This window comes from Bidens hawaiensis, unplaced genomic scaffold (assembly GCF_021521415.1).
Source record: "Bidens hawaiensis isolate Kalapana, Puna unplaced genomic scaffold, B.hawaiensis_p1.1 tig00002423_1, whole genome shotgun sequence".
NCBI classification, from domain to species: Eukaryota; Viridiplantae; Streptophyta; class Magnoliopsida; order Asterales; family Asteraceae; genus Bidens; species Bidens hawaiensis.
Genome location: NW_027491133.1, coordinates 2723921 through 2796009, shown reverse-complemented (window position 1 = coordinate 2796009; position 72089 = coordinate 2723921). Strand labels below are relative to the sequence as shown.

At 34.2% G+C, this 72089-nt stretch overlaps 3 protein-coding genes, 1 long non-coding RNA gene and 1 pseudogene across 5 annotated transcripts; 3 read left to right on the top strand and 2 right to left on the bottom strand.

Annotated features, from left to right (window-relative positions):
- The first annotated feature begins 8169 nt into the window (after positions 1-8169).
- On the top strand, positions 8170-10746 carry LOC143619374 (uncharacterized). The gene is made up of 3 exons (XM_077091320.1): positions 8170-9161; positions 9965-10507; positions 10610-10746. The coding sequence occupies exons 1-3, from the start codon at positions 8295-8297 to the stop codon at positions 10709-10711; spliced, it is 1512 nt and encodes a 503-aa protein (XP_076947435.1). The 5' UTR covers positions 8170-8294; the 3' UTR covers positions 10712-10746.
- Positions 10747-15764: 5018 nt separating this feature from the next.
- On the bottom strand, positions 15765-22832 carry LOC143619373 (golgin candidate 6-like). Its single transcript, XM_077091319.1, has 18 exons — positions 22507-22832; positions 22366-22418; positions 22144-22271; positions 22022-22071; positions 20971-21114; positions 20801-20874; positions 20667-20736; positions 19959-20108; positions 19813-19863; positions 19639-19722; positions 19443-19556; positions 19289-19360; positions 19013-19198; positions 18766-18869; positions 17797-17845; positions 17603-17668; positions 16766-17524; positions 15765-16489 (listed from the first exon to the last, which is right to left on the bottom strand). Exons 1-18 carry the CDS (start codon positions 22537-22539, stop codon positions 15929-15931), a joined length of 2748 nt encoding a protein of 915 aa, XP_076947434.1. The 5' UTR covers positions 22540-22832; the 3' UTR covers positions 15765-15928.
- A 24385-nt stretch (positions 22833-47217) lies between these two features.
- Positions 47218-50249, top strand: LOC143619248 (caffeic acid 3-O-methyltransferase-like; annotated as a pseudogene). The gene is made up of 5 exons (XR_013151158.1): positions 47218-47380; positions 48547-48937; positions 49210-49520; positions 49608-49672; positions 49756-50249. The product of XR_013151158.1 is annotated as a caffeic acid 3-O-methyltransferase-like (transcript).
- Positions 50250-65882: 15633 nt separating this feature from the next.
- LOC143619321 (uncharacterized) lies at positions 65883-66836 on the bottom strand. Its single transcript, XR_013151169.1, has 3 exons — positions 66718-66836; positions 66010-66123; positions 65883-65917 (listed from the first exon to the last, which is right to left on the bottom strand). It is a non-coding gene; the product is annotated as an uncharacterized LOC143619321 (long non-coding RNA).
- Positions 66837-68283: 1447 nt separating this feature from the next.
- On the top strand, positions 68284-69913 carry LOC143619320 (caffeic acid 3-O-methyltransferase 1-like). The gene is made up of 4 exons (XM_077091271.1): positions 68284-68668; positions 68941-69251; positions 69339-69403; positions 69487-69913. The coding sequence occupies exons 1-4, from the start codon at positions 68286-68288 to the stop codon at positions 69781-69783; spliced, it is 1056 nt and encodes a 351-aa protein (XP_076947386.1). The 5' UTR covers positions 68284-68285; the 3' UTR covers positions 69784-69913.
- Positions 69914-72089: the final 2176 nt, after the last annotated feature.

The window sequence follows — 72089 nt, the reverse complement described above, 5'->3', positions numbered from 1 at the left end:
ACCACTTGACACAATTTCATCACAAGTGAACCTGAATTCATATTTTTAACATAGCTAAGGACTAAACGTTCACTAGTTTTTAAGTAAACGCGATCATCCCTTGAGTCTGTCATATGCAATTACCTTTTGTTCTTGAAAAGGGAAAAATATGAGATCTCATATTCTATATTCTTGAAAAATAAAATAAAATGTAAAAGTATGCATCTTCATATAAAATATTAAAATAATAAATTAACTGAGTAATAACTTTTTTTTCTTAAACCACAAATAAAAAACTGAAGGATTGTAAGGCTGAGGGGTGCGGAGCGCGAGAAAGGGCGCAAGAGGCGAGACGGTCGCGCCCCGGGGCGAGAGGACCACACCACCGAGGCGCGAGAGGGACGCGAAAGGGGCGCGAGCGCGGAAAAAGAGGCAGGCGCGGGTGGGGGTAGCGGCTGGGGGGAGCGTGAAAGAGGTCTGGGAATGCGTGAAAAGAGCCGTTGGGCTCGTTTTTTATTAAAAAAAAAAAATTTTTTTCACTCTATATAATACCATACATTGCAACCAATATCAAACCAAAATCAAACCCGATTTTTTCTCTCTATTCAACCTATATCAAACCCAAACCAACACCAATATCACATACCAATATCACATACCACACCCAAAACCCAAAATCACCCCATCTTCCAAACCTTTTTTTAAAAACATGGCTGGAAATTGGTACCCAAACCTAGATTCAGATTACAGTTACGAGGATTTATGGTCGGCACCGGACCAAGCGATGTTTTATTCGGGGTCGCAACAACCATCCGGCTTTCAACCATCCAACATACAACCGTCTCCTAACTTTGTAGTTCCGGAGACACAAGAACCAGAAGGTGAAGCTGCGGGACAAAGAAGACGCGTCCACCGGAAAAAACAAATTGCAACGGACGGGTCGGGTTCGGCTTCGACCGGAAGGAAGAAACGGAAAATCACTCCGTGGTCATCGGATGAGAAGGAAGCCCTGTGTCGGGCTTGGATAGTCACTTCTGAGGATCGGCGTTGCGGTAATTGTTTTAACGTTTTTAAAAATGATTTTTAATAAAAAAGTTAAATGACTTACAAATTTATTTATGCATTTTGCAGCGGACTACCAAAAGAGCAAGGTCTTTTGGACAAAGGTTAGGGAGACGTTCTATTCGCTCGTTGGGAGTACAGAGCGGAACGCCGATATGATTTCGGGTCGGTGGACCGAAATCAGAAAATTTGTCGGCTTGTTTACTAATCTGTTCAACAGGAACGCCGGTCGTATGAGACCAAGTGGCAGTGACGATTTGGCGGTTTATAATTTCACTGTCGAAGAGTGGAGGCAGGAGTGCCTGCGGAGGTATGGGACGGTGAAGACGTGGGACGATGTAAAGGTGTGGGAGAGGTTGAGAAGGTGTTCTAAGTGGGTTGAGCTGGTGGCGCCGGACGTTGATGCGGAAGTAGGGCCGAAACGGACTAAAACTAGTTCGTCTGGAGCGTACAGCACTTCCGCCGGGTCGGATTGCCGGGTTGGATTCGACCTAAACGTTGCGGGGGAGGAAACGTCTTCACCGCCGAGAAGGCGGCCATTGGGAAGGGACGCCAGGGGCAAAAAACCGGCTGAGGGGGAAGCCGTAAACATCAACGATCTTGTTGAATCCCTCAATAAATTCAACAAAACCATGGAGGTGGTCTCTAATGACAAAAAGGAAAAAAAAAGAATGAGAGATTTGGAATTCCTTACAAGAGACTTCAGTAACCTAAATCCGGTCGACCAAATGCTGATGGAAAAACAAAAGGAACGTATCCGAAAGAGGTTGATCGAAGAAGACCAAGCCGAAGAATAAGAATAATGTTTTTTTTAGTACTTTAATTTTTTTTAAGATATTAATGTGTTTTTTTAATTAATGTGTGTTTTTTTAAATAATTTATGAGTTTTTTTAATAATACGTTTTTTTAATACATTTATAAAAAAATAAAAAAAAAACCACTCGCGCCCCCTCTCGCGCCCCTCCACATCATGCCCCGGGGCGCGAGCACCACTACCAACACCCATCTTATCAAGTTTCTCTCTCTGCCACACGTCACAATATTATTGGCTGGCGCCCCCACTCGCGCCCCCTCTCGCGCCCCCCACACCCCTCAGCCTAATGAATGTCCCACGAAGATCATCTTAATTATGTAAGAATAGCTAAAAGTGAGGTTTAATGATTGATTAAAAATAAGGCGAAATTTATATCCCTAGGTTGGAATTTCTGTTGTTCTTTTGATTTATAATCTTGATGCCCCTTGTTTTCTAGCTTCTTGCTAGCTTGGACTTTTCTTATTATAATAATAAAATTCCTCTTTCAGAAATTTAAAAAGAAAATCAATTTTAATCTGCCAAAGTCAATATGTCATATTGAGAGTAAACACCACAAATAGAACTCAATATAACCATTTGAGCATTCAATAAAATTCAAAATTTCCATATATGATTATTTTTATTTTTATTTACTTCATCTCTACGTTAGATGTCTTTAAATAATTTATGCAATTCAAATAATTAGAAACGTTATTTGGATCGGATGCTTATTGGTAGTCTCCTATAACCTATTTTCGTCATTATTGCTATATGTCAAATGTCAAATTCATTAAATTTCTCATCAAATGAGTTTCAAATACCATTTTTCTCAATATAAACTAATATATTGTGATCAAAATGTATTTAACAAGATCTTGAACACCTTCAAAACTTATGGGTTCATGGTGAATGTGACAAACACAATCCGTTTAATACTTTGTGCCTGCCGTAGTTAAGATTTGCGATGCTACGTGGCTCACATCTTTGACACAAAAGTTATGGATCCTTAGGTTTAGTAGAACTTACAATTTGGTGTATTCAAGAATTATAAAATTAACAAAATGTTTAACTATTACCTTTTAAATTTTTATGCAAATTTAACATGACCATACTTTGTACAACTAAAGAATATCCCATACATAATTTATAGGATTTTAAACGTGGTCGTATATAATAAAACATCATAACAATTAACAAATGGCCACATAAAGTTAAGTAAGTAGGAGTTTATTAGAATAATGTAGGCTTTTTAGGTTTGAATTATTCTATTATTGATCATCATTAATACATCACTACAAAAGGTATATATATGAAAAAGAGTACATTCACAAAAATATTGGTTCTAAAAACAGAAAAACTATAAACTTAAAAACAGTAAAGTAATATATAGGGTTTGAGAAGTCGATGATACAAGTTTCAAGTTCAAATCTTGATAGGTATTAAGAACTCTATGCTACATGTTTTAAGTTCTAGTCGCACTAGCAAAAAGTATATCAATAATATGTCAAGTTTTCCGATGAATTTAATAGATAATAAAAATTAGATATGGATCATCAACAAAATTTAGCATTTAAGTAGTTTAACGAAATTGTTAAATAATGGGCGACTGTATAAGGGAAATTTGAACTTAGATAAAATGAGTTGTATACGGGTGATAAGTCTCTCGAAGTACCTCGACAAATGGTTGAACTTGACTATAAAAATTTTAGTGGCCGACTACTTTCTCAATATCCACAAATTATTTGAAAAAAAAAACATTAATTAATTTTGATTGGATAAAACATAGGGTGCAAATGATACAAGATCGGAGTGGGAGAAAAACTGAAAAAGTCACGGGATGGAAGAAAGGTGGGAGACAAAAGCCCGCGTGATTAACTAACCCCACCCCACCCCACCCCACCCCACCCCACCCATCATCTAAGTGCTTCTTTTTAACTCACGTGACTTATCACGTGTCATGCTTTTTTGTGCTAGGAGGTGAGTGAGTACAATAATAATAATTATTATTATTTATTAGGAGCAATTGGCCCCACCATGTAAGTTGTAACATTCCATTCATTTTACATATCCGTGACGACCATTATTATTAGTATTTTCCTACACCAATAATGTGCCTTGTTTCTTATTGCATTTGGGCATTAGATGAATTCATGGTGTTGATATGATGTAATCGAGGATAAAGTAAAAGTAGTTAACAAGTTACAAGGTTAATATCATAAGTAATATCAATACACGCACACATTTACACGGTTCTTGGAACTGTATAGTTAAAACTGGTTAATTATTAAACGCCCTTCTTATGGACACTAGCTTAGAATCTCATGTATTACACAGGTTACACGAGATTTAACTGACACTTGGTCTTTGGCAAAGTCATTAAAAGGTTCCAGATACGTAATCTTGATTTTATGTTCCACCAAATTTAAGCTACATTTTTCTTAACACTCTGATGATCAACATTCAATTCATGGGCATCAATGTTGCGTATTATAAAAGATTAAACACTAGGTTATATAGTTAAAATTTTCACTGAAATATCATGCATTGATGTATTAACAAGTAACAACACACAAGATCCATCAATAGAGGTGCATAAATCGGGTTTTTTCTAATATCCGGTTTCGGGTATGATTGGGTATTGGAAAATCAGGTATTGAGAGAAATCGGGTAGGGTATTGAGGAGAAAAATTCAACCCTATGTACCTGGGTAGGGTATGATTGGGTTCAGGTATTGAAACCGGGTATTAATACCCGGTTTTGAATTTGTAATTTTTTTATACATTTTTAATTTGTTAAAAATTTAAATTTGCTTTGTAATTTATAAAAATAATTAAACTATATTACAAAAACCATAAATCCACTTAATTACAAATTATTTACTTAGTAATATGCATTTTACAAAAACTTAAACATAAAATTTGTGAAGTAAACATAAAAATATACTATAAAAACTCATGTATTGTTTCTGGCATTAGAAAATTGGTATCGGGTATAACCGGGTACGGATATTTACGGATATAAATCGGGTACGGTTCCGGGTACGGGTATTGACCTCAAATGCATACCCTATCCATACCCTACGGGTAGGGTCGGTTCCGGTTTCAGGTATAGAATACCTGGGTATTAAAAAAACCCGTTCCGGGTATTTTTTTCGGGTCCGGTTCTGAGTACGGGTTTTTTGTGCACCTCTATCCATCAATATCAAACAATACCTTCAACTTCAGCCCACTTCGTCAAGCTTTAGCTCATCAGTTCTAAAGCCCAATCCTCAAACTTTTCATGATGTTCTAAAGCCCAATCCGCAATCTAAAGTCCAAACTCAGAACCGGCCCAACCCCATACAATTCATTGACAAAAAATAATAATAATAATAATAATACATTAACTAAATATAAACACATTAACATGTTTGAATATATAATTGATACCAAGGACATATTTTAACAGATTAGTCTAAGACTTATGCTATATGTGTGCTCCAAGAGCACTTGACCAATTTGATAAAATATGTATCCCTAGAATATCTTGACATGTTTGTTTGGTGAATGCTTGTGTGGTACCAACACCCCATTGCAAAAATAGTGCATGCTCTAAAACCCTATGTTTTATATAATTGCGTGAGCTTAATAAGAATTTTCTTATATTTCATTTGTTTAGTTCAACCATTACGTGATTCTTTTAATATATTTCACTCTTCTAATAGCTTTGTTGCTCATCTATATGTGACATCTCTGTTTGTATTCTTAAGCCATATATTTATTTTATAGCCACATTTTCATTCTGACAAGTCTTCACCAAATCTTTGGGATTAACGAATAGAGCTTAAAAATCCTAATTATGAAAGTAAGGTAAAGTGTTTGTGTTTCTTTTCCATAATTATGCCGGTTATCTAATGGACTATAATGTGTTCTTTTATTTAGTTTTTGTAAATCTTTGATTGGGATGATTATACCTTAGGAGCAGGACTTCTTTTATTTTGGATAAGTTCCAAGTGTTTTTCTAAATGATATTTGTAAGTCGATAACAACATGAGTAAGCAAGAGTTTTATTGTGTCTTGATCATCTTACGTTTGTATAGAAAGAGATGTACAACGGTATGTCAACAAAACATCTATTGGCGCTAGCCACTATGTACCAAGATAGATGTTATGTGTACGGTAAGTCATCATAACATATTATGAGAAGTTTAAACATATAAATGGTAAAAAGCTTCAAAGTACGAGTCAATACACCAATACTTTAGATCATGTGTAGTGGATGCTAACTTATTATCATGTCATCCAAAGTGGGTGCTTCACACAATTACAGAGAGGATGAATAGGTGCAATTGGGAGGGCGGACGATGGTTGTCTACCATCAGTTCAACCAATTAGATGCATGCTTTTGTTTTTTAGTTCTTTTTTTATTTTATTCATTTGTTAAATCATTACACACATTTGATGGTTTTGTTAGTGAACGTACCCTTGCTTACTTAACAATGATGTGACACTACTTTTTGTTAGGTAAAGTATGTTCACTACACGTGGTCTTATAAAGATAACACCTCATTTAAGATCAAAGATGAAGGCTAAATATTCTTTATATCAGTTGGTGAATATGAGTACGATGTGTCATGCGATAGATTTAAAAAAAGTACTTTGGGGATTAAAACCGCATATTATAATGAAATATTTTGGTGTTTAATTGTGTTCAAACTTGTCTCTTTATCTTCATAAAGACTTGTTTGATTACAAATTTACAATTATTTTATTGTTTTAAGTCATACATCCTCTTTAACAAACTGAGCTACAAGAAAATTAAATATATATTTTATTTTATTGTTTCAAGTTAGACGTCTTCTTAACCAACCTCACGGCAAAACCATACTTTACTTTTTACACTTTTTAATTAACACGTATATATAAGTCACCGCGTGATAATCTTCACGTGAGTTTGCAAAATAATGATGATGTGCTCATGTGCCATCTGATATGACAAACAATTAAATGGTTTGTAATTGTCTATGTACCTTTTAAATAATTTTAGTAAATTATTTTAAAATTTGGTTTATGATTATTATTGTAAGAACAAGCAATCCCCTACCCCTCTTACATACTCACCACCGACACTATTCATCCATCCACTGCCGACACCTTCTCCACCTCAACCTCAACCTCACTCCTCCAAAGATAACTTTACATTGACATAACATTACCCGATAACATCGCACACATGACATTTTTGGACACAAAAGTGAAAAAGTTTTCACCCAATGCAAGAACTAGCGGATGCCGGATAGAAACATAGCACGAGTGGCCACAATTTCTTTTTAAAAGCCGATTATATTAAAGAAAAATGAAAAATGGGAAACTCACAAGGAACAACAATCCCAACAATTACAAAGTAAAACAAAATAAATAATGGAAACTCGTAACGGGAAAAACAAAGATCTTATACAAAGTGAAATTAAGAAAGTTAAACTTGCATCACTTCTCTCACTCTAATGAAAACCACTTTCTCCTTTTTCTCACCTACAAAAATAAAGTAATTTTGATTTCAATTACCACGTTTGCCACCAAGAACTGAAAAGACTTTACAATTAAATATCTTTGATTTTAGTTTTGATTTCGATTTCATTCTTTGTTTTCCAAATCATCAAACACATAACCGTCGAAACACTAGCACCACATCACATTCCTCCGTATTAATTTTGTGCTTGCTTAACGGTTGATTCATAACTATCATAAAGGTAGGGATTATAGGTATGTTATATGTTGGTTTTGGGCTCAAAGCAAACGGAAACCAAAATCTTGTAAACAAAACATTATCGTTTCCTCAGTTTTATGAATGATTTTTCAGTCTATATACACGTATACACATAAAAAGCTTGAAACGCTTGGTTTAATAATGATTAGACTCTCATACCATATTTTACGATCAGGCATGTGGGTTTTTCTCAAAATTGTAGATAACTTGGAGGCGCTTAAAGGCTTTGTACGACTGGGTTAGGTCAACTGACGATGACTTTTTTCACTGAATCCCCCGTACGAAATACAAAACAGTTTAAATGTTAAAAAAATAGTTTTTAATATTTTATACAACCACATCATAAAAATCAGTCAAACAATCCCATTAAACAAACATTTAACATGTCCCTATAACTTATTCCCTAATAAAATTTATATTAATTAATAGTCTAAAATAGTTAAATGTTAACCCTTTTTTCTGTGTGTACTTCTACGGCGGCACATACAGTTTCATACCAACACACGTACACACATATATTATATATACAGATACAGATACAGATACAGATACAGATACAGATGATGATACTATGACAGTGATATATGTTATTCACCTTAATTCATGGGTGTCTGCAAGCTGGCACCATTGCATGCTTCTGCCCTAAAACAAATCCCCAATTCAATTTTCTTGATTTAGTCAGATCTCATACATCTGACCTCAATCCACACCCACAATGAAACTAATCCAACCCAATTCAGACAAACTCATATGGGATCAAATGAGACCCAACCCGCCACAACCCATTTTCTCAAACCGGGTCAAACCCGGCTACCGGAAACTTACTCTGTATCTCATCATCTTCGTTTCTGCAACCTACTTAATCTACACTCTCAAGCTTCTGAACACTTCAAATTCACCTTGTGAACAACACAATTTCGTAAACCCACTTCGTAATTCTATCCAAAACGTCTCAATTTTATCAAAAACCCTTTCGCCGGAGAAAACAGAGCTTAAACATATAATATTCGGAATTGCAGCATCCGCTAAGCTTTGGGATAAACGGAAGGAATACATTAAGTTATGGTGGAATAAGGGTTTAAAAATGAGGGGTATTGTGTGGTTGGATAATCCGGTGGGTAATTATTCCGGCGATGATTTACCGCCGGTGAAAATTTCCGGCGAGACTGAGCATTTTGCTTATAAGAACAAACAGGGGCACCGGTCCGCGATACGGATATCGCGGATAGCATCGGAGACGGTGAGACTCGGGATGGATAATGTGAGGTGGTTTGTGATGGGTGATGATGATACCGTGTTTGTTACGGATAATTTGATTAGGGTTTTGAATAAGTATGATCATAATCAGTTTTATTATATTGGGAGTTTGTCTGAGAGTCATTTGCAGAATATATTTTTTAGTTACGGTATGGCGTATGGTGGCGGTGGGTTTGCAATTAGTTATCCTTTGGCGGTGGCGCTGGAGAAGATGCAGGATAGGTGTATTCAGAGGTATCCGGGACTTTATGGGTCGGATGATCGGATGCAGGCGTGTATGGCGGAGATCGGTGTGCCGCTTACTAAAGAAGTTGGATTTCACCAGGTTAGTAAAAGTGCTGTTAAAACCCAAGTAAAAGTGTTATATGAATAGGTTGTACATTGTGCTAGTTCAGTTGCACACTTGTACTTGTGATCTAGAAACAGTATATCTTGAATGTTATTTACATGTTTAATTTTTGATTTATTTGTTAGATTGCAGCTTGTGAGTCAGTAAGTCATGCTTGTTTGCTTGTATTTAGTGATTAAGAACAGATTTTCTTGGTGGAACACATTTCTCTGGCTCGGTCGGTTTTGATGTGAATTCTAGTTTGGTTTAGGGTCTAGAGTTTAGGGTTTATAGTCAGACTAGCCAGTTTTGACGGTCTAAACATGTTTTTTGTCATAGCCATTAGTTTCTATTACAAATATTTAGAAAATGATAATGTTAGTAACTAATAAATGTAGTACATATACAAAACAACATGTAAAGAGGATTAGACGGCTGTTTCTAAGTTTTAAACTATTTGCTGCACTGTTAAATCGTCAAATAATCTAAATCGAAATGTTGATCGCTCAAACCGACATACTTCCTTTTCCGAGGGTTTAAAATGTTTTGTTGGACCCTAAGCTTAGCTAAGGTCCATGGTAGGTAGGGGTAGACAATATTATTATTTGTAGTTTTATACATCAACAATGTTTGACTAGTTCTCTCTGTTTAAAATGTTTTGTGGTGGGAAAAGCCTTGATTCTTTTTTCATTTATTTTTTAGAATTATACATGCTAATTACATTCTAATCAATAGTCGTTGCACATGGTAACACACATAATCCTAAAGTATTAACTTCTACTATTGTTGTTGGGTTTCAGTATGATGTGTACGGTAACTTATTCGGGCTACTTGCAGCACACCCCATAGCACCACTCATCTCATTGCACCACTTGGATGTGGTCGAGCCCATATTTCCAGACGTGACACGGGTCGAGGCCCTGCAAAGACTAATGATACCCATGAAACTTGACTCGGCCGGGCTCATACAGCAATCAATATGTTACGACTCCTCAAAGGGTTGGACCGTTTCGGTTTCATGGGGGTTTGCAATCCAAGTTTTTAGAGGAATATTATCACCCCGTGAAGTGGAAATGCCATCAAGAACTTTCTTGAATTGGTACCGTAGAGCGGATTACAAGGCGTATGCATTCAACACACGGCCTGTTGCCCGAAACCCGTGTCAGAAACCGTTTGTGTTTTACATGACCGGGGTAAGGTTAAACTCAACAACGGATGTGACGGTTAGCAAATACGAGCGTCATCGGGTGGACCATCCCACTTGCAAGTGGAATATGGTTGATCCTTCAAGTCTTGATAAAGTGTATGTGTATAAAAGACCGGATCCGCAATTATGGGATAGGGTAAGTCCATTGTTTTTATAATTATATGTTATTTGATTCACTAAAAAGTGTTTTATAGTCATAAATATTATTTAATGATCTTGATTTTTTATTTTTTTGCAGTCACCTAGGAGAAATTGTTGCAGGGTTTTGGAGTCAAAGAAGAAACATTTAGTTGTAGATGTTGGATTATGTGGTGAAGGTGAGATAAGTGAATTAGTATAATAGCAATATTCTTTTTGGCTTTTGGTTCTTTTCAAGTTTACTAACACAAGTAGACTATAGATTATGTTAATGTATAAACTATCGTGGCTTACATGTAATAAACATGATTATTGAATGCGTATTTAGTCTCGCTAACCTTGCCCTTGTCATCTTTATGTGTTCGTTAATACCATTTCTTAGTCACGTCAAATCGACTCACAGTTACATATTCGTGTCGTTTTCTCCACGGAATATAAGTGGAACCCATATCTTATAGCTTAAGTCTTGAATGCGTTCTTGAAGAGTTGAAGTTGTCACAATACATGTGTTTTTGGGAAGAATAATTGTGCCTGTAATGTTACTGGAGATCCTTTTTTCGCTTATGTGCTAGGCATCCATCATTAATGTCTTGCATTTACAAAAATATAGCATGTAAACTGAGTTGACCATATATTTGACATTTATTCACATATTTAGACACAATCAATTAATATTTTATAGCTATCGAACCTTGACAAGGTTTCGTTGAAACAACTCAATGTCTTGTGAAAGAGTGTCAATTGGCATTAAATTCCGGTCATTGTCAAGAGGAACTTTATCATGATATTATTGTTTAGCGGCTGATTGTTGCTGATCATCTGGTTGTTGACTTGCTGCTGGTACCATAGTTACCACTGATCATGCAGTTATTGCTGAACATTATGATGTTCTTAAAAACAGATCAATTTCAAATGATAAAAAAAACTGATGACCATTTTCAACTGATAGATGCAGCACCTTTCGAACCTTGAGGGTTCTTATACCACACTTGCATGTAAACAAAACTGTTGAAAGTTTATTATGAAACAAACGTCTTAAGATATTGAAATATTCTATATTTACAATTATATTTGTTAGAATTCTTGGTTATAAACGGTTATAAACCTTTTTTCCCCTCCCAACCATCCATATAACACTTCTTATACTTAAGATCTTGAGGCTTTAAAACATAACCAAACAATATATAGACACAAACATCACAAACTTTTTGCTGCAAATAACACCTTTATACATCAATTTCAATAGTGCACAATCTACTAATCTAAAACTACAAACATAACTGTAGTATTCAAACATATGTAAACACTCAAAATACATCATCATCATCTTCAGGTGCACCCATATCATCACCTATACCTTCATGCAATGTGTCCACATCTTCACCCAACTACACTTAACTTCTCAACTTCACTCTGTTCTTGACCGCAAACAATTAAGCAAATCACCGAGCTCGGATTTCCAGACAGTCTCATTTTTCCCATCTAATGAAATGCCAACTGCAGAGAGTAAGTGGGTGTTTCTTACAACATTCCACCATTTACAAGAACTTAGCTCATATATTCATTTTTATTAATGTTACCTCATCAACAAGATTCTTGTCACTTGTAGAAGTAGGTCTCGCAGAGCAGCCGAGAAGGATTTTAACATCAGCGTCACTTAAAACAATCTAAAAACCATCATACTTCATAAAGCACATGTATAGTAGTGGTTGTATCTTTTGATGTCAAATTCAAAGCTTTTAATAAATTAAATAATACCAAACAACATCAACACTAAAAGTAAATGACCAGGTAATTTCCCACGCCAACAGTTCTCAAACTTGTTCTTTCATATAAAAAAAAGAACAACTTTGAGATTGTCTGCGTGAGAAAAGTATCAGATCATATACTTCTAGTGTTGGATGATGTGGTATGATTCATATATTAAAAACTTCGGAAGAAATTGACATCAAAGAATACACTCACTACAACGCGCTTTATAAAGTATCATGTATTTAAATTAGATAGTTTGAGTAACAAAGATGCTAAGATCTTTCGTCATAGTATTCAAACCATCAAACTACTGAAACAAGCAGGTTATAATAACATTATATTTTGAGGATCATTGGCTAGCATTTTAACATCCACCGGCATCAGAAAAAACCACCACCTTACAAACACCACAATCAACTCCAATCATCATGAATAATGTAATTTTGACCAACATATACTATTTTTTAAACTAGGAAAACAACACGAACCTGTGGCTCTGGATGGTAGTTGTTGTAAATGGTTGGAAGTGAACCCTAAACCTAAACACACAGGAAATAAATAAGATGAGTTCAAAAAGTATTGGGCCTTATAATTCACGAGCCTCAGTGTGTAAGACAGACATGGCCCACATGCCCGAAATACATAGTGTAACTTAATATAACTAGGGATTTTCACGAAACGAGTCGAATCAAACGTAGATTTGCTTATACTTGGTTTGGTTTGAAAACGAGCTTAACTAAGCAAATTGAATTTAAATAAACAAGCGATACTTTTATGCTTGAATTTGGTTTGGTTTAAAACCGATCAGCTTGGTTTTGCTTGATTTTGTACAAATTTTTCAAGTTTAAAATTTCTAAAACTCTAAAATATTATTTATTCAAGAATCAAGATAACTCTAAAGGTCTAAACTTTCAACTCTAAAATGTCTAAACTTAAAGTTAACAAGAAAACATATATAAAACAAGCGACTATAGTTTGAATTTGAACTTTGAAGTTAACACATAAAATGAGAATTTTAAAAAACTTTAAAAAATAGGATATTTATACACACACATATCAATACATATAGATATATATAAAGTTAATAAATAAAACATAATTCGAGCAAAATGAATCAAACGGAACCAAGCGAGGCTTTGCTCTTGCTTGGCTTGCTTTCAAACTGAACTGAACCGAACATCTCATTTCCAAACCAAGCCAAAATCAAATAAGCATTTTTCAAACAATTTCCAAACGAGCGACGGAAAGTTTGAAGAACCCTAAATATAACTTCATGTATTATTTGGAAGCATTTATTTCTTTATTAGTTTTTTAAAAATTAATATAAAAAATTCATCCATTTTGTTTTAGTTTAATATATATTTTATTAGTTTTTTAATAAGCTTTTGGCTTCCTTTTTTCAAAAAACAAATTGAATAACACTTTTTTAATTGTATAAAGATATGTTTCTCTAAAATATTTAAAATAAAAGATTATATAAACATAATCAAATCATATATTACAACTATATTGAATATGATAAAAGATAGAATACAATAATTATTACACGACATTCAACTCCATTGATTTTAAAAGAACACAAAAACCCTAAATCAAACACTCCTCCATCAACATCGATCTCCTCCGTCAATCCATCTCCACCACTCGCCGGCATCAACACTCCCCCGTCACCATCACCGGCATCAACGACGAGTGTCTGGTAAGGAAAAACGCAGCTGTGCTACTCTTTGTTCATAGGTTTATTTTAAGTAATTGTTTTAGCAATTGATCAATTAAACTTCAAATTGACAAATTAATCATCAATTCATCCAAACAAACAAATGTTCAGTTGAATCAATTTTTGAAGTGAGCGTAACTTGTTTTCCTTTTTCCATGAGCGTATTAGGGCTTAGAATTCAATTGAGCGTATTTTTTTGTGTGTTTTTGGCTTTGAGCGTTTTGTTTTTGACCGAAGCGTGATTCACGTCGTATTTGTTCGATAAGGATTATTGTACGAATATCCAAACCCTGGTAAATATAAGTACAATAAATGTTACATATGATAAGGGGGCAAGGGAGATCAAGTTGGATAGGTTATGCGCTTACGCTAAAAGAGAGCAAATTTCTAGGATCCCGGAAAATCAATAAGGAGGCGTCACGTGTAGTCCAATAAATAACGAAAATCTGGACGCGAAGACAAAATCCTAATACACCATTATAAAAATTAAGACAGAATTACAGAAATTGTCCTTTATGTTTACACCAGATTTCAGTGTTGTCCTTTATCTTTAAAAGTAACATAAATTGTCCTTTACGTTTCCAAATGTTACATCGTTTGTCCTTTAGCCCTAACCCAGTTAGTTTTTAAAGTTAAGTCTGGTCATGTGCCTTGCACATGAGGTTAAATTGGTCATTTTACCCGCTTATTAAAAAAACATTTTAAAAAATAAAAGAATGCATCTCTCTCTCTCTTCCTTTCATACACCACCACCACCACCACCACCACAACCACCAACCAACCCATCGTTTTCTCTCTCTTTCTAAAAACATTAAACATGCCACTTTCTCTTTCTTTGAAACTCTCTCTCTTTCTCCCTCTTTATCCCTACCTGCAAATCATCAACCACCAACAAAACCGTGACTTCACAGCAAAAATCAAACGGAACCATCGATCTCTTTTAGTTTTCTTTATGGAAATCAGAAGTTGGAAGCTTTAGGTTGTTGAAATTGGGGTCGGGTAATCGAAGCTCTAATTGAATAGAAAACGAACTGTCTATTCAATAAGGTGTTGATGTTGTTGTGAAGGTTGTTCCCCTATGTGACCAGAGCCAACATATTAAGCGAATTAGAGACGGTATTTGGTACCACCTGCCATGCCATCTGCTTCCCTTATGTGACCAGATCCACCGCCAGATCTGCCGCCACAAACCCTAGAATTTGGGGATTTGTTTAGAGATTACTAATCCGAGTCTCCGAGCCCTAACGTGCCGGAGCTGTGGGCTTGCGACTAGCTGCAATGTGGCGCCCGAGGTTGGTGGTGGCAGAGGTGGTGTGAGGTGATAGGCGTGGTGATGGTGGTGTTTATATGCGGTTATGGAGGTTGCCGGAGGTCCGACTGTTATGGAGGTCAACTTGGGTTTGTGGTAGAAAGATAGAGAGGAAGAGAGAAAGAGAGAGAGAGAGAGAGAGAGAGAGAGAGATCTTTATATGATATATATTTATATATTATATTTTAGTTTATTTAATTTTGTTAAGTAAATAGGTTAATTGACAATTTTGCCCTCGTGTGTAAGACATGTGACCTGAATTAACGAGAAATACTAACTGTGTTAGGGCTAAAGGACAAACGATATAACATTTGGAAACATAAAGGACAAATTTATGTTACTTTTAAAGATAAAGGACAACCACTGATATTTGATGTAAACATAAAGGACAATTTCTGTAATTCTGTCTAAAAATTAATCCTTCTTATACTTGGGATTTTGAGGCTGTTTAACATAACCAACTACATAGAGACAAACATCACAATTTTTTACCACCAAATAACACCATTATACATCAATTTCAATAGTGCACAGTCTACTAATCTAAAACCACAAACATAACTGTAGAAATTCTAACAAATATTTTAGATTTCAACTTAAATATTCAAACATCTGTAAACACTCAAAATACATCATCTTCATTAATCATCATCTTCATCGTCATCGTCATCATCTTCGGCTGCACCCATATCATCACCAATACCTTCAAGCAATGCATCCACATCTTCACCTAACTCCATTAATCTAGCACTCAACTTCTCCACTTTACTCTGTTCTTGACCCAAACAAACAAGCAAATCACCGAGCTCGGCTTCACTCTCTTTCTGAGCTTCTTCCTTTGCTTCCGCTTTTATAGCCTCGATATCCAAACCCGATGTTGACCCACTACTTTTCAATGCTTTGACTTCGTTTTCTAAATGATAGTTTGCTTGTTCTAGGCTATTGTAAGCATCTGACAAGCTTTTTAGATCGTTTTCGATTTTGGCTGACAATGTTTTGTAAGAAGAAACCTCGTTTTCCAGCTTGGAATTCTCGTTTTTGAGATTATCGACACGTTGAGATGCTTCTAGAAGCTCTCGTTTTAGTTTTTCTATTTGGACCCGCTCCGAGCCACTACTGAGTCTAGGTTCGGTTTGAGATGAATCGCCTCCACTCGTTTTAGCTAGGTCCTCCGCTAATATTGTATTTCTGTTTAGGAGGTCCTGTTGAAACAGTGAAAAGGGTCAAATGTCAATACAGGTCAAATCAAAAACTTTGCTTTCTGTTCATCTCAAACGAGTCACATCAAAATATTAAGCGAAAAAGGAAACCGTTCAAATCTCAAACAGGTCAAATCAAATAAGCCAAATAACAAATTTTGCTTTGTGTTTTATCTCAAAGGCGTCAAATAAAAAAAATAAGCGAAAAGGGGAACATGTCAAAACGAGCCAAATCTCGAAACAGTTCATCAAGCGGGTCAAAAGTCAACAAAATTTTACCTGTATCTCGGAGCACTGTTTCTCCAAAAACAATTTGAGCCGCTTGATATAATCCACGTCAGCTTCATCTTTTCTCTGTTCCAGCTCAGCAGGAATGACAGACACATCACTCTTCGGATGACTGTAAATATTTACAACCCCGTCTCTAATACTAGATTCCAAATTCTTGATAAAGTTGACAAACTGAGAGTCAAACATTTCAGCAACCATAGGATGGTCCTCGTTTTTACGGTCACCTGCCACCTCATCCTCAATATCTTCAGCATCCGACATACTGTTATTGTTGGCTTTAGTCAACGGGTTGTGGGATTCAACAGTTTTTTCAGATGAAAACACAGAGCTATTCTGCATCTCATCTAGTCTTTGAAAGTAAGACGTGAGTCCAATTTTCTGACTTATCGAGTCAACTATGCTAAAAGCGTCTTTTCCCGACTCGATTGACTTGTTAAAAATAACGCATTCCCCTAAAAGAACAGCTGCTAATCCTCTTACACAAACGGTTGTATCACTGTTTGATATCAACTCGATTATATACGTTAGATGTGGGCGTGAAGATAGAAACGAATGCACTGCATTCGGGCAATTATAGAGCCACGTGACGAGAAGTTTTAATATTATCGGTTGAATGTATGAGTTTGTTGAATTTCCATCTTTACCCTTCTTGGAAAATGCAAGAGCCAGGTATTTTACCATACGGTGCAAAAGTGGTTCAGGGGCTCCCAATGAAGGTGTTGGTGACTCGATTTCAATTTGTAAAACCTGCATGAATTTGAACAGTGAAAAGGCTTATTTAGTGATTTGAATGTTTTAGTGTTTGGTATGCAAATATGCGATTACCTTTTCCTTGCACTGAATATTATCCTTTAATACATAAGAAAGAACACTAGCAGCTCTGCAAGTAGTCTGCATATTAAACATCATCAGATGAGGCTGTAATAAAATTTACTAGAATCAATTGAATGTCGTCAGAAACTTAAAATAAAGTAAATGTAAAAGCAGATTTATTTAGAATTTGTAGGTTTTTACAGCACCTCGAGGTCACCATCATGTTCACTCAAGGCAAGACCATGTAAAAGCATGCTGCAAAAAAGAGCGAGCAAAAGAGAATATTTAAATTTTTAATCCAATTTCTTATGTATGCAATTCTGGCGAGGGGTGTGCATGAAACCGAAATAACCGAACCGTAACCGAAATAACCAAACCAAACCCAAAAGTGATGCTTTGGTATTATACTTTTTTCAAAAACTGAATGTCTGGTTCGGTTTCAGTTTCGCATGTACCAAAAACGGAAAAAACCCTTTATAACCATACCTAAAAAAACAACTTTTGTTATTGAATTTAACGATTATAATTTTAACTTTTTAATGTTATGAAATTTATAAAGCATTGATAAATGATGTAGCTGGAAAATTTTAGACTCAAATGTATTCTAATCCATTAAACAATAACTAACAAAAGAATTTACGCACAAATTCATTATTTTGGGCTATCTTTTTTGACCCAAGGCCCAAATGGCAAAACCAAAAAGCCTAATCCAACCCATCGTGAAAATCGAAAACCGAAAAAAACAATCGAAAGACTTTCAAAAAACCAAAAACCGAATTTTCATTTTTTGTTCAGTTTTGAGACTAAAACCGCCACATGCACACCCTGATTCTGGCTCTGTCCTATCTCAAACGGGTCAAATGTCTTTTCAACACGTAAAACAGGTGAAAGTCGCAAATTCTTTCTTTAATGCATAGTTAAACACTTATACAACCTCCTAAATTATTTAATTCAAATTTTTAGATGACTGCAATAACATTGTTTCTTCAGTCATGATTATCAAATTAATCATTTACAACAATAAAATACAGGTATGTAAAAAGTGTTTGCGGCTCAGCAGTCACCCCAACCAGACCTTTAACTGTTTTGATCCTTTACCCAACATGCTTGACCCCCTCGTCTTGCCACTTATAAGCAAGAGGCTTGTATAAATCTAATAAAAAAACTAATAATACCTTCCAAATGACATATTCACATCCTCCTCAAATGGAGCATGAGTCAATGACAAGGGTTGAGGAATTAAAGTAGATGCTAACATTTTTTGACCATCTGCATTTCCCTGTTCAAGCAAATGTAGCAAATGAACTCATTTTAGCATCCTACAAAATCAATATATTTATAAAAAAATAAAAAATAAAAAAAATAAATATAAAAAAACAAAACAAAAAAAAACTATTGACAGATAATGTTTGAATTAAGAACCTCACAAAAGCTCTTAAAAACATAATCAGCTGCAATAAACTCTTGCATGCTAGAAGTCCGTAAGATAATTCTCAGAATCGAATTCAGAGCGGGCTCCAGTTGTAGCTCATCACCAAGAAATTTGCTTGCAAGTGTGTCAAGATTCTGACGATGCCCAAATATTAAATCACCAATGCATCTAAAAGCCTGAAAATATAATAGAAGTAATACACATCAATATTATTCATGTCTTCAACTAATATAAAACAAAACGATATTTTAAGTTCATTATCTTACTGCACAACGAACGGCAACCGATGCCCGTTGACTTTCAACTCCTAGCATTAGCAGATGATCCAAAAGATTTCTCTGCAATATTACAAACAAAATAAGAAAAATTATGAATATATATTTTATTTCATTAACTGGCCGTGTGATTTATGAAAAATACCTGAGCGAGAACTGTTTTGTTGGTCGATTTTTCAATTTGTTTTGCGGGATCAACTTCGGAGCTTCCATTTATCAGTAACCTGATTGTTTCTAAAACACACAGTAGATTTATTGTCTACTGAAACAACAATAAGCAGTCAAACAACCATCTATATAAAAGATTTGTTAAAATAATTATTAAATATTTGAAGACTAACTTTTTGTTGTGAAAAGCTGTATGTGCTTCTAAGTTTCAAAATAGATATTATTGAGTCAAACCCTATAGTCTCCCTCAGTAACACCTATAGCACGGTTAAACGCCAACATAATAGTATTAATATATACAAGGCCTCAACCCAATAAACCTTTTTCTAAGAAAAATAAAACAAAACCTGATTGGATGCGTTGCTGCGAATGAGATTGTTGAACAATTCAAGACAATCCTGTGAGGTGATGAACATATTAGTGGATCAGGATTTATAAAAAAAATTAGTACCAAATAAAGATATAGGTATAAAAAAAAAGTGAACATTATCACCTGCACAACAACGCCACCATCCGAACCTCCCTCTTCCTTAATAATACTGAAAATCTTCTCAAAAGCGCCTTCAAATACCAATATTTTTTGAATTTCCTCAGCTTCACGGGTCAAGTAAGTTAGAAGTAACAATGCCTCATTTCTTATGACCTACAAAGAAACCAGTGTTATTTTTAGAGATAATATCCCACAAATACTTTATGCCGTCTATAGTTTATGGTAGGGGCGTGCATGAAACCTAAATAACCGAACCCAACCCAAAACCGACTGATTAATTTTTATTTTTTTTTCGAAAACCGAATTTTTGGTTCAATTTCGGTCTTGTGTGTACAGAAAACTGGAAAAAAAATACCAAACTGTAAAATTTGAACCAGCTTTTATGACTGAACAAACCCAAAAAAACTTCTTTTGTTATTGAATTTATGGATTACAATTTTTTTTCCTTGTGAATGTTACTATAAAAAAATCAACAAATACTGTAGGCCAAAATATGAAACCAACAAACGATATAAGATCAAATTCTTTATTTTGGGTCATTCAGCCCACAAATTTCAAGCCCGGAAAGCAAAACTGAAAAAACCAAATCAAACGGAACCCATTCTGGAAACCCAAAACTGAAATGCTTTCAAAAACCCAAAAACCAAAATTTCAGATTTTGGTTCGGTATGGGCCCCCATGCACACACACCCCTTGTTAATAAGTTTATACCTCTCGATCCATAAGCATATCCACAAGCCGGGTTATACCATGAGGGATTGTAAGAATCGCTTCCTGTAACCTGAACAAAACCTCAGTACATATTTCTAACAAAATGAAAAAACATAAGTACAGTGAGAGAATACCTAACATGGGAGTTTGTTAATAGTGCAGTCAAAAGTTGAAGTGTATAATATCGTACATAGAAGTCATCTTCCGACTACATAAATTATAAGTTGCCAATTGTAGAAAATTAGCAAATGTATATATGTTTTTATTATGGTATAATTGGATCAAGATATAAAAGAAGCCTTACCAACAGGTTTAGAAGAAGAGAGATATTTTGTTCGTCTCTTGATAAAAGATCTGCATTCATCAAAGCAGGTTGTACCTCATTTTTGTATGACTTTGATTGTGTAGGTGTTAATGCACTCAAAAGAGTTTCAACAGCCCCACGCACCTTCAACAATCCATGAATATATAAAACATTATTAAATGTTATATATTAGATGTATAAAATGATAAAAAGAAAAAACAGTCACATATTTAAACTAATCTATTAAGGTTTGGGAGTGCTTAGACTGTGAATCCGATTGGCCGGCCTGTAAACCATTGGTGAACTATTCAGCAGGGAGTTCGTTTATTTAATAAACAAACGATCAAGATAAAAAAAAACTGTTCATTTAGTTAAAAAGAGTGATCATGAACAAAAACGTTTGTTCATCCAGTTAAACGAGCGAACATGAACAAATTCCCTATTCGTTCATTTACATTCGTGAATGTTCGTTTATGTTTGTTCGTTTACGTTTGTTTATGTTTGTTCATTTTGTTCGTTTGTTTAATGTTTACATATTTATTTAAACTTATATTTATTAGGAATTCTAATTGACCATCATGCATTAATCCGTCACCCAAATTAAATTCTAGAACCAAGCCTTGGGTAATCAACGAACGTATTGAAAGAACAAACACATTCATTTTCTTCGTTCTGTTATGTTTTTTATGTTTGTTAATCTTTCTTCACTTACATCCATTTATGTTTTTTTAGAATATAAACGAACAAACACGAACATGGTCATTTTCTAACGAACGAAAACGAACAGAAGAAATTTTTTGTTTAAAGTCCGTTTGTTCGATTAAAGTTAGACAAACGAACATGAACAACCCTTGTTCGTGTTCATACCTGTTGGGACTTGAATTTAGAAAGAGAGAAAAAAGTATAAAAATAATCTAGCCTTGAGAAAATATTGTATTGAGTGGGATTTTAGTGGGTTAGCCTTGAGAAAATAAGTGAAGCATGAAAACTATCACATAACCATATATCAATATAAAATGAAGAAAGATGCAGTTAAAAGAAGCCTTCAAACCATTTCAACATCCTCACGTTCCTGCAGAACTCCAAAAAGTACAGGAAATCCTGCAATAGAAGAAACCTATTACAATACACATAAAACATAAAATAAACACAATCTAACAGAGTTATACGCACCCGTTGTCCCAAAAGCAAGCTGTGCAGAGTGACTGTCTGCAATCACAGCCTGTAGTTCAGCCATAGCATTCCTTCTATCCTCCACCAGCTTACCATTCTTTATACAATCTAGCAACCGCTCAATGTAACTATCATCATGCATAAAATGAAGCACATCAGTCACAAAACAGAAGCAATAATAATAATAATAATAAAAACGGACCGACCGACCGACCGACCGACCTATCTTCATTGGAATTAGAATCTTCATTCCCAAACATAAGTCCAACAACTCCCTACACATTAACAATAATAAACTCAAATCAATAACATTAACCAAATAATTAATCATCCTTTACCACATTAAAACTCAATGATTATTACCTTATAACCAGACACTAGATCCATCTTCTTCATCTTAATTGGTAACACTTTACAGTCCGATCGAAAACTAGAAAAAAATTAATAATCCGCAAAATGGTCACGAACAGTCTGATCAAAACAAACTTAATCAGAACTAGAAATTGAATCAATATGTTAAATTAACCGAATTGAGAAACTGATCATGACTCGATATAATGATACTAGTATGTATTCCAGTAGAATTGAACAAGTACGAATTTGATTATAGGATGAATCGATAAATAGAAAAGCCCTAATTTTCTACAATTGACCAAAATCTTCGATACGTACCTGTCAACAGCGCGAGAGTCGAAAATGTTTTGTTTTTCAATAAAATAAAAAAAAGAGTGCTGCCCGTGGACCGGGTTTATGGATCCATACTATTATTGTTATTTTAGTTTTTTCAATACTTTTTGTTAATAGGTGCGGTTTTTTTTTCCTCGGTCTATATACTTCAGACTAGGCCAAACCCGACTAAGGGTGTGTTTGGGATTCCTTATTTGAGTGAAAAAGGACTTCTTGTTAAAAGACCTTGTTAATTTATGGATTTTTTAAAGAAGTTTTAAAATAAATGTTTGGATTAGCTTATGTGTTGGAGAAAACCAAAACAACTAAAAATGACACTCTTTTTTAAAAGAAGTGTAATGGGTTTTGAGGGTTAGAAGGGTGTAATAGGTAAATCAAACTCATTAAGTTAATAAGTTAGGAAAACATAACTTTTCAAAACCCTCTTATTTTGCCTTGGCCAAAAGTTAAAAACCATAAGTACTTAATGTTTGCCAAACTCCTTTTACACATTATTAACTTTTCAAAAAGTTAATAAGTTTATAAGTTGAGGAAATAAGGAATCCCAAACACCCCCTAAGATTAAAGGTTTTTTTTTAGACATACCAATTAACTTCCATTTCTAGAAAACGTTTACAATAAAGTGGCAGGCAAACGAGCAACAAGCTGCGCCGCTACCCCCTTTTGAATAGCAAAGTCAATCCTACTAAAAACGAAACTTTGAGACCTAGGAGTTGAAGAGGTTCCGTGTACGACACGCTGAACCCTACTCAAAAAATTTACAGTCTCCGGGGCCAGGAAACCAAACGTATCAAAAGCAAATGGGAGAAAGACATGTTGATTCTCTAACTTTCTCGTGTTTAACAACTTTGCCTGATTCAGCCTTCAACGCAGCCTGGCCCACAACAAACACACGGTCTCTGAACCCAACAAGAGAAGACACTCCTGTAAGATCCACACAAGCGTATAATTAAAGTTGGTAAACCCAACTATAAGTTGGAATTTAATTTGGTTGGTTTTCGTTTAAAGTTGAATTCTAGTACGAGTCAAAGGACCCAAATTTTAACAAGACAAGTTTTCATTTTTTCGGATTTCAAGTTCCTTTGATTCCTTAGTTGATTTATGGATTTTATACTAAGGGGGTGTTTGGGATTGCTTATTTTCACCAACTTATAATTTATAAACTTTTTGAAAAGTAATAAGATGTTTGAGATTGTTTATATTGTAAGAGAAATAGTTCCATAAGTTACATTTTTGTAACTGTTGGAAATTTATTTTAAAATGAATGGACATTTTTTTTATTATTTAGTGAAATCTATAAATACTATTAAAGCAATACAATGTGGACACATGGCCTTCTTCTAGGCTGTCCACATGTGCAATCCAGTCACCATATTTCCATTCTCATATGCTCTAATATCTGCATGTGTCATGTTGACCAAACACCAAAAAAATTATTTAAACCTTAATATTTTCCACCAAAATCATTTTAATCTCTCTCTCTCTCTCTCTCTTTATCGACTTACTAACTCCACCATCCACCATCTTCTATATTCCGGTAATGTAGATCGGGATTAATCGTTTTCCGGTAAGGTTATATATTATACTCTAATGGCCAACAAGGTTATTTGATTTTCCGGCAAGGTTTTCCGAAATGGTTTTATATTTATTTTAATTGTTATATGATTTTGTAATAATCTCTTTAGGTTGTATATCAAAATCCAAGATTGAATTGATATTTTGAAGTTATTACGGGTTTCCGGTAAGGTTTTCCGGTCAGATTTTTGTTTTCCGTTTTTGTTTGTATTTAATCTCTATCTCCCCCTCCCTATCTCTCTCGGCTTACTAACTCCACCATCCACCATCATATTTTCTGGCAAGGTTATATCTTTTTCCGACAACATCATATTTTCTTCCGGTTATTGTAGATCTAACATTTTTATCTTTGTTTTCATTGTTAACTGATTTTTTTAAAATCAGTTTAGGCTGTAAATCAAAAACGGCGATGAAGCTAATATTTCTACATTTTTACGTTTTTCCGGTAAGTTTTTCCGTTCATGTGTTATATCTATAACAATGGTTGTTTTATATTTATTTGAAGTTTTATATTTTTCCTGTTTTTTTTCTTTCACATATTGTTCTTCTAGGTTCTAAATAAAAAGTTTCATCCATGGACATTATCATTATTCTTTTTCCGGTAATGCCAATAATAAATTATAAATCAGTGGTTTAACATTCCATAACATGTAGCATTACCACGACTAATTTTTTTTATTTCTAAAACGATTACAATTTCGAATTTTAAATTCCAAATTTAAGTTAAAGTTAAAATTTGTAAATGGTTGGTTAATATTCCATAACGTCTAAACTACCATCATTACCATTTACTATTTTCTAAAACTATTTGATTTAAAAAGTTTAAATTTCCAAATTTAAATTAAAGTTGATTTTTTTATTTAATTGCTGGTTAAACGTTTAAGACGGTCAAACATTTTTAAATTGTCTGGTCAAACATTAAAGTTGATTTTAATTTTAAGTTGAACTTTTTAAATGGCTGATTAAACAAACATTCATAATGTTTAAAATTACCATCACTAAAATTTATTATTTCTAAAACGATGTAATTTAAAATTTATAAATTTCCAAATTTAAATTAAAGTTGAATTTTATGAATTACTGGGTAAATATTTCATAACAAGTAACATTACCACGATTAAAATTTATTATTTGTAAAACGAATATTAATATTTAATTTTCTCATTTCATGTTATGTTCCCAACATGATATAGCTAATTCATGGGTTGAATATTTGTTGATAAGATATCTTATTTTTTGTTTAATATTGATGTATATTTTTGTTATTATTCATGTATTTATGTATTTTTAACAATTCAAGTAATTTATTTGATTTTTATATAATCAATTTTTAATATTTTTCCGGCCAATTTTGATTCAGTACTCTTTAATGTTTTATTGGGTTATGATCTTTAATCTTTAATTTAATATTCCTGAAATATTAATTATAAAATTACTAATTTTTTATTAACATTTACTAATTATAAATATACTAAATTTACTAAACTAAATATAATATTAATTTTTAAAATTAAAATACATATTAAATTATAATATTCACCTTCCACATATAATTGTTCTAGAATTTAATAACGATATTAATGTACATAACTGATTCCATTATTAATTAACCTTTTAACTATAATTTGAAATTCAAATTATAATTGACTATATTTAAAGGTTTGACTAAATTAACAATAATTAAGGAAATAATTTATGTTTTTATATAATATTAAATAAAATTATATAACCGTATATAATCATAAAGTTTCTAAATTTTTATTAATATTTATTGAATTATAAATTTAGTAAATTTACTAAATCATAATAGTGATTTTTAAAATTAAACAAAAAAGTATAATATTGATTTTTCAAATATAATCTATTCTAGAAGTTTCTAAAAATGTTAATCTACATTAAATGAATCCGTTATTATTCTAGAATTTTATAATTTATTATTAATAATAATAATAATTGAAATTTTTACAAAAATTTGAAATTCAAATATATTTAAAGGTTTGACTATAATAAAGATAGTTAATGAAACTATTATGTTTTTTATTATTGTTATTGTTATTTAATTCCTAAATTAAGCAACATATTATTATTAAATATTAAACGATTTTGATTAACCTTAAATATTGAAATATTAAATTTATTATATAATAATACATTCTAAATATACATTTTGAATATAATCAATCGTTTATTTTAGGAAAAAAAAATAATAAGAAGAATGGTCTCTAGAAAGCTAGCCTTGGATTTCTAATTGTTTAAAACTGACCGGTTTGCCCATAACTGGTAAACGTATCGGACCACATTTTCGTTTTCAAAATCAAAATATTTTATTATTTATTATTTATCTCAATTAAACTAATTATGAATTTCTTACGATTATATTATTAACAGTCTCTAATTATCTAGATATTGTTATATGAGAAAAGATTGTTAAGGTGTTTATTCGTGATCTGAAATTATATAATATTACATAGAATTATATAATAGTATATAATCATAGATTCTAAATATACTTTGTTTTATGATTAATCTTTTATTTTTCCAAATATAATATATTCTAGAAGTTTCTAAAAATGTTAATATTTTATTTTACACTAATTTGAAATTCAAATATATTATAATGTTTGACTATAAAAACGATAATTAAGGAGAGAGTTTAATGTTTATATATAATTCTTATTATTATTTCATTTTTAAATTAAGCAACTTATTATTGTCTTTGTTAACTGATTTTGATTAACCTTAAATATAGTAAACCATTCTAAATATACATTTTCAATATATATTCTTTAGATATTGTTGTTAGATTTAATATAAGTAGTAGATGGTCAACACCTCTTTACACTTTCTAATAACTATAATTTGGAAGTTAAGATTTATTGGTTCCATATAAAAACTTTAGTAATGTTTATATGTTACTAATTATTATACATGTTGTTTTGTGTGGTTTATATTTTATATAATCTGCTATTGTGTTGTAACAATTTTCAGGTGTGTTAGGAAAAGTGATTTTCTTTTGGTTGAAGTTTTCAAGATGTTGATGATGATTTAATAGCAAAGAACATTATGAGTTATTTTGTTGATGTGTAATGGTTGTTATGCTCAAATTAACTTCTTGTAATTTGAAAGTTTTAATATTAAGACAATGTAAATCTATTAATTTTTGGTTGGTATGGTGATGTGTTTAGTGACAATGTAAATCTATCAAGTTTTAATAGTTAAAGAAATATATGTTTGTTTAAATTGATGTTTAAGTTGATTATGTTTAGTGACATGTTATTCCACCCGCGTGTCACGCGGGCTATAACCTAGTTATTAATAAAACTCTTAATATGGTGAATTAAAAATAACTCTTGAGTGGAGTTTTATTTATGTCATTTGATGAGTTTTATTAGAGTTTATGTCTCACATTAAGTGAGACTTTTCACTCATCCATGTCTCTTGTATAAATTTGCCTAAATTGAAGAAGAGAAGTCTTGGAACAAAAAATGATGATCATTAAGAAGAAGCCTTTGTACATTTCTTTTTCAAGAAATATTAGAGACAAAAAACTCTCTAAACTAACTAAAGTATCCGATGTAACCTCGGGCGCGTAGCCTTTTCTGGTAGTACATATTGCTTCGGCTGTTGTATACTGGGAAACAGATGTGTTGTCTCAGTAGAGGCGTGAAATCTTTTTTAAGTGAAACGTGTTGAACATGTGCTTCAATCACAATCGTCAACCTTTTGTTTTGTTCATTTTTGCAGCCAAAGAGACTACTAAAAGTCGTTATCATGGTAAAATAGGAAATTTTATTTTTAAGTTTATGTCAGGGGAGATTACAAGAAGATCTTGATGAATACCAAGTTGAAGACTTTATCATATGAAGTTATTTAGTTGAATCAATTAACATATTTATTATATTTTTCATTGTTTATTTTTATTTTGTATTACGGAATTTGTACTACTTATATCTCATTACTAACGAGAGTATCGTTAGTGTTAACTTTATTATTTTATTTTTTTAATAAAAAGTGACTCATATTCCTATAATCTTAAAGCAGATTTCCTTGAGATTGTTAAGGCAATCTTAATCCTTTTTACTAAGGATATTAGGTTCACGGAAAATATTAAAATTATTTTGTAATTGTTGCGACAATCATGTATATTTGTTTTTGAATTATGTATGTAGTACAAATTGTTGTGTATGGATTTATAGAGATGTGATAAAATCTTAAATTATATACTATGATACAAGAGGTGGATTTATAGAGATGTGATACAATATTAAATCCTATACCATGATACAAGACGAATGATTTTTATTCAATCGTTCAATTTAAGACCATTACATGTGTCGGCGCGCTCACACTAATAGACCATTACACGCCAACCAAACACGACAAATCAATACGATGAGATAACTTGTGCGTACCCGTAGCAACGCGCAGATACTTTTGCTAGTGTAGATTATGGATAAAAAATTTTTTTGACCCAATAACTATAAGACTGTAAAGATTAAATCAAATTTTATAAGTTTATGTTTTCAATATATATATATATATATGATTAGGATCATGTGAGAATTATTTTGAAATTGAGAATTTTGAAAACCATTTTAGACCACAAAAAACATTCTTTTTAACAAAAACATAAAAAAAATATAAAACAAAAAAAATCTCGAAAATAAAAAAAAGTAAAAAAACAAAAAGAAATTATTTTTTATCCCGGTTTTATAAAAAATAAAAAAATGAGAAAAATATCGGTTTAACAAAATTATACACATATGTATAATACTTATTTTTTAAATTTTATACATGTTTTTTATACACATATGTACAATTTAAGGTATATGATAATGTACATATGTGTACATTACGTAACTAGAGATTAAATGAAATTATACACATGTGTATAATACGAAGTTTTTTTTATATCTTTTTTATGAAACCAGAATGAAATATAAGAATTTTGATTTTTTTACTCTTTAAAAATTGTTGTTATTTTTTGCTTTATGGTTTTTTTAAAATATTTTTTTAGAGGTTTTTAGTGGTCCAAAATGGTTCTCAAAGTTCTCAATTTTCAAATTGTATACATATATATACTAGACGGGTGCCCACATGATGCCGCAGGTGTTTGAGCGCAGACCTTATTAATCACGTAACATATATGAATGTTTATGGCTCGGTTAAAACCTTGAAATTGTTTAAACCAGTAATTGGTTTGGCTTCTTCTTCTTCTTCTTCTTCTTTTTTTACTTTTGGTTAGTTGGTCGGTTTCAAAATTTTCAAAACGTAGTGAACGGTTGGTTCACGGTTCATACTGAAAACCGGTCATATGAAACCAGACCAGACTGTAAATGTTGAATGCATTTTAATCTTTTTTTTATTATTAATTATTAGATGTGTTTTGTTATATATATTAGATATAGTTAAAATGTAGTTGACCATAATCTTTATAATACAAATAACTTGGCTATTAGAACTATAAATTAACCTAACTGCGGTATGAATTTTTTTTTTTTTGTAATATTTGTTATTATTACGCATCCTAGGTCTTTCATTAATGTTTACCATTTATGTGGCTAAAAATTTCATTCTTTATTTATGATCATCTCAGGTATCATATTATATTAGTGTTAAGTTAAAATTGGTGGTACAGTTAAATTAATAATCATTTTAAACTAAATTTATTATTAAAGTTTAAACTGTGAAACCAAACTGGAACTAGACTGTTAGTAATGACTCGGTTTCAACTTTCGATGGTTCGGTTTGGTTTTGGACGACAAAAATCGGTACTAACGATGGGGCTCACAAGTTTAACTTAAAAACCGACATTGAAAGCCCCTACGTAACATATTAATTTATTTAAATTGAAAAAATTTATAAGAATATCATATTCAATTTAAGGAGTATACAATTTTCATTTTTATGGTGTAATTTTTTTATAAAAATATTAACGTATGAAAATGTTATAGTCGTTAAAAAATAATGGGTGGGAAGTTGGTTTAAAACTTAAATTAAAAACATAATATGGTTAAAGATGAGGGGCCAAACTTGTAAGTTGAATGGATTATGTTTAAAAGACAAGTTTACCCCTACTAACACATTTTGAGAACCATTTCGAGCCACAAAAAAAACCTCTAAAAAAAATTAAAAAAGTTATAAAAAACAAAAAAAACAAAAATTTTTAAAAAGTAAAAAAATCAAAATTCTTATATTTCATTCCGGTTTCATAAAAAAACTCAATATTGTACACATATGTACATTATCATTTATCTTAAATTGTACATATATGTATAAAAACATGTATGTACATATATGTACATATTATACATACTAGTAGCAACCCGCGCGATGCCGCGGGGGCGACAATTTGCAATGCGGTGCTCGTGTTTTGTTAGTTTATCAATCATCTCATGTTGTATTGTATTTTTATTACGTTAGTTTTCTTTTCGACCATTTGTATCAATGACAGGCCACTAATCAATCCGTCATCTCCACTACACTCTCACGAGAAAACCCACAATAGGTATCCTGGCCAATGTTGATGGCTACATCTGTGAAGTTTGACTAAGAAAAGTCAAAGTCGCATTGCTGAGTTAAGTTAATTAGATTGTTTGCTAACTTAGCTAGTTGAGTACCGGGTCAGATTAATTCCAGGTCATTTAGAGCTGATTGTAGTTGGGTAAAAATACTATTACGTGCTAGTTCAACAATGCAAACTAAAGAGGTCATAGTTTGCTGTAAAAAGGTTATTTTGGTCATAAACACAAGTTTTATTTGCTGCTAGAGATGGGTTCAGATTTGGATTGTTTTCGGCAGTTAACAACTAATTACAAGTCAGATTTCGGGCCACAATTTGTTTCACCAAGTTACATTTTGTGTTCAGATTACATACAAGGAGAATTCTGATTCTAACAATTTTAAATGGGTCATTTGAGAAGAGCATGTTAGACGATTTGGAGTCAAACTAAGGAGTTTTGTCACACCCCCTTCCAGGGCCTAGGAGTGCGACACATAACTTGGTATCGTGTTTGTAAATAAATCAGAGTTGCGTTAGTTTGCGGAAGTCTCATATAACTTTAAGGATCGAAAATGTAACATTTATATATATTCAAAAGACGGAATTATAAACATCCGTTTAAGTTAACAAAAGATTATTTGTTTATATTTACAAAACCACCACTTTAAAACATTAAGTTCACAAAAAGAATCCGAGCCATCGAATATCATAGTACTTCGCTATGCCAAGCTCTAACTTTGTTCACCTGCAAAATGTAAGAAAATACGTCAGCAACGAATGCTGGTGAACACGCTGACGCAAAAATATTTCTTTTAGTTTATTACCCCTCGAGACTACGCCTGCCTCGGCCCAACGTGGCTTAGGAATAACAAAGTCAAATAACACATTATAAATATGAGCCTCTACGCTAGGTCACCTCAGCAAACACCGCAACGTTCGACTTAGTTAAGTACCCGTAAATATACACATAAGGTTGTACTCCCTGCAGGAGAGCGTCCTACGACCAAGGGTGGTGCGATCATGCCCATACATCGCATAGTACCACCTATGTAAGAATCCAGACATACGTATACCACAGCCTGAGGGCTAGGTTTATACCCTTTATTTATAACGGTTTTAGGAACACATAGTTCCTTGTAAACAATTTCAAATAACACGTTTGTCTCATTTTTAAATAAGTAAAAGTTTGGGGGCGTATTCACCTTGTCTCTTCAGGATCGACTTCACTCACCGTCCAAGGGTCTTTCCCTTTCTTTATCTCGCAACTATAGTACGAGTATAAATATTTGTTAGTCGGATACACGATCCGGGTTAAGACCTTTAGTCTTATATCTCAATCCTCGATTGAACATTTAGTTCAATTCTTGTTTACTTGAAAACCTTTAGTTTAAAAGTAAGTTAATAAACCTTTAGTTTATAATAAAAACCCGACGTTTCTTCTTCTCCAAGAAACGTAATCTTTTCTTTTATTATTTATGAATACTCTTATTCATTAAATAATAATTTCATAACAAAGAATATTTACATATATACTTACACACATATATATGTTATCACAACATTAAATATTTATTCTTTTATTCATATCATTGTTATGTTATCTTTCTTTTCTTTTACCGATGTATCGAGTATAACATCGACTTAAGGCTTAAGCCTTGAATATAATATTAAATTTTATTGAATTCATCATTACGCCTAACCTTAATGGCGTATAGACACCCTAGGGACTTGAGCAGCACTCCAACGCCGCTTCAATCTTCTCGAATCGAGGAACGCCAAATCTTTAATACTCGTCGACACGCTTTACGAGATCTTTTGCCATTATAACAACACCTTTGCTCGAATGTGAGTGGCGGGTGGCACGAATTCCAAGGAAACGTTGGTACATAAACGAATGGTTCGGGACACGCTTAATGATGGATTATGGCACGCTTATCGAGGTAAGGCTAGAGAGAGAGTAGTGAGATGTGAGAGCAATGTTGGTGTGCAAAAATGAGCTGTCCATGGCCGCTATTTATAAACCAAATCTTGGGTCCCATCGCGTACCGCGCCCGGCTTTCTGGGCACCCCATCGCGTACCGCGACGTAGGATTGATGACGCAGAGGGTAGGTCTGCACGTGTCGACATGTGGCAGCCACCGCTCCACGTGGCAACACGTGGCAGCAGGCGTTGCCACGTGGAGACGTGGTAGCACATAGTGCCACCGTGTGCCACGTGGCACACGTGTCACACTGTGTTAGACTCCCCATCGCGTACCGCGATGGGAGTCTCTTCTGACCTGTCGCGTACCGCGATGGGTCAGGGAAATCAGATTTTACAAATTAGACCCTCAACTTTGGAATTTGGCAATTTTAGTCCCTAGACTTAGGAAAGTTGACACTTTGAACTTCGAAATTTTCGCGTTGTTACAAGTTTATCTAAAACTATTTTGATCACAAAGTTTAAAGGATCTGACACAAAACTGTGAAAAACTGGTAGAACGTGGGATAACGACAACTGGGTACATGTAAAACAAAAACGAAAAAGAGAAATTTGCTTATAATAAAGCAGATCAATTAAGTCAACCAATGTTGCTATCTCCACGGGCGAGTCCTCTATTTTAGTAGTAGCGTGATTCTTGAGAAAATTTTCAGTGTTAGATAATCATCAAGTGGTCTCATGACTTTCATCTGCCTCCGTGGTTAGTTTGGAGCTACAAATTCATAGACTCATTCTCTTCACATCATTCTTAAGGACATTAATATCATTTCCATTAACTCCATCTTGAACCTGTACAATGTGTATGTGAAGGTCATACATTCTGTTAGTTAATGTTGGTAAAGTTGTGAAAAAAACCTGGTACCGGACTCGATTCGGCACACCCGAACCGGACCCGACCCTACTTGAGCTGTGATGTGCTAGAAACAGTCAATTAAATATTAACTAAACTAAACAAGTAATAAGAACTAGACTTAAGACTCAACTACACAAAACACCAGCAAGTGAACCGGTCAATTGTACTAAAGCTAAGTAAGTCCGGAATATTGAACCCACATGACTCTATAAATAAATTACGTTAATTAACTAATTAGACTCGACTTACGACACGACTATTTATTATTGATGTTTAAAGGGGGTTTTTAAACTAAGATTTAAACTAAGAAAGCAAACAAACAAGTAAACTATAAAACAAGCAATTAATCACAAGATCGAAACCAATCAGAGAAGGAATCTACCTAGGTAAGAATCCCATGTATCAACAATCATCAAGCAATGGACAAATAACATGATATGGAAACTGATTTATGAACATATTCATCTAACAAACCCTAAAGGACCCTTGACTGAATCAAACGAAATCCTAAAGAACAATGATTAGATTATTAAGCAATCAGTAATATTAATTTCCTCACGGTTATCAAATATGGTTAATTAATAGTATCTAAGGCAAGTAATCTCACGAAACACTAAACCCTAGATAACTTGATAAGCTAAACACTATATCATGAACAAGGATCAACACAATAAACAAAAATATTGTCACTAATCTATCCTAGCATGCGATTGACCAAGAAACATGAACAACTCCTCACCTTACAGCTATTGGAATTTAGCAGAACATTCAAAACCCTAACCAACTATCAACTAGCTTCTATGATCTAATGGGCCCATTCAATCACAATAATCAAAACACCAAGTAATGATTAAACATAAACCCTAAATCTAAAGAACACAATCAAGAGATAAAAGATTTATGTGAAACTATAATTAACAATCAATCAAGATAATAAACATTCATATGCATCATGAAAGCAAAATCAAGTCTTTTACTATTAAAATAACGAAACCATAATCAAAACATTAGTCCAAAGCAAGAATCATGCATCAAACATGTTCATCAAACCTAGGTAGACATGAAGTCTAGCCTAGAATCATTATTAAAAACAATCCTAAACACGAATCAAACCGAACTCAAAACATTAAAGAAACACAACTTTACACGGGATACGAGATGTATAAATAGATGTATATCAAATATCCCCACACTTACTCTTTTTTCGTTCCTGAAAAAGTCTTATGCAGTTGGATCAGAATCGGAAAATACAGTCTTACAAACATATAGGTTAATTTTAAAGCTTAGAAAACGCAAAAACCGCGATCACCGATATTGTTGTCCACTTAAACCCATGCCTTAATCTTTACCGGGACAAATAAGATCCGACAATTAGTACTCAGTGGTTTACACAATTAAGACCCGCTTATTTTTAGCTTTTACCGGACCAGACCACCCCAACTTGACATAAACCTCAAAATTAGCAGAATTAAAACTTTTGTTGCTCTATTTTTTTCATGAATAGTTAAGACGATCAAGGGTATTGTTTATCCACCTAAGCTTAAGCATCAAAGTCTACCAAGCAGCCATTAGATACGATTAAGGTTCAATTAATTAATAGCTAGTGCTCCCCACAACATGACATACCTCCGTTATCAAGCAATACCCCAAATCCATCACCATAGGTGAGCATGCAAAATTTCATCTGTAAGGCTTACATGTAGCGTGTCCCTTGTGGTCCGTTTCTTAATGGTAATGAGACGCGAGCAAGAGGACCCCACATGGCTAACAGCGTGGATGATCAAGTCTGTAGTGAATTTGTACTTTTGTACTTTTGTGATCATGGTTTATAGACTTATAAGGGTTTGCTCTTTTTAGCTTTATTTTAAATATCCACAACCCCACTTAGGAATTGTGAATACCCAGATGAATATATTGCATACAAACCCATGGTCTCCGGAGCCGAAACATCCCATCAATACAAGATTTAAGGTTATAAAACCATACGCCAGTGAGGTGTAAAACACAAAATTAGCAGTTTAAGATTTATATCACAGGTTACACGGCATACTCTAACGTTAAACCTACCCAAGCTTCATATAATAACGTATTCAGATTTTAAAATTTCACAATATTTCCACTTTTCATACCAATAATTGAGGCTTGAGTATGGCCCGACCTTTCATTACTTATCTTCCACGGACAAAACGCTTTACCCACAAAAGATTTCGGTTTTAACCATTTTATCAAATTTCCCTTTCATTTTCAAGGCTGAGCCTACCGACACATCCCAAGTTAAGTGCGTTTTCTTTTATTTATCTCATATTATTAGTAGTTTGAAAAACCGATTTCCCGATAAATATCATCATCTCCTACTTTTACGCAAAAAAACTAGATTCAATGGACATTTTTAAAACATTTTTCAATTTTTTGTTTCAATTTTTTTATTTTTTTTCTTTTTTAAATTTAAACTACGACTCAAATATCCTATCCCCACACTTAATTTTGCATTGTCCTCAATGCAAGGATACGGACGACTTAAAACAAAAATAAAATAAAGTCGGACTACAAAAAACTAAAAATCTAAAATTAAAAACAAAAGCAAAATAAAAGGTTAACAAGCTAGATAATGGAAAAGACTTAGCTGGTAATATGCGAATGAAATATGATGCCAAAGTCTTCTTCCATAAATGCCCTCCAACTACGAATGTGCTCAGCAAATGATGACTCCTTCTCTCACGAACGTAAGCGGCCAAACAAAACAAATAAACATGTCTAAAAACTGTATCTTATCATAACGATAGATATTATGCAATTAAAGTATTTCACCAATAAATATATAAAATATAATAATCAGGAGCAAATAAATAAGCATGAAGTATACGACTCCACTGCTACTCCATCCCCACACTTGTCTTTTTCATTAAAGTCTTCATTGGGGATCATCTCTAGCTCATACAGTCTCTCTTTTACCTAGCAAAACTCAAAAACACCAAAACAAAGAAGTACTACAAAAGACTACGTTAGCGACTCGATGACTCAACGAAACTAAGAAAGTAGAAATTAAAATAAAGAAAAATCTACAAACTCTACACTTGAGTTTTCACTCAAGAACCCATGCTATGCGAATCACGTTGCGGACCGAGTGGAGCTTCCTCCACCTTGGTAGAACTCCAATGCCCTCGAAGATATCGAATCACGATCCGACCATTCATCAATCTTTGTCTTCTTCTTTTTAACACCACGAACCTTCTCAATCTTACGCTTTCCAACACCTCTTTCTCCAACATACTTCACCTTTACCCGAGAGCTCGAAACCGCTCGCTCCTTCCCCACACTTAAACTTACAGAACGGGAACAATCAAGACTATCCATGCCCGAGATAAATGATTCTATCGAGTAAACTGGGTGACATGGATCAATGAGACCGTCTTGACCACTCGGATGTCTCATGGACTTAGCCAAATAGGTGGCACTATCATCACCGGCTCTAAGAGTGATCTTACCTTCAAACACGTCAATGACCGCCCTAGTAGTACGTAAGAATGGACGACCTAAAATAATAGGAACTCTCTCGTCGGCCTCCATATCTAAAACAACGAAATCTACGGGGAAAACCAAATTATCTACCTTAACGAGCAAATTCTCTATAACACCCCTCGGATACTTCGGAACGATCGGCTAAAGACAATGTCATACGCGTGGGGGTGAGCTCTCCTAGGTCTAGCTTTTCATATAAAGAATATGGCATGAGGTTTATACTAGCTCCTAGATCGGCTAATGCTTGACACGTCGTATCACTTCCGAAAAGACATGGAATGGTAAAAACACCGGGGTCGGGCAATTTCTCAGGTACTTTATTGGTAACTACTGCAGAACACTCTCCATTAAGCGGTACAGTCGACAGCTCCTCCAACTTATCCTTTCTTTTAAGAAGGTCTTTCAAAAATTTGGCGCATTTAGGAATATGATGAAGGACTTCTACGAACGGAAGGTTGACATTCAATTGGCTAAATATATTAAGAAAATGCCCGTAATCTTTCGTATACTTTTGATTCTTTAGACGAGCGGGATACGGGGAAAAAAAGAAGGAAAATAAAAAAAAAACACTGAGCTAAATATACACAAAGATTTGGACTTGAGTTTGTTCACCTTATGATGGGAAAAATCGATGTGTGAGGGATCAGAAACATTCTCCATTTTAGAGTATCATAGCCATAGAATAAACACTTTGAATCATCACCGTAGAAACTTCAAGCTTTTTAAAGTCATTTAGTGACCTAAAAATTTCCCATATAAAAAAAAACATTCAAATCATGGTTATTGGATTAGATATTTGTTTTTTTTGTTTGGTTTTAAACACAAAACAAATTTGTTATCTGGTTTTCGGTTTTAAAAATCCAAATTTGATTCAAATAAAATAACATTGATGATTATTTCGTTTTGTCATTTGGCACAATCTTAATTAACCAATTCAATTCAATAACAAATCGTTGTAAAACAATAAACGATCAAAAATATAAAGTTAAGTTATACAGTCTAAACCGAAAATAGCGAACTGATTTAGAACTTAGTAGCCTATTGGAACCACCTGAACCCGGTTCGGTTTCAGTTTCAACTGAGAAAAATCTTTAAACCAAACCGAGGCTGCAAATGTGCATATATGAATTTCAATTAGTATATTTTCCTCAAACCTTTAAACTTTTAGTTTGAAGAATAACTGTGACAATAATGGTCGTTTTCACTTTGTATATAATCTTAGGTTGTATGTATTCAAATGTACTTTTGCCATGCAACTTTTAACCTATTTAACCCATCCAATATTTGGTCCGTTTAGGACAGATCATACCAAGTTTAAACTCTGTTTTTTAACACATGGGTATCTTATTCTGATTATCCAAAATCGTATTATCCCTTTAAACCCATTTCAAACATGATTAAAAAAAAAAGAGAAAAAAAATCCTTTTAAAAAGTTCTATTAATTAGAATTGATATTCTAATACTATTGAGTCAAACGTAACCCCTTTGGCCCACCTTAAATAATTCGTTATGATATGTTTTCTTGTGGGACAACCCAAAATAGCAAAAGAATCACATGATAAAAAAAAACAAACTTTGAAACCTATTATCAAAGGCACACATAGAAGAGGCTTTTGCCTTCAAATTTTCCCATCACCATGCAAAAAACATATTTCACATTGACAGTTCTTTGTCCTGAATATATACACATACCTCACTGATTTCTTCATTAACCAACTGTTTTGCAACCTCAGTCTGATCACTGAATCTATCAATCCTTTTCATTGATGTATCAAAAATTATGAAAAAAAACTGCAAATAACATACCAAGTTAATAGAACTAAATAATATATAATAACACGTGAAATCTAGTTGCAACAAACCATACCTTTAGTAAGATTTTTACTATCTGCTAATTTCTTCTTCAAAGTTGGTTTCTAAAACTTTATTAGCTTCATCAATCACAAAGCACTGCACAAGTGCAAATTTAGAATATAAAATATGATATTTCTCAATGTTGTAACGGTATATGAAATTCTCCCTACACATTTTGTCCTTTAGAAAAAATTACAAATTTTGTCCTTTTGAATTACATAAATTATGGAATGGGTCCTTTATCAAAAATAGTTTCACTCTTTATCCTTTATTTGGATGTTTGCCATGGTTTTTGTCCTTTAAGCTAACGCCCGTTAACTTATACCGTTAAATAGCCCCATGTGCATAAAATGTGATGGGCATAATAGTCTTTTCCCCTACCCTTCTCTTTCCACAATCAAGTCACTGCTTCTTCTTCATCTTCTTGTTCTTCAACCTTTACTTCAGTTCAAACTCCATTATTCACCTCTTAATTACACCAACAACAGACTCAATTCCATCTTCAATTTCATTCTCAGACCTTAAACCACACTCCAACACATGAACCCAAAACCCTAACCACACCATGACCATCATCCACCACTCAGTCTCACCCGTTCTCGTACGTCACGACCACACTTTCCCCAACCCACCACCAAAACTTTCCAATTTTACCCTCACCGGTCACCAGTACTCTGCAATTCAAACTCCATCACCAAACTCACAACCTCCAGATCCATAACCCGCTCCAAACCCAAACCCAAACCCAAAGAACTCGTATTCGGCTACCCAACTAACACCGTCGAGAAAGGCAAATACAGTTACGAAGTCAAGAGCAACAAACTCTCCGGCCTCCCGCCACGTGGCAGCCTCCGGTCTGATTCCGGCCTCCGCCATTGAACCGGTGTTGTTTCTCCTCCGGCTCCGGTGAAACCCTAATCGGACAATTGTCCGCATCCGACAACACCTTCCGTCTTGAGTTCCGGCCACCACCACACACCTCCCTTCCGGACACCACCACATAACCTCCTTTCCGATCACTATCAAACCCTAGATCCAGGCGTGCACTTCAGTTCGTCATTACCCTCCTGAACGAGCCGCCATAACAGAGATCAATTTATTACACCGGATAAACGAGTTGAAGATTTGGATATGACCGGAGATGGAGATGAAGGTTCATGATAGAAGATGATTGTTGAACGGTGCTGATTGTTGTAGTTTATAAGGAATTTGATTTAGATCTTTCAAGATCCATATTATTGTTATGAAAAAATGCTATGTTTCTAATGTTCAGATCTAGATCTATAATGTATTGGTTTAATCAAACAATATTAAAAAATATGTATTATTTAGTTTTTTTATTACAGGAGAAATGTGACACTCGTCAATTTCAGGTTAACTCCGTTAATCCAAACTCCGTCAATTCAAACTTAAGATCACTTGATCTATAACGCACACCTCATTACATTTAAACTAGGGTTTAAATGACGCTTGACAATTACTACATGTGTAGTCTTTCGGGATTGCACCGAAACGCAAACGAGTTGACGCAAATCATTAGTGAATAAATGGAAAACATCCAAACAATAATTATGTGATAATTATGTGTTAGGCTTATGTGCTATTTGATAAAATTTGTTTAAAACGTTAACTCAAGATGCAAACAAGTTACTTTAGGCTAGAAAGGTAATAATTAGAAGTTGAGGGGCCTTGATGTAACATGTTATTATTTAATAATAATCAAAACCCTAACTCTCTCTAATCCCGATCGGCCCCCCTCCCTTCTCCCTCTCTTGGCTGCCGAAAACAAACACACACATACACACAAGATTTTTCAAGTTTGGTTGAAGATTAAGGTGCTAGGAAGGTATAAACAACTATCCTATGTATTATACATGTTTAATTTTGATCTTGAATGGGTTAATCTAAAACCCTAGGTCACAAAAATTATGAGTAGGATGAACTAGGGTTGATTATATGTTTGTTTATGCGTTGATTATTGATTTAGATGATCATATGTGATTTTGAACGGTGAAAGATTGTTAAATCATTGATTGTTTGTAAACCCTAGAGGGTTACTACTGATTTTTATGGTTAATTATGTTTATTACATGGTTGGAGATATGTCGTATGCTTAGGATGCATGTTAGACGATTGTTTGGGATTGCTGAGTTTTGACAGCAGAGATTGTTAAACCTGAACGACATGTAACTTGTTAAATATAAAAGCAAACTGAGCTATTTATGAGTCTAAGAGGTAGTACTCTGAGTCTAGTTTCCAGAAAACTCAACCACGCCTATTTTGGAGGTGTTTTGGTTGCTCAAACGATTTAAATGTGATTAAAGGTCAAAACTGGTACTGGACAGATTGTAAGTTATGTTTAGACAACTGTAACTAAATGTTTATGTGGAAATTGGTCGAGGTTGTTAACACTACAGGGTACTATGCTGAGTCTAGTTTCTATAAAGTCCAAGTTTGTAATTTTTGGACGAGTAAAGGTTAACTTTTATTATTTTACAAAACTGAAGTGCAAATCTGAATTGTGAGACCTGCTGTTAGGTTGTTTTGTAATTATCATATCTCATGGACTACAAGACCAAATGGGTTGGTTCCACTTCTGGAAGCAAACTTGTTGAGTTAAGAACCTAACCCAATTGGTCTTGCATTAGTTGTATTTTTCATTTAACGGTAATAACAAATAACATTCTGTTGCGCATGATTTTGACTGCTGTGAGTTGCTGTAATGTTTTGATCATTGTGAGAAATATATGAGGAATAAAAATACAATAAAATATGTTCTGGAAACCTAACTCATGTATGCTTTTGTGACGATTTTTGGTGAATTAATTGAGATGCTATGATCTGTTGAATAGAGTAATCTTTCAAGTAGAATTCTGTCTTGATGAAACTAGCTGCTGAACTTTGTGAAAATACATGAAACGTGCTAAGTACTAGATAATTGTTATGTTTTGACCAAATTGCCCTTGCGGGGAATAATTGCTAGTAATGTACAATATTAATACATGATATGTAAGTAGTTGTTCACACATGTAACGTATCACGAATGTGTTTGTTGAGACACACACAATTCACAAACGAAACACGAAACGAATTCTATGCATAGGTATTATGTGCCGAGTCTAGAGACTCGATAATAGTTCCAACACTTAGAAAATCTCATTTGTTGTTTTAGAACGCTAGTGAGGATTTTTCTATGCCGCACATCCTTTGGTTTACTCGTTTTTGGAATTCTTCGCAAACAGTGAGTTTCACGTTTCCCCTTTTAACTCTTTTAAACGCTTTTCACTTGAGGGAGAATACATACTCCGAAACGCTTTTAGATTTTGTTATTAGATTATATATCACTTGTAAAGGCTAAGTGGCAAACGAAACAACTGAAGTCCTTCACACATCGAACCGTTTAGTATTGGATAATAGCGAGTCACTGTTGAATAGTATTACTGGGTTTGACAAACCCCACCCAACGCTAAGCTCGACTGGAGGTCGAGTGGGTGTAATTTTGGCTAATACATTACCATGGTCGGGATAGACCTGGTGGCAAGGCACATGATAAACAGTCAGCTTCGGTGTCGAACACTTAGTAATACTTGCTTTATAGGCTAGCTACCTATAGATATATAATTGATTTAACATTATCTGGTAACGCAAAACGCAAACGTAAACGCAAAACGCAAACGTAAATGCTTTATTGATATAAACTTGTGAACTCACCAACCCCGTGTTGACACTTTTAGTATGTTATTCTCAGGTAGCCGATGCGGGCGCACGGCATAGGATCATGCATTACTTTGAACGCTACTGTTTATGAAAACTTGTTTTAAACTATTATTATTGGGTTTTTAAGTCGTCCTGCGTGAAGCAACTTTTGGTTAAAGGTTTTACGCTTCCGCATTTATTTACACTTAAAGGTTTTCGTGGTTTGAAAACTTTATTTATGGTTTGATTATAACTAATGATTCCGATCCTGTTAGTTCACACCCTCTGACGGTAAAACTCCGTTAGTGGATTTTGAGGGTGTGACAAGAAAAGACTATTATGCCCATCACATTTTATGCACATGGGGCTGTTTAACGGTATAAGTTAACGGGCGTTAGTTTAAAGGACAAAAACCATGGCAAACATCCAAATAAAGGACAAAGAGTGAAACTATTTTTGATAAAGGACCCATTCCATAATTTATGTAATTTAAAAGGACAAAATTTGTAATTTTTTCTTCTTATTATCAACTTTTTATATATTCAATACCATATATTTAAAAGTGTCACTTTTACAATCACGTGCACCACCGCTCTCCGACCACCATTGGACGCGGTTGTAAATGGAGCACTAGAAGAAATATGCTTACAACTTCGTCGGAATTTACAACATTGAAGCTTCCGATGCTGTCGTTTCTTAGAAAACATCGCCAGTGAAAAGGAGTTGGGTTTCCCGACGAAAACTTGTGAGGCTTTTAGATCAATTGGATCTGAGTTCAAGTTCTTGATTCCTTGTCGGACTCGGAAATTAGAGAAGACGGTGATGATGGTGGCTGGTGGCGATGCTGGACGGAGATGGGGGTGAGGATGATGACGGGTGGTGACACATGGCAGAGATGGAGGTGGAGAGAGGGGTATTGATTTGGTTGTAGGAGTTGAAGAAAAGTGGATGATGAGGGTATTTGGAATTTTAGTTTAGGGTTAGGAAAGTATAAAAGGGTTTGGAGGTGGATTTGATTAAAAAAAAGAAAAATAAATAAAATAACAAAGTTACCAAAGTGCCCCTGACTTAACGGACAAACATAGACGGCGAAAGAAAAATGTACTAAATTTGCAAGTTTTAGAAAAGTGAGGTAGCCATTTGCAAAAGATTCAAAAATGATACTAAAGTTGCGTAATTGAACAAACTACATGTACTAAAATGACACTTAACTCTACAACAAAGTAATAATATTAAAGAAAAAACAAAACCCGCGCGTTGTGGCCGCGAACATACGTGAATTCGGTCAATATTGATAATATTGGCAAAACTGCACGTTGCGGTTGAGAACGGGCCATTACAAACGATGTAGATACTAGATTGTCAAACATAAAATGTCTTAAATAAAAAAAGTTTTAAACATAATAATTGGCTAATCAAATGCCGCCAAGGGGACCAATTCGATACTAGAACTAAAACAATTAAAAAAATCTCGTATAGTTTATAATACAAAAAATAACATGTTTAAAACGACATTTATACGGTCGTTAAAACCGGGGCGTTGCAGTGGCGACATATTTAAAACAACGTTTATCTAGTCGGTATATAATCTAGGCATTATGGTGGTGCTCGACGTGAATTTGATCGGTTACGTTTGTTACGTCACCTGCCGCCAAGGGGACCAATTCGATACTAGAACTAAAACAATTAAAAAAATCTCGTATAGTTTATAATACAAAAAATAACATGTTTAAAACGACATTTATACGGTCGTTAAAACCGGAGCGTTGCAGTGGCGACATATTTAAAACAACGTTTATCTAGTCGGTATATAATCTAGGCATTATGGGGTGCTCGACGTGAATTTGATCGGTTACGTTTGTTACGTCACCTGAATTTTTTTTTAAAAAAAGTACATATTAAAAGGGAAATAAAGAGAGAAAATTAATTACAATATTCAAAAATGTTTATCATGAACAACCTAATTTATGCTGGACTCACCTATAAGAAAAAAACAAAAAATAAAAAACATCACATAAAATTGAAGAGGCTGGATTCGAACATGCACGGAAAGAAGGTAAACAAAAGAGTCTTGAGAACTACAAGATCAACCATCACATGACATGCATCATTTGTTTACACAATTAATTGAGTTGGCTAAATACTCAAATAAAGACGTTGGGTTTTCGTTGAAAACTTGTGAGGCTTTTAAATCATTTGGATTTGAGTTCATGAAGTGCTTGATTCCTTGCCGGACTAGGAAAGGAGAGTAGACGGTGATGATGGTGGCCGGGGGCGATGCAGGATGAAGATGGGGTGAAGATGTTGACTGGTGGCGATGCGTGAAAGAGATGGAGGTGGGGAGAGGGATATTGGTTTGGTCGTAGTAGATGAAGAAAAGGGGATGATGAGAGTATTTGGAATTTTAATTTAGGGTTAGGAAAGTATAAAAGGGTTTGGAGGTGGATTTGATTAAAAAAAGAAAAATAAATAAAATAACAAAGTTACCAAAGTGCCCCTGACTTAACGGACAAACATAGACGGGGTTAAAAAAGTATTAAATTTGCAAGTTTTAGAAAAGTGAGTTAGCCATTTGCAAAAAAATAAAAAATGATACTAAAGTTGCGTGATTGAACAACCCCCAGGTACTAAAATGACACTTAACTCTACAACAAATTAATAATATTAAAGAAAAAAACACAACCCGCGCGTTGTGGCCGCGAACATACGTGAATTCGGTCAATATTGATAATATTGGCAAAACTGTGCGCTGCGGTTGAGAACGGGCCATTACAAACGATGTAGATACTAGATCGTCAAACACAAAATGTCTTAAATAAAAAAAAAGTTTTAAACATATTAATTGGCTAATCAAATGCCCCCAAGGGGACCAATTCGATATTAGAACTAAAACAATTAAAAATCTCGTATAGTTTATAATACAAAACATAACATGTTTAAAACGACATTTATATGGTCGTTAAAACCCGGGCGTTGCAGTGGCGACATATTTAAAACAACGTTTATCTAGTCGGTAAAACCTAGGCGTTATGGTGGTGCTCGACACGAATTTGATCGGTTACGTTTGTTACATCACCTGAATTTTTAAAAAATTAAATATTAGAAGGGAAATAAAGAGAGAAATTAATTACAATATGCAAAAATTTTATCGTGAACGACCTAATTTATACTGGACCCACCTAAGAGAAAAAAACAAAAAATAAAAAACATCACATAAAACTAAAGAGGCTGGATTCAAACATGCACGACAAGAAGGTAAACAGAAGAGTCTTGAGAACTAGAAGATCAACCATCACACCACACGCATCATTTGTTTACACAATCAATTGAGTTGGCTAAATACTCAAATAATGTGTTTTTGTGCACCATCATGTGATATTTATTTTATATAATAATAATAATAATAATAATAAACTTATCTAACTATCTGTATAATTGTCTACCACAAAATCCTACGTGTCGCTCTCAAATCGCTCCCCACCCTCTCTAGAGATACCAGATTGCTTGATTTAAGAATGGAGAACTCTCATTCATTCCTTAAATTTCGTGGGTATTATCCTACGGGTTTGATGATCCGAATATCTCAAAACGGGTTATATCACATACCCTCTTCACATATCTCAAATCTCAAACCCTAATAAAATCTTCAGCCCGTTCCTTTCTCTATCTTCCCTCCTTTCTTCTCCAGTCGATCTGAACACAGCGTTATCGATTATGATTCACTTTGTTCTTCCTTGATCTAGACGGGTATGTTATTCGGGTTGTGTTTTATTAGTGCGTTCGATATCATCAATCGCCTTAATCACAAATCATGACATCTTCTTTGAAACCCTAAATTGGTTCGTATCTTTGTTCTGCACTCAATCGCACTACATAATTTTGAGAAAACAAAACTTACACGTCAAATTTGGGTTTCTAGCCTCTTGAATTGTTTAGTAAGGATCTGTGAAGTGTTTTAGTTTGTTTCAGATTTTTTGCAATTGGATACCATTTGACCGATTGATTGATGGATTTAATCCATATTTATTTTATTGTACAAGAGCTATGAAGTGAGGTGTATGCTCAGTGAGAGCCAACGATGTTTGTGGGTCTACCAATTTTTGTCAAAGTAAGTTATTTAATTATAAGAGAAGTCTAAATCTTTTGTAAATTTGACAACTTACATAATTCTTATGTTCATAAGTCATAGTAGTTACAACAGTTAGTAGAACTACTAAATAAATTTGTCACATTAAAGTAATTTGAAAAATCAATAAATTGAATAGAAAACTTATGTTTCATATTCAAATTTGATGTATTTCTTTTTCTTTTAGACATGTGGTTGGCAGGTTGTTTGTTTCTTCGATTAAGAGGTTGCGGGTGATAGAGTTCTGAAGTTTCTAGCATATGCTGCTGTGAGTGAACTATATGTATGATCAAGTGGTTAGCCCGATTATTAAAGAAGCTCTTGCGGGCTATAGTTGGATCAATTTTGCTTATGGGCAAACTGATACAAGAAAAACTTGTATAATGAAAGGCGAAGGTGGGAAAGATTACAATACTTTGACTTTTGAGGTTAAATGCATCGCAGGTTAAAACTGATTTATAATTTGCATGCATTTAACGCCATATTTCACATCCAGTCGTTCGTTTTAAACACTAATGTCCTTATTAGTTTTTCCTTTTCATGTTTAAAGAATCAATATGAAGTTTTAAGGTCAAATATTGTCCTGTTAACTTCAAAGTAAAACTATATGCATTATGTATGTATTTATAAATTAATATACGTTATGCATGTCCAATTTCAACCGTTTGACATACTTTTTATACATAATGGAGAGTTTCATGAGGATGTTAGAGGGATTCCTAGAGCAGTTGAACAACTTTTTAACACAAGTAAAAATGTAAAATTCTAAATTGTTGGAATCAACCTTTTGAAAGCATGGTTCATGTAAGTCAATTTCACTTGGATCTTGATTTCTAGAACTATTTGTTGGGTTCTCGCTAGCTGCTCGATGAAATTATGTTATCATTTAAAGTGTTTTTTGAAATCATATAGAGACATATAGTAATATTTAATTTTACAAGATTGTTAACCAACTAAAAATCCGAAACCAAAATTCATGCAAACAGTAAAGATAACAATTCTTTTAATACAAAAAAAAAATCATTGCAAATGTCTTAATTCTAAACACACTTTCGTACCCGTGATGAACGCACTAATATGTATGTATTAAATCTACTCAAACTTATGTCCAAAAAATAAAATTAACATCAACCAAAATAAAATAACAATTATATATATAGAGAGAGAGAACAAAACAATGCGCTTTTAAATATACTTGAAATTAAACTTCATCCCAAGAATAAATATAGCCCATTTCAACCGAAAAAAAACTATAATCAAAATAACATTAAAAGCGACAACCACAGTCCATGTAGATTAATTAATATAATATAACAAATTATATATTCAATTTAATATTAAAACAAAAACACTCTAAATAAACCCGCGTAGCACGCGGGCTAAAAAATGATACTATATATTTAACCATCAACTCTTTTGAGAAGTGGCAAATAGCCTCATACGTACGTACGGGTGAAAATCAACACTTGGAAAATCTGATGCAACGTGGGAGAGTTGTAGTAATACTTGTTTCATTATACATCTAACATCTGGCTAGTTCTATATTTATTTATATAAAGGAAGCTAGCTTTCTTTGAGATCAAACACAAAGTCGTTATTAATTACCAAAGCAAAAATCATGTCACACTCTGAAGAGGAAACCTTCAATCACGCAATGCAACTTATTTCCACTGCCACATTGCCAAAGGCGTAGTTGAATGCAATCAAGCTCAAGGTTCTTGAGACTATGGCCGAGGCGGGCCCAGATGCCCGACTCTCGGCTCAAGAGATTGCACGCCGTTTGTCAATCTCAAACCCAAACGCCCCTAGTATGCTTGACCGTATGCTTCGGTCACTTGCAAGCAATTCCATCGTCACTTGCAGCCAACAGGTCCACGATTCTACGCCAGTTAGAGTTTATGGACTTGCGCCCGTTGCTAAACACTTTATCCCAAACGAAGATGGGGCGTCTTTAGGATCATTACTGGAGATGAACCAAGATCATTCGTCCTTTGACACCTGGTAGCTATTTTATTAATAATCAATGGATCCTTAACCCATGAAATTTAGATTAAGAAATCAATGATGAGATCATAAATAGCTTAAACTTCATCAATTTTGCACATAAACATAAAGGACAAAAGGGTAAATTGGTATACCAACTTTTACAAATTGTGCGTAATTTTATATGTATTATGCATATGCGTTATTATAAAAATAATAAGTTGTCTACTTGTGTATGTGTATAAAGGTTTGCATAATATGTGTAATTTTTCGTTTATGGACCAATTAAGGTCTAAACTTCAAGATTCAGTGCTCGAAGGTGGTACTCCAATTGAAAGGCTTCATGGAACAGGCAGATTCAAACAAACAGCGTTGGATGATAAAATAAATGCGATTTTCAACAAGGCTATGGTGGATACATCTGTTATCCTCGTCAAGGATATGCTCAAGTGTTACCATGGTTTTAACAACCTCAAATCACTAGTTGATGTTGGTGGTGGTCTAGGAATCACACTCAATATGATAGTAACTCAGTACCCGACCATTAAGGGCGTTAATTTCGATTTGCCACAAGTGATAAAACAGGCGCCACTCTATCCCGGTATGCTCATATGAATCTAGACAGTAATAATTTAAGTTGAATTGAGTCTTATTTGAAATACTTCCATTTTATTACATGCATGTGTAGGTATAGAACATGTCGGTGGAGATACGTTTCAAAATGTTCCAAAAGGTGATGCCATTTTCATGAAGGTATGCAATTCTACACACAGGTTCATGCATAATTGCATACACATATAATATATTAACTGACAAATAAACTATGATATATATAGTGGATATTACATGGTTGGAGTGATGATGATTGTGTGAAGTTGCTAAAGAAGTGTTACAACACTCTCCCTAGAGATGGGAAAGTAATTATTGTAGAAAAAATTATTCCCTTTATACCTGATACAAGCTATCTCACGAGAGCGATCACTGATTTGGATCTCACCATGATGACTCACACTACTGGAGGAAAAGAGCGCACCGAAGATGAGTTTCAATCTTTGGCTAAACTCGCTGGATTTCGTGAGATGAAAAAGATGTGTTTTGTCTCAACATGCTGGGTAATGGAGTTCAACAAGTAGAAGCATATATAACATGTTTACTGCAAAACTAACTTTGGAGTATAGAGAACTATGAGAATCGTATAATGCATTTGCTTATATGATTCTTCTAGTGCCTTATTTAAAATTGGTTTTGTATTAATGTGGATGTATATTTCTTCCATCATATATGTAACCTTTTTATTACTATCAAATAAATTATGGGCAATAATTTAGAGCGGTGGTCAAAATATATAACATTAATATTCAAGTTATAGCTTAGAAGTATAGATGAGACTATGGTCTTTAACCTTGAAAAGATTTATAACATTCATAAAGAGTTTTCATAAAACGTTACTTCTTGACGAAGTAATGTTAACAAAGTTATATTTAGACAAACATGTAGTAACTGTAAGGGGGATATTACTGGTAGTGAGTAACTTACCAAAGGAAAGTAATTTTTATAAATCCTAATCAACCGTGAGACCCGTTTACTTACCTGGAGAAACTCATCAACAAGTTAGAACCTATTAAGCCAAAGCATGCTATATCAAATGCCACATTAAAACAAGTATTTTCATTCAAAGACAAAGATGAAAACTTTATCAAGGTTAAGCTCAAGGGCAATAGCATCAAGAAACACCATCCAAATTTTTATAAGAACCTACTTATGTATAGGTTAATATCATTCTCATTCACAATCAAGTAGGTTTTCAAACGCACGCCAACGGTAAAGATGGATACGTTAAACCTTTACAAACAGTTAAAACATATTTATACTCTTTAAGATGAACAGGGTGTTATCTTAAAGAGACAGTCAAACGTTTATATGAGATTACGTGATTTCTAAAACGTTATAATACAAGATAGAAAATAAGTGCAACTCAGACTAATGACATATGTGTCTGGATCCATACATAATTGTCTAGCCTAAACAATCAAAGGCTATGTGGTCGTGGGCTAACAGTCATAATTAGTTCTCGACTAGGAGCTAGTGGCTCGGGGAACACTTTTGTGTGTGTAGGGTAGTGGTACAAATCCCAGGAATGAACACTTTTCTTATATGTATTGTAACTGTATTTTTAGAGTCAATTGTCTAGCCTAAACAATCAAAGGCTATGTGGCCGTGGGCTAACAGTCATAATTAGTTCTCCACTAGGAGCTAGTGGCTCGGGGAACACTTTTGTGTGTGTAGGGTAGTGGTACAAATCCCAGGAATGAACACTTTTCTTATATGTATTGTAACTGTACATTAAATATTTTTAGAGTCATACGTGTTCGTCAGCATATAGCTGATGTATTTTTCCCACCCATTGCAGGTAACTAAGTATTAGCAAGCAATAGCAGGAATTGGAGTTATCATAAAGATAGAAGCTCGCGATACAAGATGGCTCGATTTTGATAAATGAAAATCCTTGCAATACAAACAAATATTTTGTAACCGATGCCCGGGTGTTTAAAGTCCCGAGTAAATTTTCAATGTAGATTAATATTTTATTTAAACCTAAAGTCTTCCGCTAAAATTAACCCATAAAACTCTAACATATTTACAAAACATGTACCAACTCATGGTCACAATTATAAGCCCTAAGTCGGGGCATGACATATATTCTCTCAAACCACCATATTGCTTTATTTGTAAACTAGGCTAGTACCCGGGGGGTTAGATAGATAATATTTTGATTTTAATAAATGAATATAAAGATTTATAGTGTCGAATAAATTACAAAGTACATAAGAAAAAAAGAATCATCATGAAGTTATCATAAATAATAAAAAAATATTTATAAATGATAACACATGCCTAGCTGGTAACACCTGAATTATATAAGAAAAGAATACTATTAATCAAATATTTTGATTCTTAAATAGTATAAAAAGGACAAGTGTATTAACATGTTTTCCATATAAAGTCATTCGGGATACACTACAACTCTAAAAAAACCTGGTCCTGTTGAAAAAGTTTGTAGATGTGTATCTCCTTATGCTAGTAACACTAAACTATATATGTTTGATTTACAAACAAAATATGATAAACTACAAAAAAAATGATAGTTGATTATGATAAATGGACAAACTAATATATTCTTAACAAAAAAGTTACCCATTCTAAACTATGAAATACATATAATTATTCATAAATGAATTCATCTATTTATTTTACTTATATACTCTTTACAAGAAATAATGTATGCTAACTTGTAGATAAGTTAGTTACACAAATAAAAAAATATTATATAGATCTGGAACACCATTTCACTTGTGATATAAAAAAGAAAACCTATTACATATTTCATCAGTTATATCAACAAAGTAGACATATTTGACAAATGCATCATTATTGGTTCTCAAAATTAGTCATAAGCGTAACATTTATATCAATATTAAGTTTGTAAAGTCTAATTAACTTTTTCGTAGTCTGAAATTTACATGGGAACCCTATGGGATCAAAGATTGAGCAGATATAACATAATTATCAATAAAAACACATATATAGCGATAGAAATTAGAAACTACTATTTATCAAACTCAATAGTTTTGTAAAAAATTTAAGATGTTAACCTAAATTATCATAAATTCAACCAAAATCAAATAGGTAAACAAATTGTAAACCTTAGAGGTTTATTATCGAGTTTTGAAGAAATCATGAAAGTATTTACAGATAAATCGACATAACTAAGATTTGATAGATGAAATAGCTTGAAATTATGTGATTGATTTCATATTCTCCATATAAGATTTCAAACTATAATTTTTCGTGTCTAATAACATTTAGGGAGAAAGTCAATTGCGTCATATATGATTTAGGGAGACATGAAAAATCAGCATGTGTGTTATAAATTATATGAAAATTAATATAGTGTTTTTTATTACAAAGGGTTGGTTACGAGATACCCATTTACCAATTTGATTATTTTTTTATAGAAATAAAAATATAAACTTGCAAAATGGCACAAACATAGACATCTATACTCTCTTTCACTACATGTGATCGTATTTTTAATGCATAATGTATGAGTGTGTATGCGATTCTCACGACTTTCTACTTTAAATTAGTTTTGAACTTAACACTTGAATATATAATATGACTAATTATAAAGATTACAAATATTTGATTCTTTAGCTAAGTCCTTAAATTTTGTTTTTTAAATAACGATGATGATGATGATGATTCATGAATGAATAATATGCACTCATGTGAGTCATGTCCATGTCCGGTGAAGATACTTCCATTCTCGGGATCTCAAAAAGTACAATGATATTACCTCACAACGCCAAACCACTATTATTAGTTATTATTATTAATTACTAAAGAATTAATTCATGATAAGAGGGACATATTTAAAGAAAAGGTGGTTACGGAACTATTTACCAATTTTGATTATTCTTTTATTTAAATAAAGGAAAAAATGTTGTTATGATTGAAAAAAAAACTTGCCAAGTGGCACAAATATAGTGCAATTAGGTAATGTAAGGCCCCGAACCCGGTGGCCCTACTTTAACGTCGGATTTACTCATAAACACAGTCCTTCAAATCAGAGTTTATTAAAACTTTTCGCGGAATATAAAACATCAATCATTTGTTACAAAACATTAAATCTTTTCTTTGATACCATAACACAAAAGTTTATATTTAAAACATCTTTACTTCTTTCTTCAGATGCCAGCCGTTCAATCCATGCCGTGTGTCATCCTCATGCTAACTCTATAATCAGCTCACCTGCGTGCATACTAAAAGTCAGCTACGCTGAGTGAGTTCTAGTTAATCATACAATACCATACAATACCTTATTACATACATACGTACTTAACCTCATAACTTTCTTTCATACACACATAAGTACCCATACCTTCATTCTTACTTACATACTTTCTTTCTTACTTACATACTTTCTTTACATTCATAATCATACGTTTTAAAGAGCCTTTCGCCCTATAACCTCACAGATATTATAAGGGTCTGGTCCCTAACATCACAGATATTATAAGGGTCTGGTCCCTAACATCACAGATATTATAAGGGTCTGGTCCCTAACATCACAGATATTATGAGGGTCTGGTCCCTATCCTCACAGATATTGTAAGGGTCTGGTCCCTAACATCACAGATATTATAAGGGTCTGGTCCCTAACATCACAGATATTATAAGGGTCTGGTCCCTAACATCACAGATATTATAAGGGTCTGGTCCCTATCATCACAGATATTATAAGGGTCTGGTCCCTTGTTTTCGAATATTAGTAGGGTTCGATTCCCTCTTCGTTACCATACAACCATACATCATACCTCGAGTATTATTAGGGCTCGGTACCCTTTTCGTAACCATACAACCATACAACCATCATTTCCTTCTTTTATTAGCTTTATTACGTTCATACACATAAACGTACATATCATACTTACCATATTTATAACATTACAACCTGACAGTACGTGCAATATCCGAAGATCGTTCACGTACCATCAAGCAATCATTCATACATATCACATATATCACATATGGCATACACTTATCACTTAGGATAAATGTATTAACAACACATCAAGTATGCACACAGCCCCGAAAACATAACAAGGAAATGGGGCTAGAAACTCACCTGAACTCTGCTTCTTTTTCTGATAGCTGTAAATCTCTTCCTTAACTGAGCTCGGCTGACTGTACAAGTTACACGTATCAATACTCGTCTGATCTAATCTGGTGGCCTAGTATTAGCTTACTTTAACTTATCGCTTTATAATTTATTTTCTAATCAAACTTGGCTTTAGGCGAAGTTAACCCTCGGGCGAACTTAGCTTCAGGCGAAGTTAAACCTTAGGCGAACTTGGCTTCAGGCGAAGTTAAACCTTAGGCGAACTTGGCTTCAGGCGAAGTTAAACCTTAGGCGAACTTGGCTTCAGGCGAAGTTATCCTTAGGCGAACTTGGCTTCAGGCGAAGTTAAACCTTAGGCGAAGTTACGCTTGAAGGCGAAGTTACGCTTGAAGGCGAAGTTCATCAGGCGAACTTAATCTTGCAGGCGAAGTTATCGCGCTGCAGATCTGTTTGCCCATAAATCCTTCGTTTCTTAGCCAAATAACTCGATTTTGGTACCCACGGAATCGTATGATCGGCGCCTACAAATCCCAACCATCAAATCGGCCTAAAATCGACGTTTTAGGGGTCCGATTTGGGCAGTTTGGGTTTCGGGTCCGGTTAACCCATCCAATCCTAACCATTTACAGTAATATAAGCTTTGTTGGATTTGTTCTTACCTTACCAACTCAGATCTACCAACAAAATCTCGGGTCTCGGCTTCGAATCTTGATCGGTTGGAATGTGTGTGTATGTGTGTGTTAGGAGTTTTAGGGTGTAGGGTGAGAATGAAGATATTTTGGGTTTAGGGGATATTTATATCCCTTAAATCCCATTCTCATTTAACCCATCTCAAATAATCCAAGTCCACAACCCGCATCCATTACTCAACACTAGCCCGATTCATACCAACTCCTATTCTGTTATTTATTTCCTAATAACCCGGGTAAACTTTCTCTCTAATATTAAGTAATATAATTAATATTATCTTGAAATTTCGGGATGTTACAAGTCTTCCCTCCTTAAAGAGGTTTCGTCCCCGAAACCTAACTTATTCCCTATAAAAGGAAAAACTTCTTATATTTACACGCTTCATTGAATCGCCTTCGCTTTCTGAGTTATCCTTCTTACTTCCGACTTTGCAGTCATCGAATGGTGGTCATGTGTTTTAGCTATTTAAGGTAGCTTGTCCATGAGACCCTCGATGTACCACAACTCATCTCATACCTCCAGGGCTTCGATTAGTACTCTTAACACTATTGTCTAAAACAACCTTTCATCATAGCATAATAATCATTCATAACCAAACTCAATATATTACACGCCACAGATAAACATAAGTTTTAAACCCTAACACAAAACAAGTCCTTAAGCAAAAGTACCTTAATAAAACCATTGCATGAGCAATTATTCCTTCATCAAGCGTTCCTCTCTGCAGTTTCCCCAAGTCTTCATCCTTTCGCACCTTCCGCCCCTGATTCCTTGCAATCCCTAGCCATGTGGTCAGCTTTTCCGCATTTGAAGCACTTTGGACGATCAGGGCATTCTCGAGAATAATGCCCACTCTTTCCACATCGATAGCACCTGTCTGTCCCAGTCTTACATTCTCCCTGGTGCACTCGCCCACATGTCTTACACGCATCCTTGTTCCCAACCTTGGCCTTCCTCTCATCAGTTGTTGTCACCATCTCGCCAGACCGCTTAGCAGAGGTAGCCCATTTCTTTTCCTTCTTTTCTCCCACCGTTCTTGCTCCCCCACAATCCCTAGCTAAGTGACCCGACTTACCACACTTATAACATTTCTGGTCCTCGGTGCAATCACGAGTTATGTGTCCCTTCTTCCCACATCGGTAGCACTGATTTGGACCAGCCTTGCATTCTCCTAGGTGCATCTTCCCGCACACTTTGCATGTTTCCCTTCCCGCGACCTTGGGTATCTTTTTCCCCGCATACTCCACGACATCTACAGATCCATTGGTTTCTTTCGCTCCTCCCTTATCATCATCACCCTTCTTACCGTCTTCTCCTGCCTTCTCAGTGGCCCTTGCATGGTTTTCGGCAGACTTGTCAGTACGAAATTTCTTCTCTGCAGCAGCTACAGCGTAAGAAATGGCAAATTGAGTAACAGGATCCAGCTGATACCCTTCATTGCTGCTTGGTCCTTGCAAAGTTTCACTTTTATCCTTTTTCGTGGTAGTAACTAGTTCTTCAGAAGGTTCTCGGACAACGCGTATTCCAAGAGGACGTCCAGTGTGACCTCCCTTACCAACAAACCTTTTTGCTCCAGCCATTAGTATTCTAAAAGGGAAAACACACACATCCTCACTCAAGGAACTATATAGTACAAGGATAGCAAGGCTAACAGGTAATAACAGTGGCCAGCTGTGACTAGCTGATCACATTGCTTTCCGTGTCCTATACACTTCCCTTTATGAGTCTATTTGTGCTGGTTCTACTTAAGCAGTTAGTCAAATCAAACAATCAATTATTCCTATCCCTATCGTTCACATATCTTTTCTTTCTCGTTAACATATATCATTTAATCATACACTTTACCTTTACTGATCTTGCTTGAGCGACACATGGCATTCTTGAACTGGCATCTTCTTTCCTTTCTTACTTAAATCCCATTTTCTGTTCGAGTCTAAGCATGTAGGATGCTTAAATCTCTCGAACTTATGCTCTGATACCAACTAGTAAGGCCCCGAACCCGGTGGCCCTACTTTAACGTCGGATTTACTCATAAACACAGTCCTTCAAATCAGAGTTTATTAAAACTTTTCGCGGAATATAAAACATCAATCATTTGTTACAAAACATTAAATCTTTTCTTTGATACCATAACACAAAAGTTTATATTTAAAACATCTTTACTTCTTTCTTCAGATGCCAGCCGTTCAATCCATGCCGTGTGTCATCCTCATGCTAACTCTATAATCAGCTCACCTGCGTGCATACTAAAAGTCAGCTACGCTGAGTGAGTTCTAGTTAATCATACAATACCATACAATACCTTATTACATACATACGTACTTAACCTCATAACTTTCTTTCATACACACATAAGTACCCATACCTTCATTCTTACTTACATACTTTCTTTCTTACTTACATACTTTCTTTACATTCATAATCATACGTTTTAAAGAGCCTTTCGCCCTATAACCTCACAGATATTATAAGGGTCTGGTCCCTAACATCACAGATATTATAAGGGTCTGGTCCCTAACATCACATATATTATAAGGGTCTGGTCCCTAACATCACAGATATTATGAGGGTCTGGTCCCTATCCTCACAGATATTGTAAGGGTCTGGTCCCTAACATCACAGATATTATAAGGGTCTGGTCCCTAACATCACAGATATTATAAGGGTCTGGTCCCTAACATCACAGATATTATAAGGGTCTGGTCCCTATCATCACAGATATTATAAGGGTCTGGTCCCTTGTTTTCGAATATTAGTAGGGTTCGATTCCCTCTTCGTTACCATACAACCATACATCATACCTCGAGTATTATTAGGGCTCGGTACCCTTTTCGTAACCATACAACCATACAACCATCATTTCCTTCTTTTATTAGCTTTATTACGTTCATACACATAAACGTACATATCATACTTACCATATTTATAACATTACAACCTGACAGTACGTGCAATATCCGAAGATCGTTCACGTACCATCAAGCAATCATTCATACATATCACATATATCACATATGGCATACACTTATCACTTAGGATAAATGTATTAACAACACATCAAGTATGCACACAGCCCCGAAAACATAACAAGGAAATGGGGCTAGAAACTCACCTGAACTCTGCTTCTTTTTCTGATAGCTGTAAATCCCTTCCTTAACTGAGCTCGGCTGACTGTACAAGTTACACGTATCAATACTCGTCTGATCTAATCTGGTGGCCTAGTATTAGCTTACTTTAACTTATCGCTTTATAATTTATTTTCTAATCAAACTTGGCTTTAGGCGAAGTTAACCCTCGGGCGAACTTAGCTTCAGGCGAAGTTAAACCTTAGGCGAACTTGGCTTCAGGCGAAGTTAAACCTTAGGCGAACTTGGCTTCAGGCGAAGTTAAACCTTAGGCGAACTTGGCTTCAGGCGAAGTTATCCTTAGGCGAACTTGGCTTCAGGCGAAGTTAAACCTTAGGCGAAGTTACGCTTGAAGGCGAAGTTACGCTTGAAGGCGAAGTTCATCAGGCGAACTTAATCTTGCAGGCGAAGTTATCGCGCTGCAGATCTGTTTGCCCATAAATCCTTCGTTTCTTAGCCAAATAACTCGATTTTGGTACCCACGGAATCGTATGATCGGCGCCTACAAATCCCAACCATCAAATCGGCCTAAAATCGACGTTTTAGGGGTCCGATTTGGGCAGTTTGGGTTTCGGGTCCGGTTAACCCATCCAATCCTAACCATTTACAGTAATATAAGCTTTGTTGGATTTGTTCTTACCTTACCAACTCAGATCTACCAATAAAAATCTCGGGTCTCGGCTTCGAATCTTGATCGGTTGGAATGTGTGTGTATGTGTGTGTTAGGAGTTTTAGGGTGTAGGGTGAGAATGAAGATATTTTGGGTTTAGGGGATATTTATATCCCTTAAATCTCATTCTCATTTAACCCATCTCAAATAATCCAAGTCCACAACCCGCATCCATTACCCAACACTAGCCCGATTCATACCAACTCCTATTCTGTTATTTATTTCCTAATAACCCGGGTAAACTTTCTCTCTAATATTAAGTAATATAATTAATATTATCTTGAAATTTCGGGATGTTACAGGTAACAAGTGACACAAATTGGTTTTTGTTTATTATAATAGTAGATGGAGACTTCTCATTCATTTTACCCGAATTCACGGGTATGGGTCACACCAAACCCAGATAGACCTTAAATGAGCTATAACATCTCATTAAATTAAAAATAAAAATTAATCTCATCAAATATTTGATATGAAAATCTTATAAAATAGGGATATACTAAAAATTAGTATCCAATTTTTTTAAAGGTATTAATTATAATTAAAAAACAATCTTATAGTATAAAAAACTAGATTTAGGGCCCGTGTAACACACTAGATTATCCAGATTATAAAATTACAAATTTATAAGTAAAGAAAATAATTACAAAATGTATATGAAAAAGGATTATTGGATTAAAATAATCCCACCTTTAATGAGTTGGCTAATAATAATCTCACCTGAATTTTTTCCCTCTGGCAGTCCCACCTTTTCCATGTTTTTTGCTTTATGATCCCCCGTTGAAAATAATTAACGAGGTTAACTTTTTGCTGATGTGGCTATATGAGTTGGCATTTAAAAATCTAACGTGGCTTTTTTTTTCTTTCTAGGGTTATTACGTGGCATCCCTCACCCATATAACCCCAAACTATAAATTGGAGCCCTAATTCCGTCAACGGAGTAGCTACGGCACCACCTCCGCTGCAAGTGTGTCGGAATCAAGTGAAGGAGACAAAAAGCTTGAATTCTTAGAACTACCCAGTTGATTATCAACAATATTATCATCTGGGTGTTGCTCAAATTAACCCAATTGTTACGAGTTCTGCTCAAGGTTCACAATTGAAGAATTAGGGTTTGCATTTCTTGGTACCGGAGTTGCAACGGGTTTCCACGCCGGAAGCTCAGCAAGTTCATCAATGACGGATTTAGCTTTCTTAATAAGCCATTCCACAGTTTTACTTGACCGGTCATACCCAAGCCGGTTTTGCACATTGTAAAACTATATCGTAGTATGCGCAGACATCCGTACACGGCGGTCTCTTGGACCTTTCGCCGTACAGACCTTACTATGTCTGTCTTTCCGGCCGGTGGACTGTACAAGCAGATAAAAAACTTATTTTAGAAAATAAAAAAAAGCCACGTTAGATTTTTAAATGCCCACTTATATAGCCACATCAGCAAAAAGTTAACCCCGTTAATTATTTTTAACGGGGGATCATGAAACAAAAAACTTGAAAAAGGTGGGACTGCCAGAGGGAAATAACTCAGGTGGGATTATTATTGGCCAACTCATTAAAGGTGGCATTATTTTAATCCAATAATCATATGAAAAAATGTATTACATCTATCCTTGTATCTATGTGTATGTAAATTGACTTTATTTATATCACAAAATGATTTTTTAAAATGAACGTAATAAAAAATTGCACGTGCAAAAACATACCCGAGAACGCTCCTTTTATTGAAACTTTTATTGTCAGTATCATATATGTATAATTGAAAGAACATGAAGTAGACTTCTCATCATACAGTAGTAGTTCTAACAACTCAGCCTAAATACTGAAGGATCGTTACCTTTATTGATATATTTATCAATTTACAACCCATAGAAAGAAATGAGAACATTAAATTATAACGATGGATGTTCTTCAAGAACTATGATTTTCTGAGCTAAACCATGAAAAAGATTTTGATAAGTTTGACAACATAAAAAATAACATTTTAACCCATTCAATTTTGTGAATATTTTGCTTTATTTGAAGATAGTTTTGTCGACCCGGGAGTCTCATCGGAAGCAGCCTCTAGACCTATGAGGTAGAGGTATGGATGTCTGCATCTTACCCTTATCAGACCCTACCATAGCTTTGCTATTGGTAGGATTGACTAAGTACGATGATGATGATGAGCATAGTTTTACATGACATGCTTCCCATACAACGTTCCGATCATCATTAAAGGAAAAGTTAATGCTGACATAAATGTTTCAAATTCGATACAAGTTAGAAAAATTGATAAGCATGGGGTTGGCATGTCGTAAGTGTTCACTATCTATTATTAAATTTTAATAGTCGAGGGAAAAATAGACAATTTACCAAATCCCGAACCTTTTTATTTTTTTTTTCCAAAAATTTTTTTGAAAATAAATTTGAAACCCAAATTATGTATAAAATTCTAAATTTCATCCATTTGACATTTCAAGTCAACACTTTGAGCATGTAACAAATTTGACGATAAATCTATTTGCATTCTCAAAAACTTTTAAAAATACTTAGATTTCTCATTTTTTGACCCACAATAAATTTTGACCCAAATGCAGTTAACTTGTACCAAACAATCTATTTACCAGTTTTTTTTACTGTAAAACCAAATTTAAGTTCCACAAAACCCGAAACAATCATTGATAAAAAAAAATACTAAGAACATGTTTGGGATTGAGTTTTAAAAGTGCTTATGACTTTTCAAAAGCCATTTTAAAAAGCCAGGATTTGAGGCTTTTAGAAAACTGCTTTTAACCCTTTCGAAAAGCTAAAATAAAAGGTTTTTTTGTGATTGCCAAACACCATTTAACTTATTGGTTTTTTGAAAAAAGCCAATAAGCCAATAAGGTGTTTTCAAACTCAATCCCAAACATGCTCTAAGAAATTAAATATAATATGAAAGTGATTGGTACATATTTACTAAATTAACCAAAAAATATATAGTTTACTAAATTAACCAAAAAAAATAATTTGATAGATTTAAAGCATATTTTTATAATTTAAAATTTATATGACAATTTACAATAATAATAATAATAATAATAATAATAATAGATGAATGGATTTATCCTAAAAAAAATGGATTAACTTTTAAGCATAGATTTATGATTTAATAATTTAAAAAATTACTTTGCAAAATGAAAGAATGTTCCAGTTTTGTTTTTCTTTATAATTTTCAACAATATACATAGTAAAATATGTTAATGATAACATTTGAAATTATATATTATTTTCAAACTTTAACAAACATGGTTTGTTGTTTATTTTGGATTTTACAAAGTATTTTGGAATATATTGTAAAATAATATGTTAATATTTATTTTTATAAAAATATATAAATATTTTATAAATAAAATGTAAAAGGAAGGTGAATATGGACATGTATTATGGACTCATGGTTAATTAAGATCTTAGTTTTGAAGAGAAAAAAGTTGTGAGATTTAACCATAAACTGACACGTGTCACAATTATTTTACGTTATTATAATAGGTAGATAAGTGGGTTATGGGTCTCACCAACCCAATTAGCTTTTAAATCGGGTTATAACATCTCATTTATTTGTGAAACTCTTTCATCATCAACCCTAAGTATATTTAACTTCATTACAATAAATAAAATTAAAATCCAAAAAATATATATAAATATTATAAACGAATAATGTAAAATAACATTGTAATACGAGGAATAAAAACTAGTAGTTAAATAAAATTAAAAGAAAATAACCTTTTGAATTTGGTAATAACAAATATAATGTTTGCTGTTTTTGACCATTTTTTTTAATTCAAACATGCATCTTAAAAGTAAGCTAGAAGTTTTAGTAAACACTACATTATTTATTAAACTATAGAGGATAGAAAAGTTGAAATATTAACCATTATTGTTCAAGCAACTTTTCATGTGTCCATAATGTTCAAGCAACTCTCCATGTGTCCAATAATGTTCTAGCCACTCTTGTGTGACGAAATTAGAAAGCTAAAAGTTACTTTTATCCAGTGTAAAGAAATTTGTATTTTAAGATATATAATAAAGAATATATGACAATCCAAAATCCCACGATGTAAAGTAATAATTAAATTCGTGTGACTTAGATATTATTAGCTTAATCATGTCTTAGCTTCACAATATTATTAAAATAACAGGGGTCAAGGTCGGCCAGTAAGACGATGGAGGATAAGGTTCATCGTCGAGAGGGAAACAACCCGGATCACCAGCTAAGGCCCCAAAATGACCGCTTAGTGTAAAGGAGGTAGGTGTGCAGAGACAACCAGGAGGTTTGCCTAGAAGCAGCCACCCTTGAAAGAGTGCGTAATAGCTAACTGATCGAGCACTCTTGCGCTGAAGATGAACGGGGCTAAGCGATCTGTCTAAGCTGTGGGATGTAAAAATACATCGGTAGGGGAGCGTTCCGCCTTAGAATAAAGCACCCGCGCGAGCGGTGATGGACGAAGCGGAAGCTAGAATGTCGGCTTGAGTAATGCAAACATTGGTGAGAATACAATGCCCCTAAAATCTAAGGGTTCCTCCACAAGGTTCGTCCATGGAGGGTGAGTCAGGGCATACATTGTCCAATCCTGATTAAAACAATATATACACACACATTGCAGTAGATTTATCAACATATCATATAATTATCGGAACATCACAGCTTTAAAGTGGATGCGTAGGTTGATTAGAAATCGATGTGAGTTTGGCGGTGTGATATGGTTATGCTTGTAAAGCGGATAGGGTCATGGGTTATGTAATACAAAATGGGTCTGTGCGCCTTTTTAAAAAAAGAAATGGTAAACGCATTATTGCTTTACCTGATTTAATGTATTAGATAGAAAGAAAATAGTCTACGTCGCGCCTATGTGACACCATGCAAAGGGGACAAGTGTTTAACATGATGTCTTCTTCAATAGTGTAGATAGATCAACATAGTATAAAAAAGCATTTGTTCCTATGGTATACTTGCAGTGCGCGCATATAATTTATATACGCGTGAGATTTCGGGTGAGCAAAAGTGAAATCGTACTAATTTTGACGTTATTTTACTAATTTGGTGAAATAACGTTAAAAGTGGCGGTAGATTAATCAGGCATCATGTGGTGACGTTGATGGCCGAAAACAAGGGTCCATGCACCACTCAGCCTGTGTTCCAATGGTTGAGTGTTATGCGTTTTATGTTCAAAGCTTGAAAAGAGAAGTTATACCTTTTTTCACAAGAATTATCCTAAACCAACACACGCCATATCATAGCAACACCAAAAGGTATGAACATACTATTAGCATAAACAATAAACTAAGAAACTAACCTTAATGTATACTCCTTACATACACATAATTATATGTAAATTACTCTACATACACACATATATAAAAATATATTATACTATATACTTGTACACACACACACATACGTAGCAAGTCAATGCATAACGTACCAAGCTCAAAAGAGAACAAATGATATTAGTGTGTTAGGATATGGACTGTGGTATATACTTGCTAAGTTGCTAGTCAAATCTAATTAGGGATAATCTTTAAAACTCACCAATCGATTTGTAACAACTCTATCAAGTTATGAATTATGTTATTCTCCAAACGTTTAGACAAAATTCAAGTCAACATCTTTGCAATAAGAAGGATGCCCAAACAACAATAAAGAAACAATAATCATAAGCTCCGTAGATCAATAAATCAAATCAACCTAAATTACAATCAAAGAGTAATTAATCATGATTGAAATGAACAAAACAATATCAAATCATACCGATGCAGTTGCGCGAGTGCAACCCTTCGGTTCTTGTCTTGTTCTCTACCCAACTGTAGTCAATAAAGCCACGAAGCGCGTCCCTAATGAAACAAAACACTCGTAATAAATTCTTTTTTTGCAAGAAAAATAAAGTAAATACCAAAAAAATAAAACAGAAACAAGAAATTAATATAGAAAAGTATATAATTCATAATGTAACAGAAATAAGAAGCGAAATACTTACAATCAATCGATCAATCATACCCAGTGAAGTCCCACCAATAGCATAGCTATAAGTAGGGTTTGGGGATGGTGGGATGTAGGCACACCGTACCTCTATCCACATGGATAAAGAGGTGGCTTCCAGAGAGACCCTCAGCTCTAAAATACATATGTATGAAGCAATACAAAGGAAATCAGAGTTCAACTGTAGTAGTAGTAATAATAATAATAATGATGATGATGATGATGATAATGATACTAATAGTAATAACAATAATAATAATAATAATATTAATACTATTTATGTAGAGAGAATATTATTATGGTGTGTGCCTAAAATAAGGTAAATAGAAGCCCTAGAGTATTCCTTTCTCCCTAAAAATCCATAACTTTAATTCTACTTCTCCAAGAATTCCTATCCTCAACCATGTCCTCGGAGAGGTTTAGGTCTATCAAATCCTGCTTAATCATCTCATCCCAAGTCAATTTAGGTCGTCCTCTACCCCTTCTCCCCTCTATAGTAATGTTTTCTACTGATCTAATATGATTCGTCGTTTGTCTTCTTTTCACATGTCCAAACCATCTCAATCTCCACTCGCTTATCTTGTCTGCTATGTTCGCTACCCCTAATCTCTCCCGAAACACAACGTTTCTTATTCGGTCTAACCTTGTGTGTCCATACATCCAACGTAGCATTCTCATTTCTGCTACCTCCAACTTCCGCACTTGTGCCTTCTTGCTCGCCCAACAATCTGTAACATATAGCATTATTTTAAAGACTACTGAAATACTTACAATTATTTTAAAGACTACTTTTTTTTTGGGGGGGGGGGGCAGTCTGCTAAGTTGATTGAATTATCTATATATGTGGAGCTAGTATGAGAAAAATAAAAATAGAAACAAAAAAAAAAAAAAAACGTATCAAGTTCAAAGATGGTTTGACAAGCATACCGATCAATATAACTTTTGAAAATGGCAATGCTGTTAGCATAAATAGATCATGAAGCACCAATCGGTCCTTAGTAATCAAGTAATCCAATTCATCAGCTATAACCATTAGCTAACCTACTTACAAGTTACAAATCATGTATTAATAGCAGCCTCGATAATGATAACTTGTACTAATCCAGTACGACATACGGTTGTTAATAACATTGTTATGCCTTTAAAAAGTTAACCTCAAGATTATAGAGAGCCACAATCTTTACATTGAGCTAACACATTGTGATGTATAAAGGAAAATAACTACATTAATATGCAATTTGTATGAGTTTAATTTTCAATTCCCACAAGAAAAGAAGTAAAATAATTGAACGGATTATATAAAAAAGTTCTATGCTTATTATGAATCATAAAAACCCTAACTAAAAACTGAGTATATGTATCAAGTCATTTTTAACTTAAGCAAAAACACAAATTAATTCTAAATCCATTATTACAACAACAAAGAACTCAGTTCTCAATTTCATGTTCAATACCATAACTTGAATATTAGTATCTGTTTCAAACTAAATCTACATATATAGAAAATTGCAACAAAAACAAACCTATCAGTATAGAATTCGACAATTTATCATACCAAAATTACAAATCACTTATACTTCTTTTTAATTAATGAATGATAGATTGATTTTGGGAATTAGTGTTTAGTTTGCTTACCCGCAGCCGCAAACGAAATGAGGGATCGAGAAGAGGTTTCGCCAGTGGGTGCTGTCTTCGCCGGCTATGGTTAGGGTTAGGATTAGGTGAAATTGATAAGGGTTTTTGAGGTGGCCACCGTCTTCACCAGTGGGAGGTTTTTTTTAAGGATTGATGGAGGTAGTGAAATTAGACGGAGGGAACGGGTGGAAGTGTTGAAATTGGATGGAGGGAGGTGAAAAAATTAGTGAAATACGTAGTATAGAGGGAAGGAAAATGCAACGTTTCTAGGTGTGAAACTCTTGAAGTTTATGAAAAGGTGCAGTTATGGTGTTGAACCGCACCTTTTAGAATTTGCCATTCGCATCTTTTGTCCATTTTTTATACTATTAAACTCTAAGTATATAATAAATTTAATTACAATAAATAAAATTAAACCCAAAAAAGTATATAAATATTAAAAACGAGTAATGTAAAACAGCCCCCGTAATACGGTGGATAAAAACTAGTATATATACATCTAACTATCTATATAATTGCCTACCATGAAATCTTACGTGTCGCTCTCAGGTTATCCCCCACATTCTCTAGAGCCACCAGAATGCTTGATTTCTAAATGAAGGTTTCTCATGCATTTGACCCGAAATCGCAGGTATGAGTCCTACCAAACCCTGATAGTCTTTAAATGGGTTATAACATCTCATTATTTATGAAACTCTTTCATAATCAAACAATAATTTTCGCGGGTTATGGGTCTCACCAAACCCGGATAACCCTTAAACGGGTTATAACATCTCATTTAAATGTGAATTAACACCTTAATCATCAAAGAATAATTTCCACGGGTTATGGGTCTTACCAAACCCTAATAGCTCTCAAATGGGTTATAAGATCTTATTTACTGGTAAATACTTTTATCCTCAAACCCTAATTTAATTTATCTTCTTTACATGTTCTCCATTGCTGGTCTATCATCTTCATCGCTGGTTAACTTCCGATACTGCTCGTCATCGTCAACTACATCAACGTCCCCTTTTTCATTAGACAAATATTTGTGTTCATGAGTTTGTTCATTTAAAAAAATCAACATGTTCGTGTTTGTGTATTTTTATTCGTTAAAAATCTAAAAAACCTAAACATCTCAATTGAAAATACCAAAACACAAAAAATTATAATAACAAACTAATATATATATATATTAAAAACAAAAACTTAAATAAACTCCCGTAACACGTGAGGATCAAACCAGTATATATATATATAACATATATATTGCGGCCGTAAAAATTACTGTGTTCTGGCCGAGGCACTACATATCGGCCGGTCATCCCAAATTAGGTAGATCTAACTTTGTGATTAAGAAGGCTTCTTGTTAGGTATACAACGTGCTACAAAGATACATATATAATAACTAACAAATCACTTTATCTACCATTCTTCGTCTCACAGCAAAAAAATTATCAACTTCAATTTATTGCACCCCTGTTGTTAGTACAGTACAACTACACATAACAAGAATTTAAACTATTTAAAGGAAGCTTTCTTTGAGATCAAACACAAAGTCGTTATTAATTACCAAAGCAAAAATCATGTCACACTCTGAAGAGGAAACCTTCAATCACGCAATGCAACTTATTTCCACTGCCACATTGCCAAAGGCGTTGTTGAATGCAATCAAGCTCAAGGTTCTTGAGACTATGGCCGAGGCGGGCCCAGATGCCCGACTCTCGGCTCAAGAGATTGCACGCCGTTTGTCAATCTCAAACCCAAACGCCCCTAGTATGCTTGACCGTATGCTTCGGTCACTTGCAAGCAATTCCATCGTCACTTGCAGCCAACAGGTCCACGATTCTACGCCAGTTAGAGTTTATGGACTTGCGCCCGTTGCTAAACACTTTATCCCAAACGAAGATGGGGCGTCTTTAGGATCATTACTGGAGATGAACCAAGATCATTCGTCCTTTGACACCTGGTAGCTATTTTATTAATAATCAATGGATCCTTAACCCATGAAATTTAGATTAAGAAATCAATGATGAGATCATAAATAGCTTAAACTTCATCAATTTTGCACATAAACATAAAGGACAAAAGGGTAAATTGGTATACCAACTTTTACAAATTGTGCGTAATTTTATATGTATTATGCATATGCGTTATTATAAAAATAATAAGTTGTCTACTTGTGTATGTGTATAAAGGTTTGCATAATATGTGTAATTTTTCGTTTATGGACCAATTAAGGTCTAAACTTCAAGATTCAGTGCTCGAAGGTGGTACTCCAATTGAAAGGCTTCATGGAACAGGCAGATTCAAACAAACAGCGTTGGATGATAAAATAAATGCGATTTTCAACAAGGCTATGGTGGATACATCTGTTATCCTCGTCAAGGATATGCTCAAGTGTTACCATGGTTTTAACAACCTCAAATCACTAGTTGATGTTGGTGGTGGTCTAGGAATCACACTCAATATGATAGTAACTCAGTACCCGACCATTAAGGGCGTTAATTTCGATTTGCCACAAGTGATAAAACAGGCGCCACTCTATCCCGGTATGCTCATATGAATCTAGACAGTAATAATTTAAGTTGAATTGAGTCTTATTTGAAATACTTCCATTTTATTACATGCATGTGTAGGTATAGAACATGTCGGTGGAGATATGTTTCAAAATGTTCCAAAAGGTGATGCCATTTTCATGAAGGTATGCAATTCTACACACAGGTTCATGCATAATTGCATACACATATAATATATTAACTGACAAATAAACTATGATATATATAGTGGATACTACATGGTTGGAGTGATGATGATTGTGTGAAGTTGCTAAAGAAGTGTTACAACACTCTCCCTAGAGATGGGAAAGTAATTATTGTAGAAAAAATTATTCCCTTTATACCTGATACAAGCTATCTCACGAGAGCGATCACTGATTTGGATCTCACCATGATGACTCACACTACTGGAGGAAAAGAGCGCACCGAAGATGAGTTTCAATCTTTGGCTAAACTCGCTGGATTTCGTGAGATGAAAAAGATGTGTTTTGTCTCAACATGCTGGGTAATGGAGTTCAACAAGTAGAAGCATATATAACATGTTTACTGCAAAACTAACTTTGGAGTATAGAGAACTATGAGAATCGTATAATGCATTTGCTTATATGATTCTTCTAGTGCCTTATTTAAAATTGGTTTTGTATTAATGTGGATGTATATTTCTTCCATCATATATGTAACCTTTTTATCACTATCAAATAAATTATGGGCAATAATTTAGAGCGGTGGTCAAAATTTATAACATTAATATTCAAGTTATAGCTTAGAAGTATAGACGAGGCTATGGTCTTTAACCTTGAAAAGATTTATAACATTCATAAAGAGTTTTCATAAAACGTGACTTCTTGACGAAGTAATGTTAACAAAGTTATATTTAGACAAACATGTAGTAACTGTAAGGGGGATATTACTGGTAGTGAGTAACTTACCAAAGGAAAGTAATTTTTATAAATCCTAATCAACCGTGAGACCCGTTTACTTACCTGGAGAAACTCGTCAACGAGTTAGAACCTATTAAGCCAAAGCATGCTATATCAAATGCCACATTAAAACAAGTATTTTCATTCAAAGACAAAGATGAAAACTTTATCAAGGTTAAGCTCAAGGGCAATAGCATCAAGAAACACCATCCAAATTTTTATAAGAACCTACTTATGTATAGGTTAATATCATTCTCATTCACAATCAAGTAGGTTTTCAAACGCACGCCAACGGTAAAGATGGATACGTTAAACCTTTACAAACAGTTAAAACATATTTATACTCTTTAAGATGAACGGGGTGTTATCTTAAAGAGACAGCCAAACGTTTATATGAGATTGCGTGATTTCTAAAACGTTATAATACAAGATAGAAAATAAGTGCAACTCAGACTGATTACACATGTGTCTGGATCCATACATAATTGTCTAGCCTAAACAATCAAAGGCTATGTGGCCGTGGGAAAACAGTCATAATTAGTTCTCGACTAGGAGCTAGTGGCTCGGGGAACACTTTTGTGTGTGTAGGGTAGTGGTACAAATCCCAGGAATGAACACTTTTCTAATATGTATTGTAACTGTATTTTTAGAGTCAATTGTCTAGCCTAAACAATCAAAGGCTATGTGGCCGTGGGCTAACAGTCATAATTAGTTCTCCACTAGGAGCTAGTGGCTCGGGGAACACTTTTGTGTGTGTAGGGTAGTGGTACAAATCCCACGAATGAACACTTTTCTTATATGTATTGTAACTGTATTTTTAGAGTCAATTGTCTAGCCTAAACAATCAAAGGCTATGTGGCCGTGGGCTAACAGTCATAATTAGTTCTCGACTAGGAGCTAGTGGCTCGGGGAACACTTTTGTGTGTGTAGGGTAGTGGTACAAATCCCAGGAATGAACACTTTTCTTATATGTATTGTAACTGTATTTTTAGAGTCAATTGTCTAGCCTAAACAATCAAAGGCTATGTGGCCGTGGGCTAACAATCATAATTAGTTCTCCACTAGGAGCTAGTGGCTCGGGGAACACTTTTGTGTGTGTAGGGTATTGGTACAAATCCCAGGAATGAACACTTTTCTTATATGTATTGTAACTGTACATTAAATATTTTTAGAGTCATACGTGTTCGTCAGCATATAGTTGATGTATTTTTCCCACCCATTGCAAGTAACTAAGTATTAGCAAGCAATAGCAAGAATTGGAGTTATCATAAAGATAGAAGCTCGTGATACAAGATGGCTCGATTTTGATAAATGAAAATCCTTGCAATACAAACAAATATTTTGTAACCGATTTTCCATTAGCATTTTGAATCATAGAATAATTTGCTACTTAAAAGTTCAAGGGCTTATTTGTAATTAAATCATTCTTTTCTAAGTCCAGGGACCATTTTGTCTTTCTGTTAAACTTCTAATTCGTTACTGGTTCATAGCGAATTGGATTATACTAGCGAACTGGTTCCTATAACGAATTGAACCCTTAACGAACTGGGCTCCTTAAAGAATCAGTCCATATAGCGAACCAGTCCAAGTAGCGAATCGGACCTTCTAATTCGTTATTTCTTTTAACGAACTAATCATAATGAATCAAGGGTAATTCGTTACCCTTTTCCCTTAACGAATCAGAGACGAATCATAGGCGAACTAGAGCTAGTTCGCTGTGCCCCCCTTATGCGAATCAACTTCTGTTCGTTAAGTCCCCATAGCGAACTAGGGTTAGGTCAGGGAATGTCAAAACATTCCCTGACATTCCTTATCCTCGTACCACTATTCCGGCGCCGCCTTTGCCGGAAAGCTGCCGGAAAACCGCGAACACGTCGGAAAAACGAGTTTTAACTCGTTTTTCACCGTTTTT

Excerpts from the sequence above, each read along its gene's own strand:
- LOC143619374 (XM_077091320.1), top strand. The coding sequence starts at position 8,295 with ATGAAACTAATCCAACCCAATTCAGACAAACTCATATGGGATCAAATG. Across the intron at positions 9,162-9,964 it reads AAGAAGTTGGATTTCACCAG|TATGATGTGTACGGTAACTT; the intron begins GTTAGTAAAAGT and ends GTTGGGTTTCAG. Across the intron at positions 10,508-10,609 it reads ATCCGCAATTATGGGATAGG|TCACCTAGGAGAAATTGTTG; the intron begins GTAAGTCCATTG and ends ATTTTTTTGCAG.
- LOC143619373 (XM_077091319.1), bottom strand. The coding sequence starts at position 22,539 with ATGAAGAAGATGGATCTAGTGTCTGGTTATAAG. Across the intron at positions 22,419-22,506 it reads ATCTAGTGTCTGGTTATAAG|GGAGTTGTTGGACTTATGTT; the intron begins GTAATAATCATT and ends GTTAATGTGTAG. Across the intron at positions 22,272-22,365 it reads TCTAATTCCAATGAAGATAG|TTACATTGAGCGGTTGCTAG; the intron begins GTCGGTCGGTCG and ends GCATGATGATAG.
- LOC143619320 (XM_077091271.1), top strand. The coding sequence starts at position 68,286 with ATGTCACACTCTGAAGAGGAAACCTTCAATCACGCAATGCAACTTATT. Across the intron at positions 68,669-68,940 it reads CATTCGTCCTTTGACACCTG|GTCTAAACTTCAAGATTCAG; the intron begins GTAGCTATTTTA and ends GGACCAATTAAG. Across the intron at positions 69,252-69,338 it reads ACAGGCGCCACTCTATCCCG|GTATAGAACATGTCGGTGGA; the intron begins GTATGCTCATAT and ends ATGCATGTGTAG.